The sequence below is a fragment of the Alosa pseudoharengus genome, unplaced genomic scaffold (assembly GCF_046254945.1).
Source record: "Alosa pseudoharengus isolate Yale_2024_CS ecotype anadromous, Long Island Sound unplaced genomic scaffold, YU_APseudo_1.1 YU_APseudo_1.1_scf_11, whole genome shotgun sequence".
Classification (NCBI taxonomy): domain Eukaryota; kingdom Metazoa; phylum Chordata; class Actinopteri; order Clupeiformes; family Clupeidae; genus Alosa; species Alosa pseudoharengus.
Genome location: NW_027468576.1, coordinates 29,531,523 through 29,601,858, shown reverse-complemented (window position 1 = coordinate 29,601,858; position 70,336 = coordinate 29,531,523). Strand labels below are relative to the sequence as shown.

At 40.8% G+C, this 70,336-nt stretch overlaps 6 protein-coding genes across 7 annotated transcripts; 3 read left to right on the top strand and 3 right to left on the bottom strand.

Moving 5' to 3' along the window:
- The first annotated feature begins 10,254 nt into the window (after positions 1-10,254).
- Positions 10,255-18,128, top strand: tmem161a (transmembrane protein 161A). Its single transcript, XM_076278779.1, has 12 exons — positions 10,255-10,540; positions 11,196-11,299; positions 11,438-11,521; positions 11,647-11,744; positions 11,834-11,990; positions 13,398-13,549; positions 13,659-13,722; positions 13,880-14,023; positions 14,461-14,574; positions 14,858-15,032; positions 15,710-15,806; positions 16,710-18,128. The coding sequence occupies exons 1-12, from the start codon at positions 10,538-10,540 to the stop codon at positions 17,000-17,002; spliced, it is 1,485 nt and encodes a 494-aa protein (XP_076134894.1). The 5' UTR covers positions 10,255-10,537; the 3' UTR covers positions 17,003-18,128.
- Positions 18,129-19,625: 1,497 nt separating this feature from the next.
- mef2b (myocyte enhancer factor 2b) lies at positions 19,626-33,327 on the bottom strand. The gene is made up of 9 exons (XM_076278772.1): positions 33,016-33,327; positions 29,430-29,510; positions 28,842-29,045; positions 28,164-28,292; positions 27,654-27,843; positions 26,370-26,503; positions 25,764-25,860; positions 24,849-24,957; positions 19,626-21,243 (listed from the first exon to the last, which is right to left on the bottom strand). Exons 2-9 carry the CDS (start codon positions 29,481-29,483, stop codon positions 20,940-20,942), a joined length of 1,221 nt encoding a protein of 406 aa, XP_076134887.1. The 5' UTR covers positions 29,484-29,510; positions 33,016-33,327; the 3' UTR covers positions 19,626-20,939.
- A 4,559-nt stretch (positions 33,328-37,886) lies between these two features.
- Positions 37,887-40,210, top strand: tmem221 (transmembrane protein 221). Its single transcript, XM_076278778.1, has 3 exons — positions 37,887-38,188; positions 38,599-38,684; positions 39,412-40,210. The coding sequence occupies exons 1-3, from the start codon at positions 37,896-37,898 to the stop codon at positions 39,930-39,932; spliced, it is 900 nt and encodes a 299-aa protein (XP_076134893.1). The 5' UTR covers positions 37,887-37,895; the 3' UTR covers positions 39,933-40,210.
- Positions 38,823-42,502, bottom strand: borcs8 (BLOC-1 related complex subunit 8). Of its 2 annotated transcripts, XM_076278775.1 has the most exons (6): positions 42,257-42,502; positions 41,941-42,053; positions 41,665-41,729; positions 41,456-41,563; positions 41,072-41,158; positions 38,823-39,296 (listed from the first exon to the last, which is right to left on the bottom strand). In XM_076278775.1, exons 1-5 carry the CDS (start codon positions 42,291-42,293, stop codon positions 41,104-41,106), a joined length of 378 nt encoding a protein of 125 aa, XP_076134890.1. In that variant the 5' UTR covers positions 42,294-42,502; the 3' UTR covers positions 38,823-39,296; positions 41,072-41,103. The 2 variants fall into 2 exon arrangements, with proteins under 2 accessions (XP_076134890.1, XP_076134891.1); XM_076278776.1 differs by lacking the exons at positions 38,823-39,296; positions 41,072-41,158 and having other exon boundaries at positions 41,452-41,563.
- A 103-nt stretch (positions 42,503-42,605) lies between these two features.
- On the top strand, positions 42,606-44,803 carry rfxank (regulatory factor X-associated ankyrin-containing protein). Its single transcript, XM_076278773.1, has 8 exons — positions 42,606-42,715; positions 43,020-43,112; positions 43,374-43,439; positions 43,523-43,623; positions 43,716-43,841; positions 43,951-44,017; positions 44,120-44,200; positions 44,509-44,803. Exons 2-8 carry the CDS (start codon positions 43,025-43,027, stop codon positions 44,619-44,621), a joined length of 642 nt encoding a protein of 213 aa, XP_076134888.1. The 5' UTR covers positions 42,606-42,715; positions 43,020-43,024; the 3' UTR covers positions 44,622-44,803.
- On the bottom strand, positions 44,667-47,905 carry nr2c2ap (nuclear receptor 2C2-associated protein). The gene is made up of 5 exons (XM_076278774.1): positions 47,813-47,905; positions 45,849-45,939; positions 45,607-45,712; positions 45,429-45,496; positions 44,667-45,040 (listed from the first exon to the last, which is right to left on the bottom strand). The coding sequence occupies exons 1-5, from the start codon at positions 47,863-47,865 to the stop codon at positions 44,918-44,920; spliced, it is 441 nt and encodes a 146-aa protein (XP_076134889.1). The 5' UTR covers positions 47,866-47,905; the 3' UTR covers positions 44,667-44,917.
- Between the last annotated feature and the right edge of the window lie 22,431 nt (positions 47,906-70,336).

The following is a 70,336-nucleotide window of genomic DNA, read 5'->3' as shown; positions in this document are numbered from 1 at the left end:
CAACAGTTGTCACCTGTGATTATGGTTAAAACAAATGCCAAAATGTTGCACTGACATCCGAAGTAGTCAATGTAATCCAAAAACGAAATCACTTGACAGCCATCGACATAATCAAACTGTACACAGAAGTTTCTTCCATTTGCAAGGATAATTGGAGCCTTAGCGAAAAATGTCAGTCGTATTCTATCGCGTCGCCATATGAAGAGAAGATAATAAATAAAATAGCTTTGGACGAAATTAACCAATTTGCGTCTACTTGTTTTCTGACGACAAGACCTTTCCAAGTAGCTACTTTGCGCAGTGTACTTCGGTGCGTCAGAAGTCAAGCACAAGCCTCTCCCTTTCTCATCGTTGATAGACACCAAAAACTGAGTTCTTCAGTTCACTTGATAGTGAATAGGCTATATGTCCATTATTCAACTTTATGCATGGTGAACGTTTCTCTGAGATGGTTGGCAAATGCCTAAACGAAGAAAAGTTAAAAGAGATCTTAAAAGTGAGCTTAAAACAAGGAATCAATTTCACCATGGTACAAAGCATAAGGTAGTACTCTACTTTCCCCACACAAGTGTCAACAACCAACTTCACTGACAGTGTCTATGAATCTATATCTCTGAACATCTATAGGCCTATATACATTTGCGCTGAAAATAAGACGTTAGTATTCCAGAACCCTAGAAAAGATCTTCCACAAAATGGATGGACATTTGTCTTTATGGAATGTTAGGAATGTTACTGTTGTGATCTAAACTTCTTATAATGCTGCCTCCGTCGGATCTGTAGTAGGTGCTGAGAAAGAAAAGGTAACCCAAAGCCGATTTCTGATACGCATACCAAAGCTTTGCGTGTGAAGTGACATTTTTCTTGCGCGCATTTGTCGCGCTCGTATGAGCCTTCAGATGAGATGTCCACCGTGACACCAAGTACCCAAGCTAGTAACGCAGTTGTTGAAACGGCAACATTACACCACACGAAAGCAATGGGAAATATATGAAAACTAAACAATTAAGACAGACGGAGGTATTACGTTTCAGGATGGATCCACAAGCCAGTAGACAGAAGGCACGGTGTTCCCTGGTGTATCTCAGAGACTCGTTGCTCTTCCATCTCCAACAGGGTAAAGCTAGCACTGCGTCAAATTCAGAAGATTCCACGTCACTCCATATCCACGTATCGATATAAAAACGTACACGTGTGAAAACTGATATTTATTCCTCTTATAAGTTTGGTTGTTTTCCAGATATGAATGACAAGCCGCTCACGATACACCATACGGTTGAGAGAATCACGTTCTCCGATGTTCTCATCATTTCACTACGTGAGCCATTGCGTCTTGACGTCAGGGCTAGGGATAGGCTGCCCTAAAATATTCCAAGACCTAGGGTACTATCTATCCAATAGTAACCGCGGAGATGATTTATGCCAGCAAACTGAATTCTGTTAAAATCGCCGTTAAAAACAACAAGACTTTAGCAGAGCATTGAGAAAAAAAAGCGCAAAAAAAGCTCGTTTAGGCGACATGCAGACTTTGAATAACGCATTCAAGAAAACGGGACTATTTCCGTCGGAGACTCGGGATCTTGAAAAGCATTTTTTTTTTCTAAAAGCAAAGATTTTCTAATACTGACTTTGTCATTACCTTAATCTCGACCAGGAATACAGTGTAGGTATACTTTTGGTTAGGCCAAGCCCACTTGAGCAATTTGCACCTGATTATTGTAAACATGTCTTGTAAAGTCTTGTAACAACCTATTTTTATGAACACCCAAATATGCCCTGAAAATAATAGACCTACCCATACACTGTACACTCTTGTTACTGACTGAAAACTAAATGTAAGTCAATTGAACGTTGATATACTCTATAAGCCTATATAGAGTTGTGAGGGTTCAACCACATTTTAATCAGGTTCAGTTTGTAAATATAACGGATATTTGGCGAATCATATAGACCTCACATTTATCATGTTATGATTGTTAAATGTGATTGCTTTTTAAATTAACTTACAAGACAAAGAATCGATTTCAAAATTATTTTGAACGAAATTAGCTGTAACCTAGGCCTACTTTATTGTTTTCCGTTTTAGTCCTTTCAATGACCCATTTGGCTATTTTGCATTAACCTGTAAAAACCAAGAAAGTATAGTAACAAATATGTTAAAGAATTAGGCCTATCATAAAATGAAACCATTATATTTCCCAATTAATTAGTCCATCTGGAAGGATGTTACAGAACATACATTATCCAGCCCAATATTCTACTATCCCAATATTCTACTCAAAAGTAGGCCTAGGCCAAAAGTAGGCACTTGATGTAGGCTATGCCAAAGACTAACTAAAATTAACATTAAAACAATCTGATCTCAGAGAGCAACTACACAGAAATTACATAATATTATTTTCCAGATTAGGCCTACATTAAATGTAAGAAATAACTTACGTGGAAGAAAATTGGCAGTAGCCTAATATAATTTTATTGAATGCTCTAATAATGCCTAAAAACCATCTCCGTCAATGTCTGTTCTCAATGATGGTCTGAAAAGAAATGAGTGGGGAGGCTGGTTGTAGGCCTACAATGCAGCTTCTATAAAACAGTAACAGTGACACCTACAGGTAATAGAAATAGCTAGGTCTCACTGCTGTAATGCTGTTAAGTGCAATGAAGAGCAAATTTTATCCGATGGCATGACGGGTGTCTAAGGTCATGTCAGATGCCACTCCTCATGTTTCTGCACACCTTTCGTTTCAGAAGCACCTGCGAAAAAGTTTCTGCTATGACATAACACTGCATGTTTGCAGATGAAAAAAAACACGATAACCTGTCTTATTAGGACATAGCTTGCTTATAGGCATACCTTCTAGTTATTCGATAATCTAATTTATTACCTATTTAATAAACACGTAATTTCGAGTGCTGCAATAGAGATTTACACATTTATAACAAAATGCAAATAGCCTACAACGAAATAGCCTACAAAGTGTAGGCAATGGGATTAATTAATGGCCTCTCTGGTGAGTTATACTTTAACTAATGCAAGTAGATATAATAAATATTATTATTCATATTTTGCCACGAAAATTAATTAGGATAACCTGTATTGTCTAAACACTTCGTATTCTTGGAAGCTTGGAATGTCGCGTCAGTTTGTTAAAAGAAAATAAAAGATGACTAGGCCTACAATTGCTTCAAATAATAGCCTATTGATAAGCAATATAAAATATCTCCCCACTCAAATGTGCAAACTTAGGTTACTCAATTAGCCTAATTATTTATCGTTCAGCTGATGCCATCACCAGGCGTGACAGGATTGCGTTGAGAAACTTTCTTTAAACAAATAAAAATAAATAAAAACTGCACGGAAGTTTTTAGAATTTTAAAGGAGAGCATGCACTAGGCTAGGCCTACCTGTAACGTCCTTATTTTTTCCACGTCGCCCGAACAAACATTGTGACATGGTAAAATACAATTTAAACATGAATAGGCCTATGTAGCTTAGGCATATGATAATATCAAATGTTTGATCACGCTAAAAGGAAAAATTAAAAACATTTTAGCACTGTGCAGCTCCCTTAGACAAATGTAGGCTAACTATGAACGAATGCATATTCATAGGCTACAGTTTTAGCGTAGATTAGTGTGGGATATGTGAACGCTGAATTTATAATTAAAAATTAAATCAAGGCTAGGCTATATGATTTGGCTTTTGGTGGCAGAGTCGACTACCAGTTATAATCAAGTCCGTGAGAAACTTAAACTTGAATTTAAATGTTCATTTAGCCAATTGAACGCTAGTGGAATGGTATTATTTAGCTTGAAGCAAACAAAACATCACAGCTTGTTTACATCGTGTGAAATGATAAAATAGGTATTTGAGTTTACTTGCAAAATTGAAATAGTTCATGTGTCTATACACCATGAGATTATGAGGTATCTGAGATAATGAGGATCCCACATGGTCCGTCCATCTTCTGTTACAGTTTTAGTTTGATTTGTTCCACTGTTGAGTCCTACATTATGTCTCTGCAAGTGACATATAAACGTGAATAAAATAAAGTAAACTGGGGTTATTTTCTGATTCATTCCCCCACTTTTTGGGAAACAAATTATATATACTATGACTGACTATGATATCAACGTAATTTTATGGCATCAAATGAGGCAAGTCAATTTAGGACACAAAGTAAACACCCAGGAAACTTTGAAGGCAATTATGTTAATGGTCTAGCACCACAATAGTCTACTTGGGAGTAACTTTAAGGTACAATAGACTGTTAAAAGAGTTCCCATGATAGTCAATTCAAGAATATTAGCAAAATAATCAATCACATAATCAGAATAACCACTAACTTAAGACCACATCCATAAGGGTGATTTGTGGGGATCAAAAGGATATGTGTGATTCTATGTAAAGTCTACAGCATGGTCTCAGAGTGGTACACCTACAGTGTCTGTTGGGCTTGGCTATTGGAACTTCCTTCTTGGTATGTCTGCTATATAAGGCTCACTCAAGTAATTTATGATGGTATGACAACAATGAGTACAACCAAGGTAACCCTGAAATTAAACTCAAAATGAGCCTGTTTCTATAAAAGCCATGAGAGTGTTTCTATAAAAGACAAGTTATTCAAGATTTCTATGCAAAAGATAAATCTTGCTGATAACACTTGTGGCATGATTCAAACTGAAGATATATCTGTTTAAACAGAACTTAATTTTGTTCGTCATCCAAATTGTGGATGAATGAAACAATATCAGTAAACTGGACATCAATGTGAATTCAACTGAAGATTCAACTGATATGATTTTCAGATTGAGATTATAATGTGAGACATCAATGCAAAGCAAATACTTGCGAGGCTATTTCTAATGAGCTCAAAAGCACAAGCAAATATGTTGTTCTTACATCTTTTCAGGGATACTGTTCAGAACCAATTTGTAGTGAAATCAACATTCTACATGGAATCTGCACAGAATAAGTAGCCTACAACTATACTGCCAAACATCTGCAGTGAAATACAAACAATGCATGTTTGTGGTACAGTACAGAGGCCTACAGTTTTGCCTTCAATGGTTTCTAAAATGTCTGGATCAATTGATCATAATTTCCTAATACTTTATCAGTTTTATTGACACTATGTGTTAAACATGGTTTGAAGTATGCAAGTAAAATTGATATTGATGACATATAGAAACACCAAAAACACCATTATTGTTATAATTTGATCATATGATTTGTGTTATTTTTTTAAACAATTGTTGATTACCTATTCAATTCTGAAATACATTGAGTACTAATGAACTTGCAAAAACACCTGCAGGCCACAAATGCGCCAAAAACACTATGTCCTTTGGTAAAAAATAAAGGCAAATGATAGGCATACCAAAATAGTGGACTTAAACACAATATTGGTTTCCTATGCCATGAACAGACTAGGAAAAACAAATCAAGAATGTAAAAAATCTTACCTTAAACTTCTCTGTTTTGGGAGAGAAGAGGTTTGGTAAGGCTCCCTGCCTTGTGTAGAAAGACCTGTTTCCCTCTGACACTCTCCTTTAATTGGAGACAGGCTGGATTTTATGATAATGAGCGTTGACATCAGTCTTAACAACTTAAGCCACATAAAAGAAGGGTGCAAAGGGGCAAATTTGCGTCTCCTTTCTCATGCAATTCCTATGGTCAAGTTCAAGCGCAAGTCTCAATCTCTTTCAGTCTGTGACCAATTGGCATGCAAGGCGTGTCCAGCATTCCACCAGAGCCTATGGGGAAATATATGATGGCGGGAAATTTGTGAATTGGACATGTGCTGGAATTTGTGAACATATAAACACAGATACAAAAAAACAGAATATGAAATAATATAAATAATATAAAAGTTTTTTTCTGATTAAGCTTATATCATTTAAAATAGACGTGTTTGAGATGCATGTGGTTGTGATTAACTTGTGAACTGAACTGTGTACAAAAGACATTGTAAAATATCTGTGATTGATAGCTCATTCACATAATCTCATGAATACACAGCGTAAATAGAACAGTTTAGGTGAAGACAGGAGCATCCTTAAATTTTGAGATTGTGCCTTTGACACTCTTTGGTAAACTGTATGGAAGCTGTGTCTAACTAAAAATGAGAGCACTGCTGAACTTGACCTATATAGAGTGTGTGCCAAAATAATCTCAATCAGTCCAGTTGATAAAGATGATATAAAAAAAAACTAAACTAAAAAAACACTGAAATAAGGTAAAACATTACATCATTATTTCGATCAAGATTTTACAAAGTGCACACCTCTATAAATCAAATGACTAAAACCCATCCACATTTCTCACTTCAACTGTTCCTGATATGGAAAGAAAGCCATGAGAAAGGTTTACTGAATATGATGTTCAGTACAATAAGTCACTCTTTAATGTCTGATAACTATAATATGTGTGTGGTTTCATCACCTCGCATGAACAATTATTTACCATAAATCAGTAATCCCAATCCCAAATCATTTGCATGCACTTATTATTTGGATTTTGCCGCTATTCTGTGTCAAGTTCAGACGTGGTGGTGATATAGTTGGGGGTGGGTGGCATTACAATGATTCAACAGGGCCTTTTTCGAAGCTGAACTTTGGGGCCTCCCTGCTATCCATAATCTAATGAGATATGGCGGTGTGAAATGTCACCGCCATGAATCCTGACCCTCTGGAGCGACCCACCAACAAATCAGTGCTTGCGGTTGCCATAGGCATCCGCTGGCCCTGTGCATGCAGAGCAGCTCTGGGATCATGTGACTGCAGAAGAGGGTGGGGGGTGTGGCCACTTCTGTAGTGTCACAGGCACATTTGCATGCATTCAAATGATGCAGGACAAAAATGAATGCTGCAGTCAAAGAGAAAATCAAGGCAAGAAAAACACTGTGCAGTCTCTCCTAGCCTTAGACTGCACTGCTCCTCAGCTCACCACTACTAAAAAAGGATGATAAGGGAATGCTAATCCAGATCCAGAGATTGGTACATATAAGTCATATACCAGCAAGGCATCTATGTCTGATTACCTCTTTGAACTTGTAGACGTAAATGGTAATTTACAAAATTGCTCATGGTACTGTATTTTGCAATCTTGCAGATTCTTCAACTAGTTGACCTTAGCATTTCTTGAGCACCACATCCATACACTACTAATGAAGACAGTAATGGATTTTACTTCATCTCTGAATTAGTCAGCACAAACTCTTATTGCATGTGCACTGTCTTTTGTACCATTTTAAAAATCCTACAGACCTTTGTCTGTTTGAGCCGATGGGTAATTATGCAAAGGAATATTTAAGTTCCCCTGCAATATTTCAGTCTGTTCAGATTAGAAGTGATCAGGGCATGGGCCTCCAATAATCTTATCTGAGACTGGAAGAAGTGGCTAGAGCCAACATCAAAGGCCAATTTAGAATCTGAGGGTATCTTTTAAAGGTGCCATGTGTAAGAATTGAGCTAAAAATATCTAAAAAATGAGCTACACGCATCAAAAGAATGAGAAGAAATAAGGGCGATGATGTCATTAAAAAATGACAAGGTATAGTGCTGCAGATATATCAACCTGAATTAGCATGCTAAATTACTAGCCACAGCCCGACAGGTGTCATAATACCAGTTTCGGTCATGGGAGGTAGTATGCGGGCAACATAACCGCCAGCCAAACTGCAAGACACGTTTCCCGGTTGTTACTCTATAGACCATCTTACTTTCTGGAGGTATACTGCCCCCATTTTTTATGGAATGTGGAGTATGAATTGATTTTTTGGCGGCCATTACACATGGCACCTTTAAATGGCAAAAATGTGTTTTATATTTAGTTATGTTTGTCAACATAAACCTCTGATGGGGATCATGATGATATGTAAAAGTTATTCACATATACACATAATGCCATGAAGAACAGAAGAGCCCAATACGTACTAATTAGAAGCACTAATATGCACAAGAAAACAAGGCTGTTTCACATTCTCCTGTAATTTGCTTTCACAAACCTCCTGTTCAGTAAAAAGCATTTATAACAGTGGTTCTTTGTAAAGGAAGAAGATTTAGAGGAACAAAAGCACATCAGTATTTATCCACAAGATAGATGTGCACACATGCTGATTACTCATTTGAATACGATAATCATTTTGGCACAGTCAGAGTGAGGCTGCTTTTCTTTGCATCACTAGAAAAGAGGGCAGAGATGATCTGTCTTTGAAATGCACGTCAACAGATTATCTTTCATTGTAATGCATGTCAACAAACAACCAAATGAATGATGACAAAGGCACTCTGATTGAAGCCCCCCGAATCATTAGAAGTATCCCTGAGTAATGTTACTTTTTTTATTTACTTGGACGGTCACAAAATGTGCAAGAAACATAGTGTGGTATGTAAATATCATATGAAATGACAGTCTTATAATTTTGTATGATAATTTTAACTTCAGGCAAAATCCCCATTTAGAGAGCCATGGTGTGGCCATGAATGAAAACATTGTCATTTTAGTCTCTCATTCACCTCCCTTGATGGAGAATGGGCAGTGAATAATAAACATTGCACCTCTAGCTGAGGCATGATTGCTTAGAGACTTCTTGTGTGCATAAATGACTTTCTTGGCAAATGAAGACTGAGTATCCCTGTTGTGTTCACTGCATGCCAATGAGAGATTACAAGAAAACCAAAGCGATCTTAAGCAAGCAGTAAAGCATTTTCCAAACCACTGTTTGGAACTAAGTCTCAGATTTAGTTGGTGACCTGTCCTATGAACAGATGGACTGACAATGGAAAACAGAAATTACAAAGACACCTATTAGTCAGACACAAGAGTACAGCTGATTTATAAGGGTGACACTGACTGAAGTAAAAGTGTAGGCCTACTGGAAGATACTACAGCACAGCAAGAGTGTCAATGAAGTCACAATAGCAATACTGTGATATCAATGAGTCTTCTTGCAATGTCATACATTACAGCAGGAGCTAGCTAAGAGAGATGTACTTCCTCTAGGTCAGGGGTGTCAAAGATAAGGCCCAGGGGCCAGATCCAGCCCTGCCAGTAGGTTTCATACGCTGTTTTGGGAAGGAAGGGGAAAATAAAGATATTCATCTAGTTGTCAACTAGGTATCTACTTGTCATGGACTATGTGTAATAAGCAATATCTATGACATGATCAATTAATGAAGATAGAAAGAACAGTGGCAGCACCGCATGATAAACCTATGCCTTGTTTGCTCATGTGGCTGTAGTAAAGGAGTATGTCATCAAACAACAAACCCATGCAGAAAAATGAAAGACCAGAATGATCATGACGGCCCAAGGTCTCATTCTAACAAATCCGGCCCACTGCCTAATATGAGTCTGACAACCCTGCTCTTGTTATTCTTGTGGGTTTTGTAACTTTGCGGACAACTTTTTAAAGCTCTAACACACACAATAAGAAAAGGAAAAACCGGAAAAACATAATAGGGTCGCTTTAAATAACTGCAAGCCTTTCAGTAAAAACAAAGCCAGAGATTTGGTTCCAGGCTTAGGCCTACATCAAAAAGGCACACTAGACTCAAACAGACTATAGTGCGCAGGTAAGATATTCCTTCTTGCTGAGCTCCTCCTCATGTTAGGTCTTACACTTAGGTCTTAGGTCAGAACTTGTTCAAATGTAGGCCTATTATGCGAAGGCCTTGCATAATCTCACTATGAAACATGACATATTCAAATGTGCCTTAAATTACCCCTGAAAACATACCAAAACCAATTAATGTAAATGAAGGGGCCCTTCATTTTACCTTAAAATGCCATTTTATAAGGTGTGAGTATGAAACCCCTTAAACTTTAAGATTACCTTTTAAGGTGTTAGGTCAGGGGTCATTTGCTGTGATTAAGGGGGTAATCAAGGACAATTTAAGTATATCTACATTTTATTTTAATCCAGGGATTCCTTGAAAAGGGGGGGAATTAGGGGAAAATGGAAAAAGTAAATTAAATAGGCTTTTCTCCTTAATCGACCTAAATCTATGCACATTTCTACTTATAGAAGGGTTTTTAGGTCAAAAGTAAGGCACAAATATAGCCTATGCTACCCAAATAGTCTTCAAGCATGGGAGATGTTGGCATCTTACAGTTCGCAGGAATATAATAAAGCTAGTCATACAACGACAAGCAGCTCACTTTTTCCAGATTAGTCGAAGAGCTGTATCGTTTTGGTTGTTTCACTTGCAGTCCTCCAGGCCTAGAAATCTAGACGCACCCTAGCGGTCTGGCTCGTCAGGCTACTCCAGGCAGGTAACAGAATTTCGGCATAACACTTGATCCATCCACAAAGATATAATCGGTGACTCAGAGAGCCAATAAGGACCTTGAATGCTCCATTTCGACCAATAGGATTTTAAGTCCTTATGTGGTAAGCACACCCCTTACTTTGAACGTACAGAGTACCCACATGTCATTGGAGTAGTCTCAGCTGTTCAGGGATTGAGATCTTTGCTGGGAGTTTGTCAATGGGAGACGTGTCCGACTGTTAATACCTCCACAAATACCAGAATGGTAAGTGCAGTTTGCATTTGACATTATTTTTCCTTTGCCTGTGGACGCGTAAATAACAGCATTCGTCTCTATGCCTAAGATAATACTCGTCAACAGCCTTTTTAGACTTAGCTAGCCAGGTGAGTACTCTCAGTAAGCTAGGCTAGTTGGATAACAAGGCTGTTGGCTTCTCTTGAAAGCCCGTCACATGTGTCAAATGAGTTGACATGTTTCAAGTTGACTATTATCTCATGTAAGTTACGACCTAACGCAGTGTCCGTCTCAGTTTCAAAGCACCAAGTTCTGCATAATTCTCCTGCAGCAAGCTAGCATTGTGGGTTGACCTAGCATGCTATACATTTAGCTCTGCTTTCCATGGATTCCTCCTCTTCTTTAGCTAGCAAGCTAGTTAGCCATCCCATTTTAGCCAACTTCCTCTGATGTTGAATGACTGGCGCAGTTGTGGCCCTCAGCATAACTGCCTGAAGACTTTTGAGTTTGGACACGTGTACCTAGACGTTCACGTAATCTACTGCAAATTAGAAATGAATGACAATAGATACACTAGTGGTCTGAAAACAAAATGAGTTGTCAAAAAATATTTGAAACTCCAGTAGCATAGTTTGTCTGTGTCTGTCGTGTCACACTTCGTTTGGTGTGATAAACTCTCTTTCAGGCCCTTATGGGAGTACAGCTGGTAGTCAGCTTGCTGGCTGCCAGCATAATGCAGAGGATGGCTCCGCACTGCTCCTTTGCACGCTGGCTGCTGTGCAATGGCAGGTACTGAAGTCTTGTTAAACTTGTTAGTATTGATGTAGCCACCACTGTAATTCATAGGCTATAAAACAGTCATGCTATTTTGTTGTTTAATTTAATTGGAGTGTAAAGCTGAAGACAACGTTTGTTTTCTGCTTTTAGTCTCTTCCGCTTCAAGCACCCATCTGAAGTAGAGCTTTGTGCCTTGGCTGGGAAGCAGGTGACCAAACCCAACAAGAAAGACAGGTGGGAACTGTCATGGTAGACGTTTGTTTGTTAGTACAGCTGTCTTCAACTGCTACCATCAGATAGGCTACTGACAGATTGTACTGGGCTCTTTCGTAATGTGTTGTTTTCTCATCTGCCTGCAGAAGACAAAATGGCAACAGAGAAAACAAGCCTCTCACAGTGCCGAAGGATATAGATCTCCATCTGGACAGCACTCCCATCAATGTACTTGATGCGTTAGGTAAATTACCAGATGTGTTTGAAAAAAGAGTATACTATCAGGATTGGATCATTATCACAGCATAAACTATCCCCCCCCCCCCCCCACAGTTCTGAGGTTCTTCGTTGAGTACCAATGGCTCATTGATTTTGCCGTCTATGCAACTGGAATTTTTCTTTTCACCGAGGCCTACTACAGTGTGGTTGATGCCAGCAAAGAGGTCAACATTGGTGCCATCTGGTGTGTTTTGACTGTATTTTTCTGCCTGTATCCTTCTACTTGGTTCTGGTTTGCAACTTGATCACTGGTCGCTGTTACTGTTTATAGTAGCACTCAAGCGTTCACAACATACTATATGCTTCAACAATTATGTATTATATTCAACTGCTTGCCCTGTACCAGGGGTCGGCAACCTGCGGCCTCTCTGGAGCCGCATGCGGCTCTTTGATCCCTCTGATGCGGCTCAGCTTTTGAAAATAATTAATGAGTATTTAATTCAAATGTATTTTATTTTAGTTCGTTCATTTTCAAAATGTAATATTGTAGCTCTATCTGAGTAGCCTAATTTATATAACTTTCCACCTCACTTGACTCCATAACCGTAGCCTGCACAATATTGGTAGGCCTACATTCGCGGTTCGTTGCCATGTCAATATCAAACAAAATCACAGATTTCCCTCCATTCCAGTCAACGACACTTTAATTGTTATTGTTGATGTGTGCACTTGCTGTAGGCTAGATAAGGAAAATGTCAAAAAGGAAACGTCAGCGACCACAGCTTGCGAGCGCGAACACAAGCGGGCTGAAATGGGAAAGTTTCCATCCGAAGACTGATTCTGAAAACGCAAAATGAACTGCCCGTTATCGCACACAGCAACGAGTTAGTATTGCTGTGTTAACCCTGTTCCACTTGCATGTGAGATCTTTCTCACATATGAAAAATATAAAGACAAACCTGTGCTCACGTTTAAGGGCAATTCCGCGCAAAACTGTCACATCCATAACGCCAACACAATGCCATGGTAGGCTATTTAGTTGGCGTTATGGATATATGACAGTTTTGCGTGGAGTTGCCCTTAAATGATGACAGCCTCAATTCTTGCATGAAACTTCACCTCACTGAATATGAGCCAGCCAGACTCCAAGGCCATCACCAAATCTAATCTCTGGTAGGCCTAATGTTCAATTTCGCCAATGTCATGTCAACGAAAATTGAGTGTGTTGATACTTTGCATACCAAAGGACACGGGGAAAATAGGGGGTGGTGTTTAGCCTACATGGGAAGCCTAAGGCCTATAGCCTACTTCTGTCATTCCACTTTACATTTCAAGTTACTTGCACATTATTTTTAAAACTAGTAGAAAATGTATTAAAAAATCCTCTGTTGAATGAAAGTAGCTTAACTGTACGTTAAATATCCAAACTTTTTCTTGTAACCGTCTTTATGTGGCTTTTCTGAGATAAAAAAAAAAAAAAAAAAATCGTAAAAGTGGCTCTCCTGGCAAAAAAGGTTGCCGACCCCTGCCCTGTACCAACCACATCTGACTAAGAACATGCTTACATGAGTCACACAGACAAAACACAAAGTTTAGTATCTTGAGAGGCTGTTCTGTGTTCTGCATACACAAGCTCACTCTTTCGTCCAGTTTGTCATCCTTGACCTGAGATCATCAGGAGGACTCTGCACACTCTAATGAGCCACTACTTCAGCGCCGACGCGGACGGAGAGAGCTCCGTGTGTTTGGCCTTTGGCTTCCTGTCCCTGCTGGTAGCCATGTTGGTGCTGGTCGTGAGGGAAGACTACTTGGAGTTCGGCCTGGAACCTGGTATGGACCCTTCCCCTGACATGTTATGCTTTGATTATACTTACCACAATGTGGTGTTGAAAGTCTTTGGTGACACCTGTTTCACTTGTGTAATTTGCATTTTGTTTAGGTTTTAACAGTCTTTTTGACAATCTGGAAGTTTTTGCAAAACAGCAAGGCTATTCCGAGTGGTCGTAAGTACCCCTTTAAAATCTTTAAAGAGGGTTACAGACAAAGTAATGTATTTAAAGTTGCAACTAGCTATATCAAAAAATTTTACATTGTTATATTTTATGTTATTATGTTATGTCAAACTAATATATGTTATTTTTGAAATTGTTTTACCATTAGAGTGCCTGTTACCAAGTTGACTGTGAAGCTGGGCTTGGCTACTGTTTGTGGGTTCATTGGTGCCCTGCTGGCTTTTCCTGGACTTCGTCTGGCCCAGACCCATCTAGATGCCGTGCAGATGAATTCTGACCGTCCCTTCGTAAAGTAAGACCAGAACATCCCCCATGTAGAGGGAGTTAGATGAACATTGTTATATTTGAATGATATAACGTAGTCAGCAATGTTCAGCTAAATCATCAGCTTTGTTTGTTGTCTATGGCCTAGATTTTGAACCAGTGTGCTGTAAAAAATGTTTACATTTCATTTCATGGTCCAAAAAAATTAATCTTGCATCAAAGTTGCATCAAAGAATTGACAATCATACTGCTCTCCTTGAGCGCATGTTTGCGCGGTTAAAAAACACTGGTCTATAGCATATGAATCCATGGCATTATCATGCCGTTGAAGGTTCCAAACTATACATGTCACGCTAGAGTTTATGACTAGTAGTATTGTTGGCTGAAAACAGTATACAAAATGACTGTCATTATAAAATCTATGAAGACCTCTCAAGGTGATGCTATGCATCTTGTCTTGTCCAGAGCCCTCCTACACATCAGCTTCCTCTCCCCTCTGCTGGTGATTGTATTGTGGGTGAAACCAATTGCCAGAGACTTCTTGGCCAATGCTCCAATGGGAAAGACAACAGTAACATTGTAAGCACATAATACACATACACTTATACATAGCCATATTCTACTGCTCTTTATACTTTACACTATACTTTATACTTTATGCTCTTTTTATGCTTTTTTGCACTTCTGGTTAGACGCAAACTGCATTTCGTTGTCTCTGTACTTGTACTCTGCACAGTGACAATAAAGTCGAATCTAATCTTATATAATAAGCTTAACCCTAAAGAAGTTATGTTAAGTAATGTTAGCAACACACATGCTTTTTGGCTTCTCTGTGTCCTCATTTGGTCTTTCTGTTGGTCAGGATCCCCAGCTCCATGTTTAATTCGGTGCGTCTGTGGACAGTGGTGGCATTGTGTGTGCTGCGTCTGTTGGTCACGCGCTACCACCTGCAGGCCTACCTCAACCTGGCCCAGAAGTGGGTGGAGCAGATGAAAAGGGAGGCTGGCCGTATAGCTGCCATTGACATCCAGAGGAAGGTAAGAAGTTTAGGAGGCATCATGCTAGGCTGGGTGAACCCAGCCTGATCTGCCGGCGATTTCTTTTTCGCCCTGCAGCTCAGGCTGGAAACCTGTGCTTCTTTTTCTGCTGCTTTCATTAAAATTTTGCCCGGGCCCAATCACAAGCTGGCTTATCCACCTGGCGCGCTATTGTCAGGTTTAAAATGATGACTATAGCGGGAGAGCCTGGAGCCAGACTAGCATCATGCTACACAGGCATACATATATTTACAGACATACAAAAATACACATACATTTTGGTCAAAATGGTGTTTGCACATGCACACCGAATTCAAACTCTCAGGGCATTCCATTTGCCTGAATAGAACAGCATGTTTGTTTGAAACAACTCCCACTAGAAATTCAGAACACTAAGGTTTTAGGCAAATATAAGTTTCCTCTGATCATACAGAGTTGCATGACTTCACCTTGTAAACAAAGGAAGTAATGAGGTATCATGACTATAGTTTGTTACAAGCACAGCACATGCCTTGATTCTCTGTAAATAAAAGCTTTGTACTGATTTTTTTTTTTATATCTGTTTCTGTCTTTAATACTTTTGTTCACACTATTGTGCTCTAAATTGAAATGAAGGAGTGTGAAAACAAGGTATAAGAACATGACGTGTGGATGTGTTTCTCCTTGTGCTCTCACAGGTTACCCGCATATTCTGCTACTTGACTGTGGTCACGCTACAGTACCTGATCCCTATTCTGCTGATACTCTTCTCAACCCTTGCGTTGAAGACTTTGGGTAAGCCAAGCCTTCATGAGTTTCGAAAGTCAGTTGTAGATAACCATCATGTGTGTGGTAGCTACCATTTCATAGAAACTATAGTGTGTTTATAGACTTGCCCTTGCTTTTATAGCTAGTTGACAACTTGATTGGACAGATAGCTGTATGTACTGAAATAGGCTGAAATCAATTTTCTGTCACATCACTGACAACTGACAGTATAGAGCTCAAAATGAAAAATTGTTTTAAAAAGACAAGCACGCTGCGATAAAGGCGCAATAATTAAGGAAAAAACCTCAGTGTGAAAAGGCCTCTAGACTGCAGTGAGAGGAGAAGTGAAGTGTGGTGTGGAGTTCTCTCAAGAGGCCAAAAAAGCTGTCAGTGGCAAGAGCAGTGTTGATAAAGATGTGAAAATGTGTTGATATATTTATGTTACATAGTCAGTAATATCAGAGAGGCAAATGAGTCAGTGGCTATGTCTCAAACCGCATACTTCAGTACTTCAGCTAGTGTGCACTGAGTGCTTACTTTCATTGTGCCCACTTTTCAATGGTTAGTATTATCCCAATATCTGCACTATATACTTGAACTAAGTATTTGAAGTGTGCAACCAGTATTTTAAGTACATGCCCTCTGCATACTTAGTTAATAGCACTCAGTAGCCCCTTCCCCACTGTTGGGCCAAAGCCGAGTGAATTGCTTGAGAGTCATGTAAGGGTGATTCAGAGCCAAAACCAGATAACTTAAACTTGTGTCAAAGATTGCATTGGATTTGCGTTTCTCATTCTCTGGGTTGAATCCCCAGTCACTAACGCCTGCAAGATCAAATCAGCCTTGCCTCACCACGGCCTGTGGATTTGCAGCTAATGACACCTTCCAGACTCACTAGAGTGAAAAACGCTTTTTCACATGCTTTTCCAGGTGACTTCTCGTGGTGTTCTGCTGAGGAGACCCCAGGCGTGACTCCGGCTCTGGTCCTCCCGACCTCGCCGCCGCCCGTCCCGCTGGAGGACGACGAGGAAGCCGACGACATGGAGGAGGAGGTCCAGGCCACCGTGGCCCAACTGGCCGCAGCCTTCCACGGCATGTGTGCCGTCCTAACGCCGCTCTTCTTCCGCGGCTTCTTCGCCTTCCTCACCTGGTGGGTGGCAGCGTGCCAGGTCATCAGCAGCCTCTTTGGCATCTACTTCCACCAGTATCTGATGCACAACTGAAGGGGTCTCCGTCCTCACTGCCCCCCCTCTTATTGCACTGAGTTCAGATTATAGCCCCCGTGTACCCCGAGCAGCAAGAGTGAAATGACCTTGAAGTGGTGCGTCAAAGTCAAATCAAAAATGGCATGCTGACTGTGGGGCATAGTTAGGCCATTGGCAAGACTGGACCTGATCACAGAGTCTATAACTCACCAACTCCTCAACTATTTTAGCATGACTTCAGTGCCAGAATGTGTCATCTTTGCTCATCCAAGAAACAAATAACGGTGATAGCGATTTTATGACAGTCAGTAGCTAAATCAATAGCTTAACAATGGCAGTTTCACTCTGAGTCCTGTTCTTGCCTACAATCAAAACCATTCAGATTAACATCTGATTACTAATATTTATTCTGACATCTACTCCCATACTTTAATATCACTTAAATGTCTTTATAGATGTTGGGTACCTCTAAATAGTTTTTATTTCCCATAGTTCTTCAACTGTATGTCCAAAACATGCTCAATAGGGAACTACAGTATTCACTGAATACGCTGCTATTCAGATCAAATTTAAGTGCCTGGAAACTCAGGGATTTCGAAGTCAGTGATAGGATTTCATTTTCCAGCACACCAGACCGTGATGAGTTAATCTGAACACTGCTGTGGTACAGTGTTACAAAAGACATGCCAGCCACGTTTGTCACCGAGAGGGCTCAGAGAGGTTTAGGGTCTCTGTCCAGTTTTATTTGATGCCAAGCACTGTAAACGTACAAAAAAAGATGGATTTCATGTCAAGCTTTCATGTTCTGTAGGCCTACAGTACCATAATGAGTTTAAAAGTAATCATTTGTATTTATGTATTTATTACCGAGTGCCACATATAGCTTAACTCTAATCTGTAATTTCCAGCGGTACTGTCTCAATTTAATTTGGTGTTCTGAGCGAGGTTTCATTTGTTTTTGATTTAAGACTGAGAAAAAAAGAGCTGTCAGTTGTGCATCTGTGGGTGGTTTTTAGCAAATCTGCTTTTTTCTTGACTGAAGAGATTGTTTTTTGAATGCTCCATGATAAATCGTGTATTTGGTACATTTTAACGTTGGTTGAGTTTTAATAAAATGCAAAGGTTGATTTTTGAAGTTGCAGCACATTCGGTGTCTTTCTGATTACTTCTTTTTCAAAAAAAGTTAAAATATATAGATTGACTCATTTATCTGCTAGCTTTATTATACTTAAGCATCCTGGGGCTTCTGGAAGCATGCATTTCTAGCCATGTGTAATCCGCCGGTCCCTGACTAACTCAATAGATATTTGAAAAGAGAATGGTTTAATTAGCTGCCAAAAAAACTTGTCCACTGCAGTGAGTGGGTAAGGTAGCACTGGCCCAACAGTAAACCGGTCGAATAGGAGAGACATGGGGGGTGTGGAGCCAGAGGGTCTGACATGATTTATTAGTGATATTATTTCACTTCCACACACCGTCAAGATGGACAATGAGGCAGAGTCGCGGGTCAGATGGTCACTTGTCTGGGCATTTTATTAGCTGGTTGTCTGGGATATGCTTGACTGGAGGCTATTTTTATCAGCTGACTGATGGTTTACTGATGGGGGGGAGACTGGCTGCCTCACATTGCCCAGGGCCCTAGGCCAAGCCAAAAGACTCACATTTACATTCTGGGCATTCCTGTAACTGGGTGAAGAAAGGCACCAGCATAAGCGTTTATGGGCCAATGAAAATTGATAGTTTTTTTCCCTTTTAGTAGACCTAGAAATTTAAAATCAGTATTTTAATCAGCTAAAATTATTTTTAGAGGGTCTGTAGATACTACAACATATTAACTAATATTGTTAAAAGGCTTAATTCCTGATAGGACTGGGCCTACCAATGTAGGCATACAACTAGATGCACTAGACATCTTAAATAACTGTATACCTCTAGATTTTGGTGCTGTGGCAAGCCTGGGAGAGAGCGCGGCGTAATGAAGAAGGTGACATAGTTGACATATATAATCACATCAATTATGTGCATGTGTTTTGGAGGCCTTGTCTGATGCCATCTACGGTGTTCATGGTTGCTGGGACTGGGGGCGGACTATTCAGACGTGGCCTGCAGACTGCCCCGTTCTCTAGGGACGAGCCCAGACGCAACCCCCGCAGCTTTCTTTTCACCGTTGATCGCGGGACAGAGGGGCGTGTCTGTCGGGGGAATAATTTCAGTAATTTCTTGGTCGTGGTTTCGAAGACCAATGTGTGCTTCAAGTTTAAAAATTTGTGCGCCAAAGTTGGCATGCAGGCTATGGAATTAGAAATGTTTATTGCTCGATTACGAAAGCACAAATAAGCAGAGAATGATTTTGATGATGCAGCAGGATAGGCTTAAGCCCAGTACAAGTAGCCTGCAGGCGACATCCACCCGGCCATATGCAACAATATTGTGCAGCATATTACACCTGAATAAATCATTACAATTAGCCTGGTAATTACAGTGCAATTGTAAACGGTACACATTTGTATTTGTGTTGTCAGAAATTAAATCAATGTTGCAAGCCTACAATCAGATAAACAAAACAGAAAATGATCCTGTGATAAACATATGTGTGAAAAACACATTCTTGTATGAAAAAGGAACATTTTATTAGGGCAAAAGTGTCTGTTTGACATGGTAAAACTGTATTACAATGAATACACATAAATTCTTAAACACGTCCCGAGGCAATCCCATGTAATCAGAACCCCTGTTTTCCCTTCACATGTTACATACATCGACTTATGGTGACCCCTAGCGGACAATACAGTGAATCAATCAATTCAAGGTAAATTGGAGAATTTTCAGTTTCATTTTGCGTGAAACAGTCTTATTACATCCCCTCCATTCCGAACACGGAAAAGTAAATTATGGGTTGCAAACAGACCGGATGGATTACAATGTGAAAACAAGGAAGAACGTGTGAAAAAGGGAAAACATAACGATACGTCTCTGCACCATTTACTAGATGACCAGACTGAAAGCAAAACACTGCAGCCTAGGCTAAAACAAAACCTTAAAATCAAAACTTTAAAGTGCATGCAAGCATCATAGCAGGTTTCAAATAGGCATATGCTGTCCAAAATAGCTTGAAGGCGAGGAACTGTATTCATCCCTACCGCTAGAGGGTGTTGTCCACCATCGACATGTTTGTCTAACATATACATCTCTCCCTCCAGGTTACATTTCCCGCATTGATAACAACTTGCATCAGACACAAATTTAACACAAAACAAAAAGCTGTACTTATGCTTATATCCTAAAGACATACCTTTGGTCTTCTTTCAAATTCAGGAATTTGTATTTCATTATTTAGGCAAGAGTATAAAACATTTAGAAAAAGAAGACAAAATATACTATGCTCATTCTCGATTAAACCATTTCAGAATATGGAAAATCCCTGAGAAAGACACTGATATTCATTAAATTATTATCTTTTTTTCACACAGAAATACATTTGTTGCCTTTTCACCATCTGAGCACATTGTTTTGGCAGGCATTGTTGCACACCACTGATGGTCATTGAGAGCAAAATATATATTTAAACAAACAAACAAACAAAAAAAACAATTGTGAGACCTATACATGAAACATATACCTTCATCTTTGCGCTCTGAGTTGTATTGGAAATATTGATCACTGTGTTTACTGCACACTGCTCACATGGGAACACTGTTATGGAGCTCTGTAGGTCCCTCTGTAGGTCCCTCCCTCAGTGGCATCAACCCCTCGCAGGGCTCATTACCCAGTATTCCACACAACACACCTTCGAAAAAAATACCACTGAAAAGCCCATGTCTGTCGTCAAGAGCTTGCAGAATAATTGCTGTGGTGTAAGCCTGCCCATACCACTACCAGCCCCATTAACCCAACCCACTGTGTAGACAGATATGTGTGGCTGCTGTGGGGAGGTAGCTGGGATACCTGCCCTCTGTTATCTTTGCCACCCACCATTGCTCTCTATCTGCCTCAGAGGAGGGTCCCCTTTCTCCTCTGATAGGCTCCTAGCCACGAGGTGTGGCGACGGGTAGGTGCCGCCATCCCGGCCCATGGCGGAGTGGCTCTCGTGGGGAGGGTGGCCGCTGATTGGTGAACAGGGCCCCATGTGGTGTGGCGTGGGTGTGGTCGGAGAGCTGATATGCTCGGGGGAGGCGCGCTCCGACTTGATGCTGAGGTTGAGCGAGGAGGTCGAGGGAGACGGGGGTGTGGAGGTTTGGGAGTACCCTCCCACGGATATGCTGGAGTGGGCAAGAGTGCAGAGAGAGGGCATCAATTACCATCCTAAGCCATGGAGATGACAACTAAAGCATATAGTGTGTGAAAGGACAATTAAAATGAATTATTACAATTATGATAAGAATACATATAATTAAATCTACCATATTTAGCACTGAAGTGACTTACTCAACTCATTAGAACAGTAATGTGGGTGGGTAACCCTTGCTAGTAGAAAACAGGGTAGTAAACTCGATCATGATGACAAGCAAAATATTTTTGGCATAAACAGTTTTGGTCTTTTCAATGTTAAGTGTCTAAGTAGGTTTGTATGATCAAAATCTAATGGTTAAACTACTTAAAAGAGTGTGTAGGAAGGCAAAGAAAATGGCACAAAAACAAACTTCAGGTCCACTATCAAATTCATGAAGAGAGCTCCATATAACTATGAAATATGCAAAGCTAGCTAATATTTCTTCTCTAACATCATCAGTAGAAATATTTTCAGTTGTCAGTTGTCAAGAAATTAACAAATCCACCTTCACAATTAGCACCTGAACCTCTCTCAACTAATAAGGTCCTTTAAAATCATTTTTAAAGGGTAAAGAATGAACATATCTTCTCAATCACAAATAACTCATTTGAACCCATCTGAAACCACAGCTACAAAGATAGGATAAATCAACTTAATGTCTTTATGAATTTAGCTTGATAGACTAAAAAAAAAAACACTACAATCTTCCACATGTTGCTTGAACACTCTGCCTACCAACCTTTTCAAATCTGTTTTTTCAAAATTCAAGATGTGCTTGAAATTGTAGATATATCATTGCAGTCTGCCACATTTCCTAAGTCTCTGAAAATAGCTGTCGTAAAAACCCCTACTCAAAACTTGGGTGTCAAAACTACAAGCCCATCTCCCATCTACCATTTATTTTATTCTATTTATTGCCATCTTTAATCAACTATCCGCCCTCTTAACAAAAAAACAGTTGGTTTGATTAATGTTGATTACAGTCAGCTTTCCATGCGTCAACCACAGCAGGTTTTAAAGGTTTTAAATGCTTCAATACAAATGCAGGCAAAACATAATAGTGTTATTCGACCTTAGTGCAGCATTTGACACCTTTGAGTGTTGATTACAACATATTACTACATAGACTAGAACACTGGGTTGAAAAGGAGGTTCTTTATTGCCAGTGGCCACTGTACCTCAACACCAATGTCTTCAACCTGTGGTGTCCCCCAGGAAACAATCTTAGGGCCACTATTATTCAACCTTTATATGCTCCCGTTTGGACAAATCTATACGGTCCCCTTTAATCTCTTTGTCAATGCATTGACACAACTGGATTTTCTTCAGCGGAACAAGGAAAAAATGGAAGCAATAATTCTATTTGGTAAGGAGGAAAGACTTACAGTTAAAGACACTCCAGTGGTCTAATGCACCCCTGAAACTTTCTCTCTGTTCTTCAGAAAGTACATACTCAGAGGATTTTCATGAAAATGCTATTTCGCTCATGATGTCTTGTAAAACATCTGACAGACATGTTAAAGGTGCAGTCAGAGATTTCACAGGAAGTTTTGTTTGTGCTTTTGTTTATGTTTAAATGTATTAGCAGACGCTTTTGTGCAAAAAAAACAACAACTTTATATTTTAACCAAGGACCAAATTAAACACGCCAGAGAGGTAGCTCACCCCTACCTTCAGTATTCTCAGAGAAATTCCACGCAGGGTTTTGTTTTTGTTTGGGGGACAGGCTGCCCCACTCTGTTTGTTTCCAGTTTCCGGAGCCTGGACTGCCTACAGAGACCGTTTTATTTTATAGTGTACTCACAGAATGGCAGCTAGTGGTCGTGAGGAGATGATTGATGAATGTGACAAAAATTTTTGTAAAATCATTGACTTGCACCTTTAGAGGAATTATCCGGAGTAAAATGCACTTTAGATCATTTTACGGATGATTGGGAGTACATACGTTGAGTTGACATCAAAATCATGTCATTCGGATGTGTTTTGAGAAAGTTTGATTTTACCGTTTTTAGTCAAAACTCGTTAGCCTGGAAGTGACCAGGGCATGTCATTTCGCCGCTACAAAACGCTATTTTTATACCTCTTCTACAGTTCCAAACAACATTAAACTTACGTGGTAGTGAGTAGAGGGTCCCTAAAGCCAAACCGAAGTATCCCGAGGTCTTTATGTGGTTGGATAGAGAGTCCAGAATGAATTTCATCAAGCCAGTACCTTTCCGGAAATGTTGCTGCTGCAGCTGCCATCTTTAGGGGAAAGTCCGTAGGAGTCGATTGCCGAGTGTGGAGTAACACGCTCTGGAAATTCACAATTTCGTCGCCATTTAAAAAAAAAAAAAAAAAACATCTTTCGAAATTGAAATGAAGTTGTATGCAACAGCAAACCCTAGCTTACTAACAGGTTGGAATTTTGAAATGTCACGTGACGTGATGTCTTGCGTGAGGTAGCCTCCTGTTGACGGCAATCGACTCCTACGGACTTTCCCCTAAAGATGGCAGCTGCAGCAGCAACATTTCCGGAAAGGTACTGGCTTGATGAAATTCATTATGGACTCTCTATCCAACCACATAAAGACCTCGGGATACTTTGGTTTAGCTTTAGGGACCCTCTACTCACTACCACGTAAGTGTTATGTTGTTTGGAACTGTAGAAGAGGCATAAAAATAGCGTTTTGTAGCGGTGAAATGACATGCCCGGGTCAGTTCCAGGCTAACGAGTTTTGACTAAAAACGGTAAAATCGTTTTTTCAAAATTTTTCAAAACACATCCGAATGACATGATTTTGATGTCAACTCAACGTATGTACTCCTAATCATCCGTAAATTGATCTAAAGTGCATTTTACTCCGGATAATTCCTTTAACAAGGTTAAAAAATGTGATTTGAATGTGCAAAATGTTGGTGTCTTAATCAGTTTGTAATCACCTCACAAACATTGCCAAACTAAAAGGTATTATGTCAAAACATGATTTTAAAAAATCTCTTGCTCTTATCTCCATGGGGTGATTACGGCAATGGGATTTTCACAGGCCTTCCTAAAAAGACCATCAAACAGCTTCAAATGACAGAAAATGCAGCAGCTGGAGCTCTTACAAACATGAAAAGAATGGACGATATACTCCAATAATTAAATTATGCACTGGCTTCCAGTAAGTTACAGAACTGACTTTAAAGCACAGCTGCTTGTTTGTAAATCACTAAATAGTATGGGTCCAAACTACCTGACATGTTTCAGCAATACACAATTTCCAGACCTCTCAGATCACAGGGGTAATATTTGTTGGTAAAATCTGCTGTCAGATCTAAACTGTTGCCTGTTTCAAATGTAGACTTATGACCAAACTGTTCAAATGCATTTACTTTTCATCAGATATGTTTTATGACTTTTAATTGATTGTGTACTTTAAAACTATTCTTATTTGTCCTTTTATGGTTTTATTTACTATTATTAGCTATTCTTTGATTATGTTTATGTAAAGCACATTGAATTGCCTCAGTGTTTGAAATAAACTTGTCTTGCCTTGCCTTGCCTTGCCTATAATGTCTTAAAGAAAATAATTTAGGCCACAAGATATAGTCTGGAAGAGTCTGTCTTACCCTTGGCTAATATGAGGCAGGTGAGATTCGTGCTGTTGCATCTGCTGCCAGGGGCCCATGGATCCACGCTCTCTACTCGCAGAGGGAGGGAAACCTGGGCGCGTGTACTCTAGGACAGACAAAGACAGTCTTGTTTGACTTTATTTTACCCTTACACTAACATTTATTCAGTCATTCATGTTATTACCTTCACTATACCTTTAGCCATGTATGCATTTTTTTTATCCAGAGTAAGTGACTTTATCACTAGTCACTACTATCAACATGCCAAAGGCCCTGCACCCGCAATGCCAACTAGTTTTGCCATAAGGGACAACATTAGTGTAAGGAAATTATTATTATCATTGACAGACAGGGTTCAGTTCCTGTGTGTGTTTGGGTGCACACTTTACTTGAACTCTCTGTTCTTAAATCTCAGCACAACAATTTCTGCTTACACAAATGGTTATACAATGATAATAATAATTTCCTTACAATTAGTCACTGGTATGTATTTAATACTGGGTTCTATTCATGGAATTATAAATAAGATATTCTCAGAAACACTCAATAATGAATTATACATTCACGGGAATGGGCACTGATGAGACATCAACACAAAATCAACCATCCAGAGAGTTACATAAGAAGAACAGGGGGGTATTCCAAGTACGTGGTTTACTGACAAACCTGGGTTAGTTAACTCAGAGTAGGTGGTAAACCTCCTAATAGAAGAGCTGTATGGCTTCATTCTCCTAACAAAACAATACCATAGGGCTCTTGTTGTAGGAGGTTTACCACTTACTCTGAGTTAACTTACCCAGGTTTATCACTAAACCACATACTTGGAATACCCCCCAGAGACATTGAAGAATCTTCTCTAGCAGTGTTTTTGCGGGGTATGTAAGTGATGATGACTGGAGAGTAGAGGCTCACCAGGGGGTCCATATCCGGCCAGGCCATGGCCAAGCAGCCCTGCCTTTCCCATGGACACCATGTGATTGCCAGGCTGCATGCTGTGATAGACCACTCTCTGGAGGGGTAAGAAGATCTGTGTATTACTTCATAACATCAACAATGCACCAGCAACAATGGGCACCAGTAACTTCCAATGGCATGTTTAGAAAAGTATTAGTAGTATAATAGCATTTTCTACATCACTGGTTACAGTCATTTCAATGTAGTAACTTGATCATTAATGATGAACATTTTGTAAAGCACCTTCACCTGATCACACAAGAGTTTCTGTATCAATGAAGAAAGTCCTCATGTGTGAGTAGAGGAAGTTTCTGATATAGCTTGTATTATTAGGGATCGCCACTGTAGAGGCTCTGAGGTAGTTGCAGCAGTGGTGTGTGTGTATGTGTTTGCATGTTTGCGTGCATGTGTGAGAGAGTAAGTGTGTGAATGGTATCATCAGCACGCTTCTAATTTGGTGTATTAGAAGCACTGGCTGTAGTGGTCGTCAAGACAATTATATCAACAGGCAGTGCTACTGCTGGTGGAGGAATCTAAAAACGCGGTTTTCTCTGCGTCTCTCACATTGGTCAGGTTGGAGCGCGCCCCAGGTGGGGCCTCCATGCGTCGACTGTCCCCGCCGAGGTTCAGCGGAGGCGACGACTTCATCTCCAGGGCCCTGCTCATGTTGCCATGGGAGAACATCGAGTAGCCAATACCTTCAGAGAAGCACACATGGGAAGTGAAAAACAAGATGTGGCCGAAATTCTGTTTCACTCACTCCCTCATTCACTCGCTAGCTCTCTGCCATGTGCACTCTCGCTCATTTAAAAGAGAAGTGTTTTTTAACTGATCTGTTGCAGCAGTATCTGTTCACCACAGCTGGCTTTAGTGATGCCTCAGATAAGATTGATTCTTATTGCACTTTAATGTGTAGCATGTACAATTGCTAGTACAGGATGATTGTAGAGCTATTACAGGATACATTCAATATTATTAGTTTTTAATCATTTAGCAGAAAATATAATAGATTTTGAAAAAAAAACTACATTTCTACATTTTTGTACTTTTGCTTTGTTTGTTTTTGTTTGTTTTGTCTAGACTGAAAGGCTTTTGTAACATGGATGTGCTGTATGCTTAAAACATTTTAAGCAGCAGTCTTGCCGGTGTAACCACACGATGAGCTAAATTGAATATTGCGCTGGGATTCCCATGCAAGACAACTTATAGCTGCGTGATGTGAAGTGTGAGGCGGACAAGTTGTCCAGCAGGTGTGATGTTCAGCGCAGAAACCACAAATCAGCCTTGGCTGGCTGTTTCACACCGCCTAGAAGAGCTGTGGAGGAGTGGCGGGGGGGCCTGTTTCACACCCTGAGACTTCCTGTGAGCGAGCACCCAACTGAGCAGGCTCAAGCCATTGCATGCTGGCTTTCTATTAGTATAATTCAAAGAGTGCGGTGGTCAGTCATTACATTTGTATGCTGTTTAGCTGTGTTGCACAAAGGCTGGTTTTATCTGTGGCTAACGGTAAGCTCAGTAGCAGACTCTTAATGTGGGTGCAAGGATTTTTTTTTATGTATGCAACATAATGTAATTACGTAAAGTGAATACATTACGTAAAGTGCAATGTAGTATGCAGTTCAAACATGTCATTGTTCTTTCAGATCTACAAATAAAGTATACAAGCAGGAAGAAAATGATTGTTTCTACAATCTTCCAAGGACTTCACAAGCGTGGTGGAGCAGTCAATCAATGACAATCGATTGACCGTTAGGAGTCTGTGTCACTTTGGATAAAGCCATCTGCTTAATATCAGTCAACTTTATGGGTATGGGTCCTTGAAAAGAGAGGATCCGGATGGCCTCTCACCTGAGTGTGGTGTGATGAAACCCGGATGGGTTGCCGGACCAGCAGGACTGGTGGTGCCAGATCTGTGGCCGAGAGGCTTAAAGGCCGGGGCCCGGTGCGGTCCTAAGCCTGAGTTGGAGACGTTGGGGTACCCATTCTCACAGCCGGAGTTCATCAGTGCCTGGGCCTCGGCTGGGAGGAGGGAGGGGGCCTGTGCAGGCACAAAGACTGGTCAAAAAAGCCACTGAAGCATGTTAAGAAGAAACAAAAATTGGTACAGGTTTAAACAGCAAATTCATTAGACACCAGACAATACAAAAAACTGCGACAATAAAACACAACATCTGATAAAATAGTTGACAACCATATAACTACATTCTACATATCTACATTCAGAGACTCAAATATCAGCATTTCCATATCAATTTCATCTTTGCTCTCATTTCAACGGTATTGTTCTGTTTGGGCATGAAACCCATGACCCTTGCTGTTGCCCCAACTGTGCTCTATGCGTCTTTAAGTGGCACTCACGTAAAAGCGCTGGCGTGCCAGTGAGAGGTCCATACCCTCGCTGAGCTGGTACTTCTCCCCTCCCACCTGCATGCTGTCCTCGTTGTCCACCTCGGCTCCGTCCAGTCCTAGGCCTTTCCTGCGCAGCGTCTGCAGCAGCATAGAGACATAATTCTAAATATTCTCCACTAAATCCATATTCATGTGGAATAGCATTTGACATTATGCAGAGTTCAGAGGATGTGCTTAAGAAAAATGCATAGTGCCTAAAAAAAAGAGTCCTATTATTAGGATGCATTCAGTAGTCAAAGTAATAAGCACTTTATGACAGTCAGAGTCAGACTGAGCCTCCCACCGGGACACAGTTGTCTGCTGTCCTTGGTTATCAGACAGATTATACTGTATCTATCTTATGCATAGAACCACACACTCCACATACTCCTACAGACAGAGCCCAGAACATTGACATGTCTGTTTGACAAGAGACCTTGACAAGCCACAAACAGAATGCAAATAGCAAACATACTGTATGTCACAGGTGGTCCCACTGACTGTGTAATAGTCAGTACATATTTAGTAGTACATATGCAATGGAGAGGTTTGGTTGGTCAATGGAGAGGTTAAGAGCATTTTAATAATTGTGTGCTTTTACAAAAAAAAAAGGCACACAATGAAAAGGAACTGTCTGTGGCATTGTACCTCCAAGATGTCTGTGTTGGTCCTGCTCTCATGAGGCTCACTGTACTCAGTGTATTTGAGAAGGACCTTGTCCATGTCCGTGCTGGCGTACTGGAACAGGCGATTCGTGCTATTGAAGATGATGAGGGCGATCTCGCAGTCGCACAGCACGCTCAGCTCATACGCCTTTTTCATCAAACCAAACTTGCGTTTGGTGAACGTCACCTAAGAAACCACATCAACTCGCACTTAGAACACTGAGGCAGAGCTGAGACAGCGTTGAGATGGGCTGATAAGCATACTGTCTATGCGCGGCTTTACTGACAAAGGAAGAACAATGAATTAAGAGTTTGTTTGAACAATTTATTTCAGTTTGTCTTTGGGTGTTATGCACTTCATAATTCCCCAAAAAAGAAACAATTAAATAAATGGCAGTTTGATTCTTGTACATGTCCATGTTGTTATTATTAATAATAGGACAAATGTTTACTCACTTAAGGGATACATTCTTTTAAACTTGCTAGTGAACTTGCTTATATAAATTCAACTTGAAAGGCAAAAAAATGTGGTGTGACAAAAAAAATGACACATGTTAAATATGTAAATTACCTGCCGGTTTCGTTGATCCATAATACGTGAGATCTGTATTTTCTTTCTCCCCATTGCTTTGTTTTTCTGAATATATGCTACCTGTGTAAATACAGTAACTTAAATGTATTTCTTCATCAAATTAGACATTGCTGGCATTGATAAATGTTCTGCTTAAAACATATGACAATAGAATTGCATGAATTAATGCATTTCATCTTTTTTTTCAACTGTGGATCCATTTACTGTGTATTTTTTTATGTTGTCTTTGGATCCCTGATCACCCCACTCCCCAGGCCTATAATAGAGGGGTATGTATTTTTAACCTGAAGAGGCTGTTGAGTTCTTTTGTTAGTCCTTGCTCCGGCTAACACCCACTCAGTCTCCGCTATCCCAGGCCTAATTTTCTTTTCCCGGAAGTTATAGTTAAAAATATGCCATCTCCATTTAAAGGTAGAATACTGTAAGCAATGTTGTGACAACCGTGCACAAAAAAAAGAAAAGAACATAACATGTTCCAATACACCCCCTTTTCTCTCATGAGCTGAATGTACACAAACAATTGGGCAGAAGGGGCAATCCCCCCCCCCCCTACTGTGCAGACAACCTATATATAATCTATAACTATATCTATATGATTTATAACTGAGCTATAAATTAAAGCATCCTATCTGAATATTGCAATTCTGTCAATATCACCTATGTAGGCAAAAGTGTTATTTTAATGTATTGGTACAGTTAATATAATTTCATTAGGTCTAGATATTCTAGTGAATATTTGAGTCAATCTTTTCCATCAAACAAAAATTACTCCAGTATAAGGTGCCTAAAGAGAAGTAGAATTAGTGTCTAAGGTATTATGACGTTTTAATAGAATAACACACTGTTAACACCACAAGCAAACTCTGTGTCCTGGGTGACTGCTCTGCTGATGTGAGACCCAAGAGGATTGTTTCACCACTACTATTTCTCTTATACTGGACATGTATGACCTCTGCTATAAATAGGATCAAACCCGCATGGCGAGCGGATATGGTGCCTGTGTTCCCACGACCCCGAAAGTGCCCGCCATAGCCAAGGCCGTCTTGGCACATAGAGTCAGGAGACTGCGAGGAATCCACCTCTTTTGACTAGTATTGCCTTATAAAGTATATTCTGATCTGGGCTTTGGTTGCGTCACTGTTCAGGTGATGGTATCAGTGTGGGACAGTTGCTGACAAGCCAAATAATGTGCAAATTAACTCTGGTGGACACAAGGTTTACCTGCAGGACAGACGAATGACCAGTCTGACCACCCCAAACCCCAACACACTCACACACGCACACGCACGCACACACGCACGCACGCACGCACGCACGCACGCACGCACACACAGGTTTTTTGCTCACTTCAACTTTTTGACTACACAAAAAAGTCCATTTCAAAGTTATTTGCATGTAGAGCAACAGCATTCAGGCTTCTGATGACCTAATAGTTTCAGGTCAAATGTAGCGGAGGCATTTAACAGGCTACATGGTACGTAGGGAATTGAGGAAATGGTGGAACTTTTTAAAAGCAGATGCAGCATTTGCCATCTTTCAAAGATAAATGAATGATTGAATGTGCTAGACCAGCACTTCATGCTCCCCACTATATCCTACAGTAGGATATTTAAGGAACTGAAGATAGCTAGTACACGTCTGCATCACGCAATACAGTCAGCACTGCATGTCTCCCTTTTGACTCGGCATGTGCCACAGGTCTTGTCCCTTAGAGAGACAGTGACTTCCTCTGATGCCCTCCCAGAGGCCGGGCCGGTGGAAAAGAGTTCACAAACAGAGCGGGCCAGCCACCCCAAGCCCACTCTCCCTAGCGCACAGGCAAGCACTCTCCTGGGAGCGGAGGAGTCTTAATTGCCCAGGGCCTGGCAGGGACAACTCTGACAACAAACAGTTTCATCATACAGTCTAAGGTGTTACCATAAACTGAAGGAAAGTATACAATACAACTGAAGAAAAATGTTTCCATGTAATATTAGGATTGCATCTTGTAGTATGTAGTAGGTGTATGTGTACCTGCTCTTGACTTTGACACTGTACTGTTAAACTATTACACCAATATGCCTATGTCACAAAGAAACATTTTGATTGATATAATCATCAACACAGATTATTTAACTGCCTCGAGGTCAAAATTTCAACAACTCACTGGATAAATCAGCCTTTGATTGCACTATTTAAGATCTGTGTCATATACAGTAGGCTATATTTTTCATCGTAAAATATTACCCAATCATCAAGGATATGGAAATGTTTTCTAATTAATTACTGAGGCACTCTCACGGAAGATACTTTGTAATGCTGCATCGACATGGGAAACCAGGTTTCAGAAGATCGACAAAAATAGAAAGCAGGGTGTTGTTATTTGCATACTAATGTCCACAACCTCAAAACTGAGTCAAACTTGCCAAAGATCTCACAGAATGACTTGTATTTCTCTGAACACTTTACAAAAAAGGTTAATGTGCACATAGACCTGCCTAAGAGTTGTCATGAGATGATTACATATTAGAATTTCAGAGATAAAATATACCAACTTGAGCTGGATGTTTTGACAACTGCCTACTAACAGGTAATAACAGAAATAATCTATGATGGAAAAAATCATGTTCACTTGTTCTAAAAAAAACCTGAAAGAGATTGATATAATGTTAAGCTGTATGGTTAAAAGCATATTTTGTCTGGCAAAATCATATTGTTCTTGTTAAGTTTACTTTATTATTATTATTATTATTATTATTATTATTATTATTAATAATAATAATAATACTATTATTATTGCTATTATTATTATTATTATTATTATTAGTGGGCTTAATCAAGCACACAGCATGGCGAAGCCAACATATTTCTTTGCTCGCATAAAATAAACAGATTATTTCACTGCCTTGAGGACAACATTTCAACAACTTATTGGGTATATCAGCCTTTGATTGCACTATTTAAGATACGCTGTGGCATATACAACAGGCTGTATTCAATAATAGCAATAATAGTGATATAACTGGGTTGAGGAAATGCTTTTGAGTGCATCTAATGTTATAGCCAAGAATTCTCTACAACACATAGCTCAGTTAATTGCAGAGATGAGGTATTTTTTCATGATCTTATGCTAATAGGCTGTATAAAACATACTAACAAATACCTTCTTATTGAGAACTGTCACCCCCAGGTAAATATTCTAATTACACATAGCATACATATCTACTTAATGCCATGTTAAATTACTAATGTTGCTGTAATATTGATAGCCTTAATTGTTTATGACAATACTGTTCCCACATAACAGCAACTATGTGGCCAACTTGGCAAGATTCTGGTAGCTGGGGGAAACTGTCCAGAATTGACACCATAAATTATATTATTTATACAGTTCTCCATGCGTCTCCATGTTCCACCACTTCTGACTACTGCATTTTGCTAGCTCACCTGTCACTGGTTGCCTATCTCCAACCAGCTGTAGTCTAAAAATAGCCCACATCCATCGCTTTGACTCGTAAAGCTACTCCGTCAAAACCGCCCAATGAACCAAGCTTTTACCTTTACATGAAGAATTTGAAGGTGTTACCTGGAGGTTTGTTCAGAGTGAGCTGGTTTGGAGTTGTCTCTTCGATCTGATACTGAAGCTCGACTTTGTGTTCATTCTCCAGATGCGCATGCTGTACCATCCGTCTATTTGTAAACGAAAAAGAAACGCCCACACTGCTGTGCCATTGGTTTAGCGCTCTATACGGGTCTGTTTCGTTATGGCCATTGGTTTCACGCTACCACAGGAAGCTGCTCTCTTTGGTGACACTGGGTTTGCGCTCATACTAAAGGAGGCCGCTTTCTGCCTATTTTGAACAAGCGTCTCATAAACGTGTTTGCCAGTGAATGAAGGCTGTCTAGAACTTTAAATAGCTTTTCGTCAGGAGTCAGTGACTAGGCCTATGTGACATGCACATCTTTGACGCTATTGTTAGATTTGGTATTTTTGTCAGTTTTGTCGTTGCCATCTTCAAACGAACGTGAACAATTGCGCCCTGATAAAATCTGAATATGGCCCTAGTTTATGAGATGAACCCTCAAATATATTGGTTTGACATTAGGCGTTTTTGAATATAAGTTTTTAAAGACATGTTTATCGAATCCTGAAAGATGTTTTGATGAAATTATGAGGTGCGAACCTATAATAGCCTACAAGAGCAAATATTTGCTGTCAGGAAGGGTAATAGTGCTTTTATAGGCTAATTTCATGACACGTTAACATCTCACTTGTCACCAACATATTTCTTCTTAAGATATTATCTCTCTCACGTGGATTTACTTTGCAACCACATTTTAGAGTGCGAGCTGGCAGAAGTCGCTTTATTTAGTTTGTGGCAATATTTCTAAGAGTCTGTTATGATGCCCCATTTGATGGTGAAAGAGTTCAATGTTTCACTCACTAAATGATAAGCGACACTCTAAGATACTGAAGAATGGGCAATTTACTCGGCAATGGGCTACATGAACGTGTAGCGTGCCACTGTCTTCATGAGTTGTTTGTGATTAATTTATTTTTAGGGGAGCTATATCCATCAACTCGCTCTTAGTTTAGCATTCAGTTTCTATGAGAACTGAGGTCACTCCGTCATTGAAAATAAGCTGTGTGTTCAAATTTGTTTTACGAGATTAAACTGTAAAATCTGTGCTGCATCTCAGAACACCTGCAGATATGACCGATGTGAGGTAAAATTGGGTGAATGTGGGTGGTAAAGAGGGAACATTGGCAAAATTAGATATTCACAACTGCACCATACTGCTGTCTCAATAAATAGTAAGTCCATAAGAAAATAGTAGCCTATATGATATCTCCATTTCTTTCATGTTTGAACATTCTATTCTATTACATTCTATGTGCATTAGTGAACGATTCTAAAGATGCACATTTTATTGCTGCTTTAGACCTTTCTGATAGCAAGCACTATACTGCACAAATAAAGCTGTGGCATATCTGTCTCTGTTGGTCTGTTACACATGTCTTGACCTTTAATTGTTGACCTTTACATGTTTCAGCTATAAATGCAATGGTCAGAATATAGATATAATTGTTTTAAAAACATGAAAGTTAACAGGATATTTTGGATGCAATCAGATAATCCTTCAATAAATGATGCATGTTCTGATCGCTGGCCACAGTAATAGCAACACTAGAGTTAGCACCACTATTTGTGAACCATTTGTGAAAGTGTGCAAAGGACAGATAAAACATTGGTGAATTTGTGCCATTGTTGGGACCTTTCATGAGGCGACACCATTGCATCTTTAAAAATTGGGAATTCAATCTAGAGCATGGTCAGCATTTTCAGGCCATGTCATCTAAGAGAGGTCAAAGCTGTGCATACATACTAATTGTTATATTTAGAAGCAATAACTCACACATTTATTTAGGAAACATTATTCTGTTCTGTTTTTAGGACCTGTTGCATGTCTGTCAACACATCTAAACATGTCATCCCAATCTGCTATTCCCATTGCAAACCATAATTACCCTCCCTAGTAGATGTGTCCACATTAACTAATTTACACAGTAGCGAGGTTAGACTCTAGGGCCCTCCTGCTCCAAGTCATCTGATGTAAGAATCGGCAACCTCCTATCAGGCTGCTGAAATTCCCTGACCAATAAAACATGTCTGTCCTCAGCAGTTTCCATGCAGGGGTAGGGTATTCATGTCTAAGCACTAAAATAAAAAATGAAAATTTGTGGACATGGGCAATAGCAAGAAAAAGGATGAAAACCTTGTGGCTCTGGGGTTATTTGTTTTTCCATTACTCTTGTTGTACAACATTCCCATCTCACAAAAGTATCCTGGATGAGCCACTTTTCCAAGCCTGGCAAGTTTTGTGGTGCATTCAGAAGATAGTTTCAGTTGAGGGGAAAAGATGAATAAACGACCCACTGAACTTTCAAGACCATACATCTGAGTCCTGAGGCAATATTATAATTGCGTATCTTGATGACTTAACAACACAATAACTTAAGTAATGAATGACAATAACACATGCAACTTGGTCTTTTACTGTTTTGCACATAAGAGGAGATACTTTTGCTTGTCTTTGCTGTCAGATGAGGGAACCTATGGAAAGTGTTCACAATTAGACAAGTTTTGTGTTTTCCTGAAACTTCTCACTTCTGCTTTTGACAACATCAGTGGTGTCTACCTTTTGAGCATGTGGTGAGCTTGTCAGATTCAGAAATAGCCTCCATGGTTAGTGTGCATATGTTAGAGCAATTCTTCGTTGTATAGTCTTTTTTAAGCACCAAGCTTATCTTGTTCAGAGCAGCATCTAGCTGGCCTTGCGCTCCTTACCACCAACCCTGAGTTGCAACCCTCCCCCCACCTGTTCTCTGAAAAACAACTTCACCATAACTGTGAATTTTTTTATTTTCAAATGAGCACTCCCCTGTTCACCAAAGAGTTTAGACAAAAAGACAATGACAAGCAAATTTAAACTATCTGCAAAACATTAGGGATTTGTTCATATCAGTATACCTATAATAATACAGAAAGGGAAAAAAGCTTTTTTTAATCAAAGTTATCGACTTGTACTATGCCATGCATTTACTTATGACTAAAAGCATTTCTTCACACTATTTAATTTGATTTGCACCCTTCTGTCACATGTTTGGTAAACCTGAGATATGGTATGCATTTTATGCAGATTGGAATTTTAATGTATTTTTTCCTTCTGCTCATCTTTCACCTAAGGAGCTGGGCTAACACGCAATAGCCAGAAAAAGGGTGAATTCCTCACCTTTGTGCCCTTAAGCAAGGCACCTTACCCTGAGTTGATCTGGGGAGGCCCTTGTAATAATTTACCTATGTATAAGTCACTGTGAATAAATAAGTAAAATATGTATATGCTTGTATGCACATACCTTTATTCAAATGTCCCAAAAAAAGAATTTCGTACAAAATAATATCTATTATTAATAGTTTGTGCTTGCCACACATCTATATGTTTAGAACCCTTGCTATCTTGTGGAAGGTTACACCACTGGCAGTGGTATAAAGATGTTTGTGGGATGGGTAGCCTATATGCCACTCTCTACACCCAGAGAGCTTTACAAATTATCAACACATAAAGGCCTCAAGACTAGAAGTCCAAGTGAGAATAGTCTGTGGGGTTGAGACCACACAGGAAAATTATTTAAATTATGTTTTATGCTAGGCCTACAGGGCCTACAGTCATAATTCTACCTTTGGTGTGACATTCAGCCTACATCAATCGAAGCAGTACCACTGGGTGGCCTGTGTGAGCTTTAATCTGGACATTCAGTGCATTTGCACAACACAAACAGTCCCACAATATACACACAAGTCGTCCTGTCAAAAAGCACAGAGGCAGGGTCCTTAAGTCCCAATGATAAAGAAATACGAAACCAACACACCAACTAGGCCTACATCACTTCATGGTCTTAATGAACATGGATTTCAGAATAGTAAAGTCCCCAAGAATTGCTTTTCAAATGATATTATATTCCCTCTAGGCTAACTAAATGTTTCTTCCTACATTACGCAGCCTAAATGAATGTGATGAACGGATTGCTCAGCAATGTGAGGGTGCAGGCTCTTGGAGTGTCACCATAGCAACCACTGAAAAGTTAATTGGATTCAGAGAAGAGAATGAAAGCACATGCCTCACCACCCCGAATTCCCAGAGCCTCCATGTTTTTAACCCATCTAATAATAATAGCAAACATGCATCCAACATTGCTTTGGTTTCGGACAAATTGCGGTGATGCATTTATCAACACTTCCATGACGCATGGCTAAAAGGGTTATCACAATCTATAATTTTGTCCACAAGCATTATAACTTAAAGAAAAGACCATTTGCCCCGAAACTCAGGAAATTTACATCGACTAGGCTACATATCAAGTCTATTAGAACGAACTAGAGATAGCCTATTGTCTTAATTAAATGAAAAAGCTAGCTGTGCATGTGCCTGTGGATATTTTGTTGCAGAGTTGGCAAAAAGCTAAATAATGATGAAAGGGGTCACAACAAATGATAGTCTAACTATGTTGTCATAACTTTTAACATCTTTCCTGAGAGTTAGACCTCTCTGGGACGAGCAAGTCGTCGCATTGTGTCAGAGAATCCGAGTGAAAAGTCCATTGTTGCACTGCGAAGTTTTTAATCTGGGGATTTTAAGAACATCACATGCTCAGTCTGAGAAGTGACGGACCTCTATACAAATGCACATTCCAAAGCTCGTTTCTCCTCTCTTTAGCTGTTTTCTTTCGTACAACAAAATGGAAATCTATTAACCTACGAAAAGACTGAAGAAACCCAAGCGCTACAACTCCACAGCGGACACCTGCGTCACCATTTTGAGGAGTTTTTCGCTGGAGGGACCAACTTTGTTTTTCGGGCGAAGGCGAATTGCTTCAGCATTTCTGAGGATTTATTGCACCCTAAAATGACGTACACGTATAGCCAACGATCTTTAATGGTGCTTGCTCTATTAGGGGTCCTGTCTGCCATTATGTCTTTACTATCAGTCTTCTTGATTTTCCAACTTCAGTCACAACAAACGGGTGTCAAGGAATCTACGTCGCCTATCGTTCCCGTTGAAGTTGCAGTTGTTCTCCTGCCGGTTTCAACAGTTCTTACTGCCTTGTCTTTGACACTAAACCTGAGTTCTGTGGTGGTATGCCTCCTGCATAGCTATTTCACCGCTGAGATTTGCAGAGGGGAAGAAGACACGGAGAGGTAGTCTAACATTTGTTTAATTACATACGCAGTGTCTGACTATACTCTGTGTATTCAGGCCTCATATAGCCTACTCAGTTCTGGGAAACAATGTTTTGATAACTTTATTCAACACTTTACCCAAGTCAAAATAATACTCAGTTAGGGGGCATGCAGTAACCTAGTGGGTGACCCCAAAATGTCAATGCGACCCCTCATTCAAACTGAATACAATTCTCATTGGTCTTATCATTCATGACCAAACGACCTTCCACACATTTAACAGAACAGGCTTGTGAGTGTTTGCATAGAATTAGAGTAGGCTAAAACGTATGCACTGTAATGGGCAGTTGTAAAATAATAATCTGATGCATGTGGTCCAAAAATGATAACTGTAAATGTAATTTGCACAACCTTTTCTGCCTCTGTAGAGCTGACTGGTTTCTGTTTGACAGTCGAGCTGTGCGGCATGTGGCCATTGGTTTATTTTGTCTTGGTGTGTCCGTCTATCTAGCAGGTAAGCGAAACACATTGTTTGTTCTCATATAAATGTGTGCTTTGGTCAATTTGACCACCATCATAACCTGTGAATAGCTGTGTGATTGTGACACTCTTTTCAAACCTTGAATCTGAAAGAGTAGCTGACTTGGAGAGCTTCTCACAAAAGTAGTTTTAATCATCAATAAACAAATTTCTCATTCATACCAAGCATTAAAACCAATATTATGATAGATCACAAAAAAGAATGAAGGATAAAGAATAAAGGATAAAGTTAAGCTCATTGAAACATTTCTGTGCGTCAGTCAGCACCTGCAGGCTAAGGTCTGGTCAAATTCCTTGAGAGCACTATGCACGACTGAGAACAATTCCTTCTTTTATAGACATCCCTAAACAGACATGCTAATGGCATGCCTGGCAGAGTGACAGGGTTTCCCCTTGTGGGGAGGACCTGTTTGAGGGGTCCTGATCTGCTGATGTAGTGGCAGCACCCTCACAAGATGAAGGGACAGGGAGCCTTTTACAACCTCCCCAACCTCCAAAGCGCAGAATGAGAAGGCCGCCGTTTTACATTCCCGGTCCGTGTTTCTCCCCCACTTCTTTTGACACTGCAGACTCCACCGCTCTCTTCCTACAAAAGAGTTAACACAACAAAAACAGCCTAAATTAGTGTTTTTCGCAGTGCCAAGGGTACCTGAGGTTAAGCAACTCAAATTTTTTGACGGTGTATATTCTTTGTTTTGCAGCCATGTCCATTTATATGCTGTTGGTGTTTGAAAACGAGACAGGCATCGCCAGCGTGTGTGTCCTGTCCTCGGGAGTACTCGTACTGCTAATCATAGTGGCTCACTCCCTGGCACGGGCGGCCCGCACCGCCCGACAGTACCACAGCGAGCACCCCCACGCCATGTACCAGAACGAGCCCGAGAGCAGCCCCGGTGTCCACCCACCTGAGCTGGGCCACGTGGACAAAGTCAGGACCCAGCGCAGCCAGTCCATCCTGCAGCGCCAGCTGTCCTACCCTCCCTGCCCTAACGTTAAACAGAAGCAGCAGTACGCTTCGTCCAGCGGGATGCCGAGCCACGCCAGCGAGAAAGAGAGCTACAGCGGCAGTGGGGGAGCAGCGCCGCGCATGCACCGGACCCTGTCTGCAGAGTCCGGACTGCTCCAGTCCCCGTCCAAGCCCTGGAACGGGATCAACAGTGAGATGAGGACTGTGTTGGCACGGAAGTCAGGTGCTATAAGCAAGGACTCCACTCTGGTATGACCAACACTGACCAAGTGGTCAGCACAACCAGGGACAGCCTGTATCCACGGATCAGTAGTTCCATCTGCCAGCAACACATCACATGAAGAGGGTCACTTCATGAATGCTGTATAATGTATCATATGCTTTGTCTGTCTGTCTTACTTAAGGAAAGTATGAGGAGGTTATTACCTTAACACTTACGGTTACACACCACTGACAATGCTAAATGGGTAATGTGGATTCCCCATGCACCACTTCTCTAACTGTTGACCGCTGAACCAGATAAATGCTCTCATTTGATATTTTTGTATTGTTATATTAACTTATTAGTTCATGACATATTAGTTATGTCACTTTCCATACCGACTGAAATAATTTCTAATAAATAGAATTTTTTTAACAGTCTATTTGGAAACTGGTTTGTTTAAATACAATAATTAGGCATAACAATTAATTTGTTAACTACAAGGCCTAAAGGAACCATTTAACCCTAATTGGATTGAAACTGTTATCAAAGTGTGTATGACCCTTTGGTCTAGTAGATATAAACATTAAAAACAGCACTGAGCTCTAAAATATGACCAAACACACACAGACCAACTGAACTTGTATTTGGTCCACCACTTGATAAAGACCTATTAGATCTGAGATATGTGGGCAGTGATAAAACTGGCAAACTAACTACAAAATCAGTTGACAAGTTCACTCACTCAGCCTACTAAGCAGCCTACTAAGCAGCCTGTTACAATGGCAAGGAATACTAGCCTATGGTTTTGCTCTATTTTCACTTGAAAAATCTCTGAAAAAAGATTTCATTTGTTTAACAATGTAAGCCCACTTTACAGTTGAACAATGTTTTAAGCATCTTTGGTATTTTTTTATATGGCAGATTATGGACATGTAAGGAGGTGGGGGAGAAACTGGTCTTACTGTTTGTCAACCAATTACGTTTTCAGACCTACATTGAACTTTGAGCAATACTAGATATTGGTTTTGTCTGGGGCCTGATATGTATGGAAAGAGACTAAAATAGGTCTTCAACTGATGGCAAATAGGACTCCGAATGGCTTTTGAATTAAGACATACTGCTCAATATGCCTACAGAGGAGTAGTAAAGTTTCTCACTGGTGAGTTCATTGTGATTAAGGGACACTAACCTTGGACACAGTTTCCCACTGCTGGTCAGTGATCAGGAGGCAGAAGATGGGGAAGGGTCAAGGGGATGAGGAGTGGGGCTTACATCACTAATGTGTCATCACACACACATGAAAACAAACAGAAACATGACAATAAATGAAATAGAATGAACAGAATGAAGGGGGGGGGGGGGGGGGGGGGGGTCAAGGAACTGATGGTGATGTCAGGTAAAAAATGCTGCCATATCATATATGAAAGATAACAGAACGAATAAAGGACCAACAGAATGTGATAGAAAAAAAATGAGATTACGTTTTTCTCTGATAATGTCCTTTGCTTACAGTTTTACAAGGGGTGATGTGCATTCTGTCTGAGTGATAAATTATGTGAATTATGACCTCTACCTGCGGCCTTGGGTATTGTTTATCTGCTCTTTCATAGAGATGGTCTGACGGAGCAATCCCTCTATGCTTTTGAAGTAGAGACTGCTGTTGGTCATGCTTTTTACAGCACTGTGGAGAAAAAAAAGTGAGAATCTAAGGCCTAGAGAAATTACACTCTAAAAAGCAACATGTTTTTTGGTGACCCTTTAGTTTAATCCTCAATATATTACCTGCATGCATACTCCACTGTATAGATGGCCCCTTGACTTTGCTCTTCCCAGCTTTGCATATCCGACTGAAAAGGGAAAACAAAAAAAGGAGATGGCTTCATCAATTTGGAATGATGTAGCAGGCTAACGTTAATGCTAAACAGCAAGACAGTGACATTTAATAGGAATTCCCTTGTGTAAAATATATGCTGGTTAGAATAAACAGGTCTGTCAGTATGCACAATGAGGAGAGGCACGAAGAGTAAATAAAAATAAAAAAGACGACATGAAACTCACTTTGTGTTGCACTAGCTCTGGCAGCGACCTCCTGACATGCTCCTGCAATCTGTACAGCGCCACAGACGGTTCATTGGCCAAAACGTACATGCTCTCTGTGAATTTATCCGTCACTGGAATAGATAACAATTACATTTTAGTTGGATGACTTACTGTAAAATATATCGTAGCCTATCATATAGCAACTGCAATTGGTAAGTAGGTCTACTGTCAGCTGACTGACTGCTAACGTTAGCCGTTATGTTGGGTAACAGACTAGCAGCATCGGCAAATATAACATTATGACAGCTGTTTATAATGGTTATTGTATATGCACCTCTTTTAACTTTGAGCTGCATTTCCTGGTCATCCATTTCGACAAATTAGACGCCCCTGGCTTCTTGGCAGCAATGTCGGTCTATTTTGTTTTCTTTCTGCCCTTTAAAAATGGGTCCGTTCATCCGCAAAGGCTGTGAACGTATAGTTCCTAGGTGTAAATGTTTGACCATAACAACAGTTACGTTAAACTTATTACATCGCCCGTTACATTACAGTGTCTTAATTAATGTCTTACATTAAGACTACAGGAATTTCCGATTTGTATTACTAATGCATTAGACTTTTTGTCTCACGTAAAGAATCGTCAAATGCATCATGGGAATGTGCATGTTTTGTTTCACTTTTGATAAGCATCCCTCCCTCTCTGGAGTAACCGAATGAAACGTCGGATAAAATTTGTACATGTCGAAGACCCTTTTTAATAGTAGCCTAGGCTATTGCAATGTATGCTGAAGCGGTAAGAATCATTTGTTAAATGTAGTTTATAGACCACCGGTAACAAAGCTTGAGAGTGCGATGGATTCAACATAGGCTAGTTCGTTTTCACTCAACTTTAATTAGGCCTGTTGGAGTAGATCCAATGTAGCCTAATTTCCTTAACATTTAAGATAATGGTTTCAGTAGATGTTATTTACAGTGGAGCAAATGTAAGACATCATTAAGAATGCCAGAGTAAACCAAGCAAACCAGAGTAAACCAAGCAGTCTGACACAAGTTCCTGTATTCTTCTTACATCGACCTTAATTGACATCTATCCTTAGGTATCATGGACAAAGATGGTGTGCTCACAAACTCAACTTTAACAAATAGACAACGCGGAAACGAAGCTACAGTTCGACCAGCTACTTTGGACAGTAAGTTTTTAAGGTGGTGAGATGTAGCCTATACTGAGAAACTCCTGCACTGAACATGAACCCTGCTGTGACTTAAAACCAAGAAAAGGGGCTCAATGGTTACAACAATTGAATTTATAGGTTATTAAAAAAGAGCAAATGTTATGTAACTTGACATATATATTTATTTAAAATAATGTAAATACTGTTACTGAGGTGTAGTAAATACCGTCACTGAGCACTGACCCACTGCTAAAGCCTTTATCCTTTGTATTCCTCCAGACCTCTCTATACACCAGTTGGCAGCACAAGGTGACATTTCACAAGTGGATATCCATCTTACCAAAGGTAAGGTGTTGTATGCTCTAACACAAAGACCACTTGTGACTAATATCGAATGCAGTTGACCTGGCTGGTTCATGTCCTTTTAGATGGTGCCTTGCTGAACAGCACTGATAAGCGTGGATACACTCCTCTTATGTGGGCTGCAGCTTTTGGTGAAATTTCCATGGTAAAATTCCTTATGGAAAAAGTAAGTGAAGTATGTTGGTTCAGAAAGGAAGTATTGCTTTGTTATGAAATCATATCAATTTAGTAAGTGCTTTTCTTGTATTTCATGTGAAGGGGGCAGATCCCAAAGTTCTTGCACGCGAGCGGGAAAGTGCCTTGACTTTAGCCAGCTCTAGAGGCTATGCTGACATTGTTACTCTTCTTCTGAAAAAGGGCGTTGATATAGACTCTTATGATTGGGTAAGACTGTTTTTCCCTTCCACATACTTATCTGCTTACACATGACATTTTTGAGTGGCACATATTCCTTCATTTTTCAAACCCTAATCTTCAAACTCCATGTACCTAGAATGGAGGCACTCCCCTTTTGTATGCTGTGAGAGGTAACCATGTGGGGTGCGTAGTTGCCCTTTTAGGTGAGTATACTTCATTTACCTCCAACTGATATAAATGTCAATGATGTACTGTAGCTTCCACAATTGTTTGAGGTAAGCGTGCACTTACTATTGTCATTCTAGCTGGTGGTGCTGATCTCACCTTTGAGGCAGATTCTGGGTATAACCCAATGGACTTGGCTGTCGCTTTGGGGCACAAAGAAGGCAAGTGCATGAAATATGCTTTCACTGGAATTGCGTTCATCCATTCTTCACATGAGCCTTTTAGTAAACACCTATCGAGTGTCATGCAAGCAGCTACAGTTCTACACGCTGGGGACATGTTCATACCCCCAGAATGTTGCACTGTAGCTGCCTGGGTACTCTAGCTGTTGCCTGCAGCAACTCGAGCTTGCTAGAACTGATTGTTTTCGTTTTTTTTTTTGTACTGACAGTAGTCAGTGACCTCGACAAACAGATCTTTGTGAAAAATCGCCGGGATTCTTTAAGTATAATGCTATTTTTCCTTACAGCTCAAAAGGCCATTGAGGATCACATTCTGAAGTTACTAGGTTTCAAACCCAAAAATGAAAAGACACCATCATTTGTGGACTCGAGGGTAGTGGATGGGCAGCTACAGCACTGACTGAGACTGGAAGGAGGAATACAAGCAGGGACCAATAACCATAACCAAAATACAAAACTTGTGTTTATTTTATTTTTCTATGATCAGCTTGGTTTTAAAGTTGGCCTTGGAGGTGAAAAAGATGTGTACATTTTGTTTTTAAATAATAAAGGCACTCTTGATGGGTGATTATTTTACCATAACAGTTTCTAGCATTGTTTTTTTTTTTCATGCTGTAGATACGGCAAAGAACTTTCGTTGGGGTAAAAAAAAATCTGTGTTGTTATTTTACTGTAGTACTTCTCTTCCTTAAACAATCATTGCATTCTTTCTCCCAGGATATCCAAAGAGTAAATAATTATTCTTCCAAAAAAGTCAGCACTGTTTTCAAATACTATTTTTATCTTGTGCACTGGGGGGGCCTCCTGAATGGGAAAGCTGTGGGTGAGGAGTTAAGGAGAGGATAAACACAAGGACAGTGCCAGCCCAGCATGTGTGGCTTTCTGGCTAAGAACAGAACCAGTGTAGACAAAAATCGTTGGCCTACTGCACAACCAATCGACTAATGCATTCCCAATTGAACTGATCTGTCAAATTCAAAAAGTGTTTCATTTTCAAGCTATATGGAAGTAGGGCATCCCATTCACAACCTGTAGTAGGGCATCCCATTCACAACCTGACTTGCATGTGTATTTCTTTAGATAAGTAAAATCAAATGTGATTAATATTTACCTAAAGCTACAAATTGTAAAATGTAAAACCGCCATACAAAACAAAACAGCCAATATGACACAAAATAACTTTTGTCAAGGTAGGCCATAAGGATATTTGTAGTGAGTTGTCATCCTCTGGATAAAAGTCTGTGATCTGAGCAAAGTCGTTCTTCTGTAGGCAACCTGATAGGAGAAAGCACACACAGTGTAGGTTAGTGGGAGTAGCCCATGTAAGAATTCCACTGACAAAACATCTGTAACCACTGTTGTTAAAGATAGCCTGATCTACCTACCTTGTAATCTGCACGTCCTCCCTGAAAATCCACCCTGAAACTGTACTTTTACCTCGGTCACCCGCACACTATGAGGGAATTCCAGTAAGACCCATTGAGAATCGCCCTGTCACCACAGATATAGCCTACTTATTACTTTGTTCACCCATTGATTCAGAGTCTGCAACAGTTGATATAATTGCATGAAAGCCATGAGAAGCAGCAGAGTAAAGAAGCCCGTCTTTACTCTGCAAGCAGCCTACCTGATCTGAATTCCAGCATGTCTCTTCGTTAGAATCAAACATGTACTTCTTCCCAAACTGTTTGACATCTCGGTTCAAAACTGAGCTCACTCTGTTAAACCAGGGGTGAAAATAGTTAAAAATTCATCGCCTCATATTCTTCACCTCTCGCTGGATATAAAAAAAAAAGCACAACAGTGTCTTATCAACCAATAACTGAATGACTAAACTACTTAAGGAATTCATAGAGTAGCCTAGAGGCCTATCAGTGACATATTGAAACAAACCAACTTAATTTGGAAAGGTAAGATGAAGCCATGCAAATATAAAGGTTTTTTTTTACTAGTGTGCATGCATGCCCTTCATTCCCTGTCTTCTTCGGAAAGCCCCCTGCCTCTCCTAATTCTTCAGCACGTTTTTTTTTTTTTGTAATAATAACAACAAGTCCAAGAGTAGCTTCCATCAGCTGAGAATTATTTCCCATCTCAAACCCTCTTTGTCTCCAAAGGACTTAGAAACAGTAATTCATGCATTTGTTACATCCCGGTTAGATTATTGCAACTGCCTCTATCTTGGTCTCCCCCACTCCCAACTTTCTCGTCTGCAATTAGTACAAAATGCAGCTGCTAGGTTGCTTACTGGCACCAAGAAATACCAACACATCACCCCTGTACTGGCCTCCTTACACTGGCTCCCCATTAGTTTTAGGGTCCACTTCAAAGTCCTTCTGATTTGTTTATAAGGCACTGCATGGGTTGGCTACCTCATATATTTCAGACCTCCTCCATCCCCTCTCAGCATCCAGGTCACTTAGATCTGCCGATAAGGGTCTTCTCTCTGTGGCCCGCACCCGCCTCAAGCAAAGAGGCGATAGAGCTTTTGCGGTAGCAGCCCCACGTCTGTGGAATTGTCTGCCCCCAGATGTTAGACTGTCTCCCTCCATCACCACTTTTAAATCAAGACTAAAGACCCACCTTTACTCCTTGGCATTCCCTGCTTCCTAGCTGTCCATCTCTCTCCTCTCTTCTTCATATTCAAGTGTCTTCCGTACTGTTGCTATTTATTTGTTTAGGGCTGTCTATTTGTCTATTGTATTTCTGTATTTGTCTTGCTTACTTTCTCTGTGCTTGCCTTTTATGTTTTGCTTGTTCTGATTTGCTTTTATTTTCTATTTTTAGCCATATCGTCTGTACAGCACTTTGGTCAGTGGAAACTGTTTTAAATGTGCTCTATAAATTAAATTTACTTACTTACTTACTATGAGTTGGTATAATCTAAAAGCCTATATGTTGGGTCATGTTCATGAAAAATATAGCCTTATAGGCTATGTATTCAGTAAAAACCCTTTCTTTCTGCATGGTTTCATTGATCTTTCCATATTAAGTTGGTTTGTTTCAGTGTTGTCACTTAAGTAGGCTACTCCATGCGTTCCTTAATTAGTTTAGTCGTTCAGTTATTGGTAGATAAATAAGGCATCTTTGCGCTTTCGTTTGACAGTCGGATGCGCTCATCGTCAGTAACCCACACAGGCTACCGTAGCTGCCAACATGTTTTAAAACCACCTTGGGTCTTGATGCAAAGATCTCGTTGTCAGTTTAATTTAAAAATCATTACTACATCGGAGGAAGCGTAGAAGAAAAGTCAGCGTGAAAGGCATGTGTGGCGTTAGGGAGTGATATGTCAAAATGTGAGTTGACAGCCATGGTTTTGGTCTGCTCTCCTCTTTCCAGTAGCCTACTGCGTCCCGAAACTCAATCAGTGGTACGCAGGCTTAGGCTACTTTCATTCATGATTAAAACACATTTCAGTTAAAAGCTCATGCTGCATCATTGCTAGATGACTACAACACTATCGACATGATTTTAGATCTACAGCGCCCGTAAAGAACACGAAGTAGCCAAGGCAAATAAACCATGTTCTGCACATGCTTAGTAACCTACCCATCTCTAAGCATTTCACACATACATTTAACTGCATTTCCGTACCTGCTCTGTGTGTTATTGCATATCAGTGATACAGCCATTTTTGGATTCAGCATGTGGGACTGGGAGAACAATCACACCAAGGACCAAAACACATCCGCGTTCCCAGATTACAGGAACTGCCTTAGTTCGTTCGATCGCCCCCTATTGAACTGAGTCCATGTGGAATGAAGTAGGCTGGAGCATTTGCTGTAATGATCAGTGTAGCTGAAAGTAAAATGTGACAATACAATATTTATGTTCAGTGGGAAGAAACACATGGAAATATGTCTAGGTATGCTGATCTATACTCAATGTCTTTTTTCCTGCATGACTTACATTTCTATCTATACTCAATGTCATTTTTCCTGCATGACTTACAGAATAATTCCCTCCTGTAAAGAGTACCCCAGATCTATAGTTGAATCAGTCATTCAATTGGGATCACCAAATTAATTATTTGACCCCAATTAACTGCAAAATATCCCTTGAAATCCAAAGGTAAATATATATATATTTTTACAAAATCTAACACTCAAACTAAAACTATGGTGAAGCAATTGGGCAAATCTATCATTTCCTTTAGCATGTAAAAGGAATAATTTGGAGTCAAACATTGAAAGCTGAACACACATTCATACTATTTACCATATAGCCTTACCGATTTACAGATAAGAAATACAGATTAGCAGGCCTAAACCTTTGCTGCTCGTTGTGCATAATTATGTTACCCTCTCAGAGACCTCAAGATGGCAGTAATGGTCTATCCTTCTACCAGCATCAACAGCATTACCAGCTCCTCCCTCTCTTATTTTCATGCAACAGCGAGGAACAAATTCACAGATAAATAATTCACAGATATATTTCCTGAACAGAACTTTGAAAGTCTCTGTTTAAATATTGTCCATATATAGATGCATGCGATTTGTTTAATGTGCTTTTCCAGTACTGAAATCCTTTTGAGTGAACAGTTAACAATAGGCTTCATCTACATTGAGATAAATGTTGCAATGACCTTCAGTAGGCCGACTACAACACTTACACATTGTTGCTTAATGAGAGCTTGAGGGATTTGAGAGCATTTACTTTCCCTGCAAATGTGTGAAATAGGTTGCACAGACCATTTCAGTGGTAATTTACCCTTGAATGGACTAGTTGGATCATTTTAGTTTAAATCATTTCTTGTGACAGCTTAGTATTTACACAGTAAGGTGTCTTTGAATCACTCTCCACCACAAATTCCTTTTTTTTTTTTGATAGACTGCCTTCCATTCCACAGAGGAAGGATTGTCCAGGGGGTGTTTTTGGAAAGGGACAGGCAGTTTTTCAAGGTGATGAAAGCGGCCAGGCCGTCCTGGTTATGGTGTGCTGCCCACTGTGGATAATCAATAAGTCTGAATTACAAAACCTGATGAAACTGGGCTTGTGTGAAAATTGCAGAGGGTGCAGGTCTTTGGAGGACACCCCTCTCCTTGTTCTAAGATGCCCTGACATGACTGTAAGCTGCTGGAGTTCATAATAGTTTTAATCCTCAGAAGGAAAGTTTTTCTTTTGATGTTTGCCTGTGGAGTTTTTTATCCAGTTATGGGATAAGGAGTATACTGTATTTGACTCAGTGAGAGAAATTCTGTTCTGTCTGGCATCTCGGTAGAGGTAAATAAGCCGCCTGTCTGTGGTTGAATTTGATCCATTCCGAGGTTTATGAGCTGTAGCTACTTGAGCAGATTGTCCTGCTGCAGTGGATCATTAATCGTAGCTCTTGCTTAGGGAATGAGGCATCTCCCTCCACAAAAAAAGATGCCAAGCAAAATATCTTAACTTAAGAGTAGTACTCACCAAACACCGCTTTGCTACAGTAATGAACTGCCGATTACACTATTGACAGCTGTCAACTGAGTGCTGCAGTGTACACTTGAATGAGTCTTTTTTTTTATTGGTGAAACCGGACATATATGCGACTAGTTAGAGGAAGGCAATGCCGAGTAATTGCACACTTTCAATATTTAGCATTGAGACACTCAACATTTTAATAAGCAGAAAATGACCAGGAATGTCAGACACATCTGCTTGCACAGGAGCAATTAGGCGACTGAGTTTATGCTGTTCCTCACACGCCACATCCTCTGCTGGAATTTTATGCTCTAGTTTGAGTGAGGTTCTTAATTAAACCATTAAGCAGCAGAGCATTTTCACAATATGCTCCACTGCCTCCATTACTAGACACAATCTTTTGTAATTTGTTCACTTACAACCTCAAGCAGCGAGTTTCTGTCACGGTCGTCTGTTTCCTCGCATACCATCATTTGCATTATTTTGTCAGTGTTAAGAGAATAGTCACATGTGCATTACTGTTGCTGTGCGTTACAAGGAAGACTGATTGATGGTGGGGCATGGTTCCTTGTGTGAGTGATTGCCTATTCTTGCTGTTTCAAGTCTGGGAGCTGTGTGAGTGTAATGCTGATGAAATTAGTGGCTGATTCAAACTGAAACTTTCTGCAAGACTCTGATGACATGATTGCTTTGCGATTAGGGCTGAAATGGTGTTGACGTGTTCTGGTCTTCCAAAGAGAAAGAGAGAGAGAAAAAAAAAATCACTGACTTTCGGGCAAGCGAACCTCAACATTCCCCAGCAGATACCACACGGGTGCCAACCCCAAGTGCTCAATTATCACTCAAACATCCCTGCCCCCAGCAACACAGACCCGATTAGAGCCATTGAAATAATAAAAATAAGAGAGATGAGTAAGTTTGGAGGATTGGGGCCATGAGTCCCCCGTGATTAGTGTAGTCTGCCCCCCTGGCTGTCAGAGCCTGTACAGGAGAGCTGCATCAGCAAGGCTTATGAAGTGTGGCCACTCCGACTTACCACCTCACTTCCAACCAGCTTTAGGGCGAGGCACAAGACCTACCTCAGGACACGGACCTGAAACTCCAGACAAGTCTATGAGGATTGTGCTTGTTTTTTTGTTTTTTTTTCTCAACGAGGATTCCAGAACCTTTCCATCTCTGCCAGAAGGCATTAGCGCTAAACGAGCAGGCACAGCTTCAGCTCATGTTGATGATGTGACCGAGTGAAAAAATACCCCCTGCAGTATCCAGCACTCAGGGGACCTGTGTCAGTTTGAATGCTTAGTTGTGGTTTGACTAATTATTATAGGCTACAAATAGCAATGAGGATTCTTATGTGACTTTATTATGGCCGCTGTACCATGAGAGCGAGTGGACACTAGGCTAGTGTTTTTGTCCCCTCAACATTTTTCCCCTCAACTATTATTACTGAAATCTCACCAGTCCACACAAAACTTGGCATGGTTGTAGTCCAACAAGGCTGATACAGAATAAAATGTGTTTCTCTATATGCTTGCACCCCTTGAGGCTGGGTAGAGGCTCATAGCCCTTTCTGAGAAATTATGAAATTTGAATGGCAATGTCTCCCTGGAATGTAAGCGCTATAAGACCATATCTATTGTTAATGGAGCTTTATAAATCAATAACATTGAATTGAATTGATTTAACAGAGGCAGGCAAAAATAAATACAAAGTTTGACAACTCTGTAGTTCAGAGCTTAGCTCTTCCATTGATTCACTGGAACTTCAGTCAAAGCAGCAGAAGACTTTGTTGTCAAAAACAAAAACAAACAAAAACACTGCCTCTCAAAGGCATCATAAGTAAACACTGTTTCTAAACAGTTCCACTGCTCCTTAAATTCTGAAATTAATACGATTTCTCAACATATAAAACACTCAGGAGCAGTTGTCAACTATATTTTCCATATGGTACAGTAATTATTGAGAGCAAGTATTCAATGCAATTGTAAGCAAAAACCTCTAACTTCACCAACTCTCAATTCTGAAACATGTGTGCCCTGCTACAACCAATGAGCAGGTCAAAGCTACGTGCAGTACTTTTTGTACTTCCAGCATCAATAAACATATTTTTATACCAGGATCTAGCCCAGTGGTCACTCAATTTGAATGTTTGAAATGTGTAGCCTACAGTATGTTATTCTAAACCTTACATCCATACCCCACTCCTTGAATCCATGAATATGTCCACTCCTAAATGCATCTGGTCCACAGAAGTCGGCAGCTGTGTGTTCCCAAGTCCTCACGTTTTCATGGTCCTACTGGATGGCACTAACCAGGGGGCAACAAAAACCACCTACAGAGGGAGAGAAATAGAAAGATATGATCTTTAAATGATCCCATTCTTCTAAATCATTCCACATGATTTGTGGGCTTTGTTGTGTTTTTCCGATTCACAAGCACCGTACTTACTAGAGCAGTAATTCCCAAACTTTTTTTCTGGGGACCCACTTTTTAAAAATGACAGACTATCGCGACCCAACTCGTGACTGTGGTAGTTAACAAACTAGATCCTAATAAACAAACTAGATTCTAATAGAAAGCTGTTAGCTTTCCTAAGCTATATAAGGTACAACCTTGCTAGGGGTATTACACAACATAAATTGTCACTAGGCTATGCTGGCGACCCAAATAAAATCTTCTACGACCCACCTGTGGGTCGCGACCCAGTCTTTGGGAACCAATGTACTAGAGGGAGGGAACCTGCATGGACTCAGACAGCAGGTTGCTGTCTCCTGACCCCTACCAGAGCAAACAGTCAAAACACATTAGAATGACAGGATGGAATCATTAGCAAGGCTATCACCGGAAAACCCTGCAGGTTTAAGTTGGGGAGTAGCACTGGCATGAGCGCTTCATATTACCTGAGCAGAGCTCAGAGTGCCAGCAGAGGAGTAGGCAGCACCGCCAGGGCCAGCAGCATCAGGACCAGCGGCGTCAGGACCACAGACAGCATCAGGACCAGCAGCGTCAGGACCACGGACAGCGTCAGGACCAGCGGCGTCAGGACCACGGACAGCATCAGGACCAGCGGCGTCAGGACCACGGACAGCATCAGGACCAGCGGCGTCAGGCGTCAAAAACCACCTACAGAGGGAGAGAAATAGAAAGATAGGAGGAGAGAGGGAGAGAGAGGTAGAGCACTATCTCTTTATGGAAGATCAAAGAAGATTATGCAACCATACAATACATTCTTTAAAAAATATTTTAATCACATTTTATCACATATTTAGCCCCTTAAGTGTAACTTAATCAGCCCCTTTAGTTTACCCCAATCAGCCCCAACCAGCCCCTTAAATCTACCCCAAACAGTCCCTAAAGTTTACCCCAACCAGCCCCTAACATTTACCCCAGTCAGCCCCTAAAGTTTGCCCTAATCACCCCCTAATGTTTACCCCAACCAGCCTTTAAGATTTACCCCAATCAGCCCCTTATGTTTACCCCAGGGGCTCATCCACACGCTGCTCCAGGCAGTTGAAGAGCCCATCTGAGAGGTCCTGTGGTCGGCTGTACACACTCTGCTCCAGGGAGAATACCTCCTTCAGGAAACCCAGCAGGTCAGCCTGTGGTCAGACCGGAGACACAAAGAGAGCACATTCAGTCCAAAAGGTTACTGATACATAAACTACATCCAGGAGGCGGTTGGTGAAGAAGCTATTTACCCGCAACAGCCCCCAGCATTGTACAGCCTGAGGTGGCCACGCCTCGGAGGGCAGGAAGGCATGGATCATTGTCACAAGATGATCCAGGAACCCACCCTGAACCTGCTATAGAAGGGAGGACAGAGAGTGTTTAATGAATAGATGGACAGCGGAGGACGAGGTTGCACAAATCTCACAGGGGCCAGCCTGGCACGAGCCCCCTCAAGCTCCCTGAAGAACACCATCTCAAAGATGACGTCCAGCAAGTTGACACTGTGGATCTAAAACCAAAAGAAGTCAACGAAAATATATAAAAGGACATTAGCTTGGGTGAGCCAATGAGTACAGCAACCTGACATACCTGAACCACCAGCAGCTCAGTCTCAATGGTCTGAGCATGACCAGGAGTCTGGGCAAAGGCCACCAGCTGGTCAAAGGCCTGTTGAAACACACCAGCATCCTGGAGGAAAGTGGAAAAAAGGGGGGAAGGGAGAGAACATCTGTTCAGTGAACTCTGGTCGTGCCTGGCATACATTTCAGATGTGCACTCAGTCACCCAATTGACTGATTTATTCTTGCGTGTCAAGGTCACATCTGGTCCTGTGAGACTAAATGCAACCTAAGAATGCTACCTGTCCATTGAGAGCAGCCATGGTGCGCAAGATCATCTTCCCTGCCACTCCCACGCCGGCTCCTCGGCGAGCAAGACCTGATCAAAGCATTAAAACATATTATCAAAGAACATTTAAATCACATTTTAATGGTGAGCAAGTAGACCTTATGTGCAAGAAATTGGCGACTAAGACCTGATCCAATGACCAAAATATTCCATCACCGGGTTTAGTACTCACTGCAAACGCTTGTCTCAGGCCATTAAGCCTCAGAGAGAAGTCCTCTAGACCCGTGGACGAGAAGAGCTGGCTGTAAAAAAAAAAATCTAAAACTTTATCACAACGAGGCTAATGTCATATTTCACTTTGTGGTTCAGATTTATCACTGGAAAAGACAGTTAGCTAAATAAGCAAACAATATCCAAGTTCATATTTTTCAAAGAAACTGATCCCATTCTTCTAAATCATACCACATGATTTACTAGAGGGAGGGAACCTGCATGGCCTCAGACAGCAGGTTGCTGTCTCCTGACCCCTACCAGAGCAAACAGTCAAAACACATTAGAATGACAGGATGGAATCCCTTGCAAGAACAGGCTATCACCTGAAAACCCTGCAGGTTTAAGTTGGGGAGTAGCACTGGCATGAGCGCTTCCTATTACCTGAGCAGAGCTCAGAGTGCCAGCAGAGGAGTAGGCAACAGCATCAGGACCAGCAGCGTCAGGACCAGCGGCGTCAGGACCACAGACAGCACCAGAACTAGGAGCGCCAGGACCATGGGCAGCGTCAAGACCAGTAGCAGAGTCAGGACCAGAGGCAGCAGCGTCAAGACCAACAACAGTGTCAGGACCACGGACAGCGCCAGAACCAGGAGCGCCAGGACCACGGGCCGCGTCCAAACCAGAGGCCAGGAATATCAGGACCAGAACCAGGCTCAGGGGGAGGGAAGGTATGAAGGTTTAAGTACACTCCGTGGTCGACACCCTTCCATTTGTAGAGATGGTAATTTCCTGGAACGTCTTAGAAATCTCGACCATCTGTAGAAGACCATTCACCATGTAATAATGATAATAAATAAGATTTAGTAAACAATTGACAGTAAGAAAAATACCTGGACTCCATCCATCTCCAGATGAAAGTTGGCCTCCGTCTCGATGCGGAACGACACATGGACAATCCCACCACAGTACCGCTAGAAAAAGAAAACAACACGGTCTGTATATACCAACTGAATAACGGTCTGCATGTTCACTAATAACTTATATGTTAAAGGGGGGTGAAGATCCATGACTATATAAACATCTCCAAGTATCTATACCTGGATGTAGGTGACAAGTTTCACAGAAGCGTACTGCTCACGGTTTCCCTAGAAATTAAAGTGTGACGTGAAAAAACATTGAGGAATTAGAGATAGTTAACAATCAAACAAACCAACAAGTCTTTGCTAATTAGAATACCTCTAGGGGCTCTACGTAGAAGGTGTTGGTCAGGTGCCACCACCGCTTCTTCAGAGAGTCATCCAGCCTTTCCATGCAGGAGAGTTTCACCTCCACCCACTACATAAAACACACTGGTAAACTGATTAACAGAATTGGCGAGGTACAGCGAAAAAGTCACACAGATGGTAAAACCTAGTCTAAACAATGCCAAAATGTCTTCATTGTTTGCTTGTCTACCCTCGGACCACTGGATAACCACTCAGAGTGCTCTACCACACTGTCTGGCGGGTGTTCTGGACTTCCTGAATCTGCAATACCGTAACATAACGTACAAACATACCAGAGGTGGTATAGGCCTAATGACAGTACTCAGTGATCTTGAGAAATGTAGATCTATGTGAAAGAGTTCTCCTTTAAGTTTGAGCAGCAGTTGATTTTCAAAGTTAGTTGCGCTCATCCTTGCTCGCTTTGCAGTGAACAGTAATCCAGCACAACTGAAATCTGCTCACAGGCAGCTGAGGCAGGCAGGCCCATGTTGAGTTTCAGAGAAACTACTCAATACAGTAACGTGAGTAAATGTAATTCGTTACTTCCCACCTCTGAAATATACATAATATGGCAGTGCTAATGAACTTGAAAACGTCTTTTAACTTGAAAAACCGAAAGCAGTGGAGAGCTAAAGTCACCAATAGCACAGGAGAGACCCATGCTAATGACATGAAAATGCAGAAAATAGCCTACCCTGAATGGCAGCACGTGTCAATGCTCAACGTCCAGTACATGTCAAGGCTCAATGTCTATTTGCCTTAATTGGTATTTAAAGCAGCTACCAGAGAAATAAGCTACACGTTTTACCGTCAGTCCAATCCGCCTCAGTGTCTACATCAGCGGTCTCAACTCCTGGTAAGCCGGGGTTCCCGCCTTGGTTGTAATAGCAGCTAATGGCATCCTGTCCAGGCTGCCAACCTCGACGGTTTCCCACTCTGTCTGGGTCCCGATCTCCGTCTTCTTTCATCGACGGAAAGATAGCACACGTTTAAAAGAGCCTGCACTGTCCTCCATTTGAACACAAAATCAATTTCGAAGAATAAGTCTGCTATAGCCTACCTATGCTAGCTATTTAACTTATGTTCTGGCTATTAGCAATGAGCTATTACTAGCCAAAATGTCAACAATAATCTAAAACAGTAGGATATTCTTAACGTGAAAGTATAACAACGTTCTAAATACAAATAGCCTACGAGCTGAAATGTGTAATCTTCAGCCAACTGGTTGATGTTGATTAGTCTATCTCCTATGTCAAAGATGACAGGCCTTTGGATGATGTCTTCCATCATATCATGAGACCTCCAGTGATCCAGAAGTAAATTAATGAGTGCCTTCTTGTTGTTATCATTTGTGAGAAAACCATTCCAATCAGCTGGTGGATGAACATGCACCTTGACCCCAGTCCACCTAGGGGCATAACATCCTGTCTATGATAACATCAGCCTAATCCTTTTTTAATGCAATTCACTTCAAATCAAGGCTCAACTCTTGTTTAACATTGTTCATATGCAAAAAATATTATTAATCCCATATGGAATGGCAATGCTTGAAAGTTCTGTTTTCTCTGATTTGAGGTACAGTGTCGAGAACTTTGGTTATACCAGCTGTAATCCTGTAGAAAAGTCATCTTGGACTTAAATTGAAGCTTGGGAAGTTCATGTACATTTGAGGCAGTGATATGTATAAAACAATGCTTGAAAATGATCACTTTTGATGACAATTTGTCAAGAGGACAGACATTTTTTTGTCTTTTCGGTTATGTTGAGGGTGATATTTGACAGCAAAAAGGCACCAATCCCCAGAATCATTTTCTGCTAGTTTCCCTTATGTGTCATGCAAAATTGTAGGGTTATACGACCATTTACGTAGCTGCAGTACCTTAATATTCACAATTCATCCACATCATTCCGCCAAAAGCTTTTCCCAAATAATGTGTTTTTTGGCCCCTAAGACCAAACAGGGCCAAGTCGGGGATGGTCGTTATCAACTTGTGATGGCCCAATGTATAAGATAATAGGAAATAATAGTGAAAATCCTGAGGAGTGGACGTAGCTCCCGGCCTATAAAACTTGGTGGGTGCTCTCTGGTTATTGTGGGCGTTTACAATCCACCCTCTGCCAATCCTGATGCACAAGGCTACATAGTCTCTCAGAGCAATTAACTTCTCAGGTTAATTATGAGGCTATCATTTAGTGGACTTTAACCTAGATTGGATGTCTCCAGCAGCTGATGACTTAAAACATATATATGCAATGAGTTCAATCTTACCCACACAGAACCCACACGACCTAATATGAAAATTCCCAGTCGTTCATCCCTGTTAGATCTTATTCTTACCAATACACCTCATAATTATATGCATAGGTGTGTATTACCAATGGATTTCAGTGATCATTGTCCTGTGGGCTTCGGCTTCATTAGAGATGGTAAAAGGAAAATATCAAGGCTTCCGTAAATACGATATATTTAAAAAAAAAATGAAGAGCAGACATTTTACATGATCTTTGCAGTGACCTTACTTTTTAAAATCTTATCCCAGATGCTGAACACCTTAGCAGATAAACTTGCCCCTTTATTTTTTATTTAGATTTAGGATAAAAAATAAACTTATAAAAAATAATCCTTGGTTTACTCATGATCTAGCTGAGATTATTTCTCAAAGAAACAAAGCTTGGGCATTGGCAAGATTTACTGTAAGTGATGGTGATTGGCAAACTTTCAGACATCTTAGAAATACATGCACTTATGGTGAAAAGGGCAAAATCAACCTATTATTAGAACAATCTGTCTGACTGTGGTAGCAATCCAGGGAAATTCCGGAAAGAGATTAAACCACTTAAAGGTGTTTCTTCAACTACTCTTCCTCAACAAATTATGCTAGATTCTAAAGTTGTAAATGAGAAAAAAAGAATTTGTAATGCTTTTAATAATCACTTCATTAAATGTGGTACTCTATTTGATCAACTGAATGGTATGGTTATGACACTAGAGCAGTGGTCCCCAAACATTTTCTTCCGAGGGCCAGCTCACTATGCCTGGTTCTAAGAGAGGGCCAGAGACTCGGAGTATATTAGTAACCATAAAAAAGCTTAGCGCTGTGAACAAAGGCAGTCTACCTTAGTTGAATATTCCATTACATTTAATCTATAGGCTATTGCAATTTAATACCATTGTTAACTGTGTTTATATTGCCATCATGCCATATGGGTGTAAAATGTAGCTCAAATGAAATAATACTAATAATAGCATTCTCAAAACTATAAGCAGGGAGTCCCATTTTGAACTCTGAACTTTGCATACACAGCTCAAGTTGTGAACAAGCAATATCCTACAAATAATTTAAAGTTCTCAAACTATGAGTTTTATGAAGTGGTGGCAGAAACATCTGAAATGACCACCATTCTAACTTTCACTCACCTGATGAGAACTTTGTGAACTCTGTATGAACATTTGAACGAGTGAATAAAAAATATAAATAATTATACCAGAAAGTTCCAGAATTATGACTTGAATAGAAGTTAGTTAGTTATTAACAATTAATTGATAAATGTTTAGAATACTTTGAGGACTGATTCAGTCAGCAGAGGCCTCTTACATTGTTTGCAGGTAGGCCTACTATACATTTCATTCCGTTTTCGATGGCAGACGCGAAACAGCGCCAAAACAACCACCAGTGGACAAAAAGAGTATTACATGTGTACTGTTACAGTTTTTTACAATTGTGTACACACGTTTTCAAAACTCTGTGTCTATTTTTCAAAACTCCACACACAAAACCAACAATTGCTCACACAAAATGCAAAATGCCTCAAATCTCCAGCAAAATGACACACAACATTCAAAATGTCAAAAACACATGTTTAAAGCAAACATTCGCCTCACATTACAAACACTTTTGTCATAATGTGACATTTTGGATACATCATGTACACACTGTTGCTCAAAACCTAAAGCTCTTCTGTCTTAGGCTTTCTATATGTATTTCCATACAAGAGTGAAAGTTACGGTATCAACAAAGAGAAGTTGAAATACACAGTAAAAATGCAAGCAATATTGAAACCAAAAATAGTTATTTTTTCCCAAATAATTTGCTGTTGCGAATACAGTATTTTACAGCAAACAAGAAAAAAAAAGCAAAGAAGAATACAGTGACCACCAGATGTACATAGAGTTTTGAAAACACTGATTTTGTTTTTTTCCAAAGACAAGTGTGTGTGTGTGGCAGGGGGGTGGGTCGTGTACAGTATGTATTTATAGGCCTATAGACCCTTTCAACTGCAGAAACAAAAAATTCTACAGTAAGCATTCCTAAGGCATTTCTGGAGGCACAGAAAAATGTATTGAGCCAATGGTACTGTAACATGGGGACAAACAAAAATAGAGTAAAAAGACATACATAAAGATTTACATAAAGTCAACTTTTTGTAGAACATTACTGTAAGCTAAAGTCCGATTACTGTAATTTTCAAAGTATCTGCATTGGTTCAGAATATTTCAACCGGAAATCCTCTAGGAGCAGATTGAAAGGGTCCATACCTATATAGAAAGTATATCTATTTATAGACCTATACTAAGGCAATGATTGAATGGTGTTCAGTAAAGTAAAGAGTGTTTACACATGTGAAGAGAAAGAGTGTAGCACCGGTGATTTAGTGTGGCATTTTGATGGGTTGTGTTTGAAGAACGAAATCAAGTTACTTCCTGTTAGATTTTTGTGTGTTAGGTAGAAAATTGTGTGTGGTGTTTTGCAAAATGTGTTTTAGTCAATTGAAAACTGAGTCAAACACTGAGAATTAGTGTATGGTTTTGCAGATTTGGTGTCAGGTTATGATGTTTGGAGGACATGTTTAGAAAATTGTGTGACAAGCAAAGATTTAGTGTGTAAGCATTTGAAAAAAACTGTAAGACCCGCCATAGAGAATGAATGGGGGAAATTACGGAGGTTATAGTTTGACGATGTCATACTCCCGTCCGGGCCGGATCCTATATACCACAGACATGTTTTGGGGGGCCACCTAAAATGAGGTGGCGGGCTGTAGTTTGGGGACCACTGCACTAGAGGCTCAAGTTATTTTCAAGTAATAACCCTTCCTTCTCATTCAGACCAGTAAACCAATCTGAAGTTCTCTATGGACTGTGTAATTCGAAGTGTATGAAAAGCTCTCTGGGTGCAGATCAGTTAGACCCACATATCTTAAAGATTGCAGCCCCTGCCATTTCTGAACCTTTGACTTACATTGTTAATGTATCACTCTTCTCTGGAAATCAGCCCTAGTGACTCCTTTACATAAAGGAGGAGACCCAAGTGATTTGAATAACGTCAGCCCAATCTCCAAGCTCACATGTTTAGCAAATATGCAAATATGAATCCTTTGTAAATGAACAGCTTTGTTCCTTTTTGTCATCATATTCTACTGTATATTAAGTCCTTATCAATCTGGGTTCAAAGCTGGCCACAGCACCATTACAGCACCAACTGACGTAGTAAATTATATAGTTACTTTTGTTGACAGTAAGAAACCTAGTGCAGCTTTGTTCATTGATTTGTCAAAGGCTTGTCTCATAAGAGAGTCTCTCAAAGAGTCTCATACTCATTCTATGTAGCACTTTACAACGTTCTACTGAAGCACAGATGCATTTATATACAAAGTAAACAAAAGTGGCCCCAAAATTGAGCCCTGTGGAACACTATTATTTAGTCTCAATGACTCTGAGGTTGATCCTGTCACATCTACTCACTGTGTTCTATTGGAGGGGTAGTGTCTCCATCTCATACTCATTCTAGCACTTTACAACGTTCTACTGAAGCACAGATATCATTGATATACAAAGTATGAGTAATTTATATCTACAATCCTTTATGTCTATGCCTAAGCAGTGCCATATCTTCAATGTGCATTTGATTGTGTGCAGAAATTCCTAAAAGTAGTTCTAAATTAATCAAAAACTAAAGGTATGATCTTTACTAGATCGAGAAAGCGTGACATTGATGCCTACAGTATAACATTTGTTCCCTGAATGGGACACAAATTGAGCAAGTTTCTCAATACAATTATTTTGTCATTTGGCTAGATAACGATTATTAACGAACTATCATTTAGAACACATGTGCTTGAGCTCACAAAAAAGCTAAAAAATAAATTGGGTGCATTTTACAGGGTTAGGTCTAGTAGGACTATAATGTAAGTCCTAGACTATGGTGACATTGTGTATATGCATGGAGCCCCTTCCACACTGAAATCATTGATGCAGTTTACCACAGGTCACTATGTTTTATAACTAGGGATTTAAAACTCATCACTGTAAACTATGCAAAAAATGTAGGATGGTCTTCCCTCTATGATAGGAGGGAAAGACACTGCCTCCTTTTTATTTATAAGGAATTGGGAAATTTACCATTTTGCTTAACTTCTCTTCTGAACATGAAATCAATCTGACTCAGGGCATTGCTGTAAAAGAGCTTGATGCTCAGTCAATTTCTCCCTGAATAAAAAACAGTTGATGATTGATGATCTTGAATGCACCAAGGCTGCAACTGGAGTGGATAGCAGCGCTATAGATTCCGCCACAGAGCTAGGCTGATACAAACTAATAACACTCATTACAGGAGCAGAATGGCAGAGAAGGTATATACATTGATCTGAATCATAGCATTAGGTAGGCCTACACTTGTTGAATTGACACTTTAGTTTATTGAAGAACTGTGAAAGATCCCGGAGAGTACATTAATTGACATCTTTGTAAAACTGCCATAATAGACTTTACATTTCACTAGAAACTCTTCACTTGAAAATTATTTTTGACTATGTTTTGAAGACATTTTGAACATCTTCTGCCATCTTTTACATCTTTCTTTTTCTCACAGATGTACCACATGTTTTTACCCAGGGCAGATACTGAAATCCAGCAATTTCTTTTGCAAAGCAAAGTGTGCCAGGTCTCAAGGCTCTTCATCTCCGTAGGACTGTGGTTTAAAGGCAGCTCATGTTTAAAAGCTGACGCTGGACAAAGCAGCACATTTTCCTCTCTTCTGTTCTGTGAAAGAGGCCAAAATTGAGCCACGACACAAGGCTACGTTTCATCTGCGTTGCGAGCACTCAGCTTTGCAGAGGCCCACTGCCTACCTCCACCTCCCACTGCCCAGTCGTCTATGGTCCTCAGCCTGCATGAGTCATGAAAGGTGAGCTCACGGTGCCCTTGAAAACTTAATCTGTGGCTTGAAATAAGATGTGTTGTAATGAAATACAAGAGAAGACAGGGGGTACTTAGTGGAATATAAATGCCTGGGCCAGCCGTGAAATTCCTTAACGCGCATGGATTTATGGACGAGTGTGCTTAATCCACAGAAATAACCACTGTGACAGGGCCTCCAGAGATTACATGAGTCAGTAAGTTAAGAAGTTAAAGAAATGAACAAAAATTGGGAGCATGGATTTGGGCTTGCTGGAAAAGAAAGCTGTTCTTAAACTTTTGCAAAAATGTATAATTCAGGTGAGAATATTCCTTGGCTAGTGCAGAGGAGGGGGGGCCTCTGGGATTTGGTATCTTATTTTGGCTTATTCCTTCCTATAAGCGCCTTCTATCTCTTGACACACTACAGAAACTCTGTTAGGGCTTCTGAACCTGGGGCACTTAGCTTAACCCTGCAAATTGCATTTGCTGCCATTACTGCAAAATACCACCTCCAATTAGGGGAGCTCAGTTTCATTAGTGGTGATGACTGCAGACTGCAGACAACAGCAAACACCTGTGTCACTTCCCATCATGTGGTTCATGTGGTGGAGGGTAGTGTGTGTATGTGTGTGGGTGTACGCACGTGTGTTTATGTGTGTGTGTGGGTGTATGCACGTGTGTGTGTGTGTGTGTGTGTGTGTGTGTGTGTGTGTGTGTGTGTGTGTGTGTGTGTGTGTGCGCGCGCGTGCACGGGCTGTTACATTGTTATGCGAGAGGAGTCACCTCATGCACGAGTCAAAGATGCTGCACCATTGTCAGGCAGAATCATTAATTTGTCCAGACAGCCTTGTAATTGGGTTTGCACGTTAGAGCAGTGCTGCACCTCTGTCACTAAGCATCCTAGGTTTTGCCATGCATTGGGTAATCCTTTGGATGACCAGGTATCATTGCGGGGGTCAATGCAGTAGCCCCTCATTCAATTCACCAACTCAATACCGCTCAATGCCTTTGAAAGCGACCACCACCATCTCCAATTCTGCCCCATAAATGCTCCAATTTCCATTCCAATGAAATTCAAACCCTCTTAATCTCGATTCAATCCTGCTGCGTTGCATCCACATAATGTGAGCCTCTCAGCACCCATTGAAGATCTGAGCGCAGGGAGAATGATGGACCTCACAGACATTTGGTGCAGCCTATAAAAATGACCCTTGGAAGTCAAACAACACCATTGTTTGGAATGCATGGATAAGCCGAGGGAGTCCTATGCCCCTCAAGGTGCTTATTTTGGGTGAGTTTGAAATGTTGAATTTAATCAGAGCTGTCCAGTTTTGTGCTCTACACATAGGTTTCCTCACATTTCTTTTCAAACTGGTTAAATTCTCATTGGTGATTTATTGTTTTTTTTTTCTCCATTGTTTCAGTTCACACCAAAAAACATGCGAAATATTAAGCAGTAGGCAATAAAAAAAGGTTGGAGTGAAAAATCCATGTTGGAGAGCCCTCAGCGACCATAATGAACTGCTGTGTCAAAAAGAAAATGAACAATCCATCAGAAGAAGTGGTTGTAAGTGAATTATCTATCCCAGGTTTTGCGCAGCAAGCACCGCAAGTTTCCTGTTATCACCTTGTAATGCGCCGCAAACTGGGCTTATCTCGTTGCAAGGAATTTTGAGCGGGGAAAAAACCCCCTCACTGAACACAACATTTGACATTAACAAACTCTAACCTTCAAGCCCTTCTGGTAGAGTCTTGGATGAAATAGCCGTAAGGAAGCTATAATGACTGGGTGCCAGTATGGCCGAGCGAGCGAACCAGGTCATAAGCATTTAGGCTAAAGGGGGAGAGAGCACTGGACTGGAAAGGGCAAGTGAGTGGGGAGCCGTGGTATGGAATGAATGGCCGGCTTTAGGAGCCACATGCCTTAATCAGAGATGCACTGACGCATGAGGTTGTTCTCACTTGTGCTCCGACTGCATCAGTCTGTGTAATTTCCTGGCTTCACTGAAGAGGTTCTTTGCATGTCTTCTGGAAGGATTGCTCTCCAAACTGCCACCGATTTTTTTCCTACTTTGTAAACATTAGGTCCTTGCTCTCTCTCTCTCCCTCTCTCTCTCTTTCTCCCTCCCTGTAGCTTAGCAACGTGGCTGGCACTTATTAAGTCCAGTTTGGAGTTTGAGAGACATGCGGACACGTGCTCAAGCTGAATTTCCATTGCGCCGTGAGATTGGATTCCTCTGTTGACACTTTGTATTTGCTTGCCAGGCGTGTTCAAATGTTAGCTGAGAAACAAATTGGACTGTTGGTATGTGCAAAGCTGTTGTGTTTGAACGTCCCCAGGGGAATCTTGATTATCCTAGTTTTACCATGCTGGCACTGAAAGTGTCTCAAAATATTCACAGTTTTCTCATACTGTTTTTTTAAATCAATATTTTGGGTACACAAAGCAATTTCTGACTCAAAATTGTGTAAATAATTCTGATTGAATAAGAAAGCACACACTTGCAGCACATAGACATTGTAAACTCTTCAGACAGTATCCCTAAAATGAAAAAAAAAAAAAAACAGGACATTAATAATGTTCATAATATGGCTCTTCTTGTTACGTGACTCATGCTTGCTGGCTTAACATCTAATATTGTGTGAACAAACATAACAGTTACTGAAGGCAACATAAGCAATTCGCAATTCATGGCCATAGAGTATGTGCCAAGAGATATTTATGGCATTCCTGTGTTTTTTATGCTTGGTTCAAGTACTGTAAATACTTGTTACAAGGCATTTGGTCAAAATAATATTGTGACATTCAAGGTCTGTAGTTCTGATATCAGTTATGTTATTTCTCTGCTCTTGTGGACAGGATTGAGAATCTGACTTAAATTATACCCAATGAGAAATATCAGCTGGCTGAATGCAGAATACAAAACTAGATGTACCACATAGCGGTACATGGCATGACCACCACACGGTGTTGCCACCTGCTATCCAAAGAAAAAAGCAGACCTCCTAAGTTCTCTCCATGCCCTACTCCTGCAACTCTTTGCAAACATCAAGTTTTACATGTGTGTGTGTGTGTGTGTGTGTGTGATTGGGTGTGACTGTGCAAACTTCACTAAGACAGGTCTGCAACAACAGACAAAGTATACTCTGGTGACACCCAAATAGTGTATACAAGTACTGTATACTCATGCCATAATGTGGCGCTCATATTACGCACCACTATGCTGTACGTTTACAATGTGTGCTAATGTGTGTGTATATGAGTGTGTGTTGACCAGTAACGTGTGTGTCCATGCACAGCGGCAGTCATGATAAGCTAGTGGTTGGTTCATGTCATGCTTTTGAGTTGGACATCTTATCGAAAGGCTTTTGTTCAGAATTCAGCACCTGGTTCATTACTCGACTGAAATACAAGCTATTTTGGCTTAGAGAGATCCGTGTTCTCTCCAGCAGCTATTAAGGTCCATTAGCTGCATGGAGGTGCTCCAATTTTTTGTCACAGTGTCATCCATACTTTATAGGTTACTGCCCCTTCCCCGAGAATAAATGCCAGATCATATTTCTGTGCTTAAAGGGTGGCCATTTTAATTCTGCCCTGACCTCTTTGTGTAATGAAGGTTATGTCCTCTCATTCTTTCTCGTGTTGATGTGATTCTAGGACACGCCATGCTATAAATTACCATGTGAAATTATTCCGCTCCCATGTCTCCTGCTCTCTTAGCTCACCTTATGCCATCCATTGTCTGCACTGGCATTTATGTCTGTAAGCCTACAGCCACATGGACCTCTGTGCATGGCCCTCTGTGAGCCTCTTCCTTCACAGATCAGAGACACACATGCTGTACATATGCTGTACACATAGTGTTTACTGAGACATCATGGGGTAGAAAGTGCTGATTTTGCATGTGGTGTTTTTTTCTGGAGAAACTGTTGCCCAGCGAGACAGTGAGGAATGAGGGTGGCTCAGACTACTTCTTAGTGTGATAGCCGGAGATTAGTGCAATTACTTTTAATTCCTGTTTGCTTTTAGTCCTGCTGTGAGCGACTGCAGCGCTCTCCCCAGCCTAGACGTCTCTGCCTCTCTCTCTTCTCTCCCACCCTCTCTCACTTCAACTGAAATCTAGGGCCCCTTAAATGGAGCACCGCTTTAAATTAACAATGGTTCATTTACATTTTTGTTCCCTTCAGTGAGTTTTTCGAGAGGTGCTACCGCTACAGTAGCTGGTGCCATACAAAGTCTCCGTCTATCTGAGCACAGGTCATTACTCTACTGGCAGATTGAGGTTTTATTGATGCTACTCTATCACCATTGCCTTTCAGCGGCTCATATGAATGAGCCATGCACTTAAAGGTCTTCAATGGCAGCGAGGTTTAAATCACCAGCGCGCGCGGAGAGATGCTGGAGCAGTCACGAGAAACCGCCGTCCGGTCATTCCTATAGCAACCAAAGACAGGAAGGCCAGCCCTAAACAGATGTGAATGCTGGGGACTTTGACAGCTTTTCATAGTTCCCCATCAGTTGTGGTGGAAGAGAAAAAAAAGATGAAAGGGAAAATATAAACACACATCATCTTTGACTTCCATGAAGGAACTGTGCTTCCAGTAGGGTCTACCCTTCCTTGCTTTTCACAGCATTATATATTCCATCTTTCTTCTGAAAGCTTTGCTATCCTTTGTTTTTTTCCCCCACATGTTTTTTCCTCTTCTTTTATGACAAAGGTCAAAATAACGGATGAAATCCAGTTGCAGGCTACTTTGCTGGTCCCTTTTGCTGATGTGAAAGAATGTGTCAGGATCACCATTCATGCATTTATGTATTTTTCATGACAGGGACAAATAGGGTTGGCTGGGTAATGGGAAGGAGCCGTCAGAGGCAGGAGTTGCAGGCACTGCTCTCTAATTAATAAGTGGGGAGCAGTAGTATATCGGTCCGAGGCGACAGTGGTGGTGGCAGTGTGTGTGTGTGTGTGTGTGTGTGTGTGTGTGTGTGTGTGTGTGTTCCAAAACTAAATTGAGACCCCACACAAACTGCTGAGATGCACTGCTTGGATGTGTCTCTGGAGTTATGAAGGGCGGAGTAAATCCCCTTTGGACGGCATGCTTTTCCCCTTGTCCTCCGCCGGGATTCTTTTTTGATTAGTGTGAAACCAGGCTGCAAGCTGGCAAATAAGCAAAGCAAGACCTATATATCTCTAATCACCTTTCTTGTGTGGCTTTAGATGATGGCAGCACACGGGATGTGCTGTAGTTTCTGAAAAAGGAACGCATCCCTGTCTATCTTCAGATGCTTGAACAATGAGCTGTGAAGGGATGAATAAGTAACCAATTAAGCGTGGCAAGCCGATGATTAAACAGCATTCCACTCTCTGATTATTACTGGCTGTCAAATTGTTCATCATGTCAGAACAGTATAGATATTCGTGTCAAAAAGGAAGAGATCATCACGTGGGTTTTGATTTGTTGACGTGGAAATGCTGTCAGAACAACAACATCTCTGTTCTGTTTATGTGTTTATCTGTTCTGAGTATCCCCCACCATTTACAGCGCAATGGTGAGTCATGTTTGGTGTATGTCCACACCGCCGCTGAATGTAGTAGCTGTGTCAATATATAGAGCACTCACAACACACATAGCGTGCGTCATTAAAAGAGCAGCCAGTGCTGCTGTTGAGGCAGGTTCTTAATGTTTGATGGGGTACCCTATTGGAAAAGCATTTGCTGCAGCAAAGCAAAGCTCTTTAGGGTAAACAAGCAAAGAAGCCGCTCCCCGTGGAGCCTCTAAGGTCACCTCTGTCAAGACAACTATTGCGCACCATCTCTCAGCCGTATTGTAGGAGTGGGGGGGAAAAAATGAAGTAGGCTACAATTCAAGTGGACTCTTGAGCCAGTGTCTTTTTCTTCTTCTTGCAAGGAATCTTGTACACCCACAGAGGACAGCCGTAAGTATAGAAAGTGTTGATTTAAAGGGGGCAGGAGAGCATTCAGACGTGGAAGTGACCTGGGAGACATCCTAATGCTGAGCACAAAAGAAGGCTGTCAGTGGCCACAGCCTGCTTTCTGTAGTGCAGAAAATGAAGCCCCACGCAGGTTAACTAAACCCATTGACAGGGATGGAATTAGTGGTGATAACAGTCATTTTTCCTGCCATGCCTTACAAAAACAGCGTGTCTCACAACTGTAGTGGGGTGTGTTATTGTGACAAACCATCTGAAGGTACTTGTCCGCCGGAGCAGAACAAATGAGTAGCTGTGTTCTATAGAAAATTCCAGAAATTAGTTGACGTAAGCCCATGGTGAATGAAAACTAGAGAAGTGATGATGCTAGCATGCGCCCAGCATCTGTTGCCTGCCTTTCTGTCTGTCTGTCTGTCCAGTGGACTGTTTACCAACTCTGGAGTGCGTGGCTTGCAGGGAGGAAGAGAGAGAGAGGAAGGAAGAAGAGGAAGAAGATGAGAAGGTTCTGGGGAGGAGACATTTCAGGGCACGCCATCTGGATAGGGGTGTCTCAGCAGATACCGTGACTTAGACAGACTGGAGATGGGGTAGACCTCCTTCTGTGGAGATGCACACTCCACACTACCATTAAACTGTTTGTATTTGGTTCCGCTTGATTTGAGTCTCTTTCATTAAAGAGAACAGAAATGCTGTTATACCATTGGCTATGGTCCAATATGGTAATAAACCAAGTATTTGTCTGGTATTTTTTTTTATCTTAGCATTCTCTCAGTGGCCTTGGTCCTCCAGATTGGAGAACACAGCAGTATCATCTTTTTCTGAGTTCTGTGATACAAATGGCACGGTTTATAATTACGCGGAAGCCACAACATATTGCAGCCTCTGTTTACGTCCTGATACTATCTCTTAACATGGGCTGTCAGTAGAATGGATGCCTCCACACATCAGCACATCCCCAGGGATGTGGGACTTATCGCTTTCATTACTGTGCTACCGGATAGCAGACTGCATTGGGCTTCTGAGCTCTTGACTGATATTGGAGGTGGTGTTGATAGTCACTTTCTTTAAGCTTCAGGACTTGTGTCTGTCCTGTTGAGAGCCCAAACCACATCCAGCCCCTAGGACCCTTTTACACTGCAACACTCTCCACAACTGCACCACACATTCCAAACATTCTAGGTTTTAATTTGAGTGCTTACTGTATAGTCTATAGGCCATATTAGTAGACTTGTAGTCAAGACCGCCTAAACCGAGACCAAGACACTACCAAGACCAGAGGGTATCAAGACCGAGACCAAGACGAGACCAAGGCCAAGACAGACTGAGTCAAGACAAAGTCGAGACGAGACCGAGACGAGACCAAAAAAACAAAAAACAGCTAGTGAGCTAGTGTTAAACCATAACTTGCATCAATTGAATAAGAGCAGCATACTGGGGTAAGAGGTTCAGTCCCAGTTTCTCCGGGTGTCTCCACTCCAGGTGTCTGGGGAACGTTGATGTGGTCCCGGCTGTTTCGGTGAGAGAGACTGCAAAACTTGCATTTTGCAGAATGCTTCTTTCTTGCCCCATATATAACATTATTATTACTAGGTCTGACTGAGACTGACAGCTACGACGTAAATGTAACGTATCGCGCTGGCTACACTTGCGTCTTTTGATTGGATAAGCGCCAGTTTCTTAATCACAACAAAATACATGTATGTCATTGATTGGTTGCATTTGAAAGGTTGCATTTGAAGGGCGTGAAAGGCGAAATAATTTAAAGGAACCATATGTAAGATTGTGGCCAAAACTGGTACTGCAATCACCTTCAAATT

What these genes read in the sequence shown, in the direction of transcription:
- nr2c2ap (XM_076278774.1), bottom strand. Translation starts at nt 47,865, where the DNA reads ATGCTGAATCCAAAAATGGCTGTATCACTGATATGCAATAACACACAG. An exon ending in CATGCTGGAATTCAGATCAG is followed by an intron (nt 45,713 to 45,848) that starts GTAGGCTGCTTG and finishes CTGTGGTGACAG; the next exon opens with GGCGATTCTCAATGGGTCTT. An exon ending in GAGGACGTGCAGATTACAAG is followed by an intron (nt 45,497 to 45,606) that starts GTAGGTAGATCA and finishes TTCTCCTATCAG; the next exon opens with GTTGCCTACAGAAGAACGAC.
- mef2b (XM_076278772.1), bottom strand. Translation starts at nt 29,483, where the DNA reads ATGGGGAGAAAGAAAATACAGATCTCACGTATTATGGATCAACGAAAC. An exon ending in TGGATCAACGAAACCGGCAG is followed by an intron (nt 29,046 to 29,429) that starts GTAATTTACATA and finishes GTGGTTTCTTAG; the next exon opens with GTGACGTTCACCAAACGCAA. An exon ending in GGCCGGATATGGACCCCCTG is followed by an intron (nt 24,958 to 25,763) that starts GTGAGCCTCTAC and finishes TGTCTGTCCTAG; the next exon opens with AGTACACGCGCCCAGGTTTC.
- tmem161a (XM_076278779.1), top strand. An exon ending in GGAAAGACAACAGTAACATT is followed by an intron (nt 14,575 to 14,857) that starts GTAAGCACATAA and finishes TCTGTTGGTCAG; the next exon opens with GATCCCCAGCTCCATGTTTA. An exon ending in CCTTGCGTTGAAGACTTTGG is followed by an intron (nt 15,807 to 16,709) that starts GTAAGCCAAGCC and finishes ATGCTTTTCCAG; the next exon opens with GTGACTTCTCGTGGTGTTCT.
- borcs8 (XM_076278775.1), bottom strand. Translation starts at nt 42,293, where the DNA reads ATGGATGACCAGGAAATGCAGCTCAAAGTTAAAAGAG. An exon ending in GCAGCTCAAAGTTAAAAGAG is followed by an intron (nt 42,054 to 42,256) that starts GTGCATATACAA and finishes TATCTATTCCAG; the next exon opens with TGACGGATAAATTCACAGAG. An exon ending in ACAGTGGAGTATGCATGCAG is followed by an intron (nt 41,564 to 41,664) that starts GTAATATATTGA and finishes TTTTCTCCACAG; the next exon opens with TGCTGTAAAAAGCATGACCA.
- rfxank (XM_076278773.1), top strand. Translation starts at nt 43,025, where the DNA reads ATGGACAAAGATGGTGTGCTCACAAACTCAACTTTAACAAATAGACAA. An exon ending in TCGACCAGCTACTTTGGACA is followed by an intron (nt 43,113 to 43,373) that starts GTAAGTTTTTAA and finishes GTATTCCTCCAG; the next exon opens with ACCTCTCTATACACCAGTTG. An exon ending in GTGCGTAGTTGCCCTTTTAG is followed by an intron (nt 44,018 to 44,119) that starts GTGAGTATACTT and finishes TTGTCATTCTAG; the next exon opens with CTGGTGGTGCTGATCTCACC.
- tmem221 (XM_076278778.1), top strand. Translation starts at nt 37,896, where the DNA reads ATGACGTACACGTATAGCCAACGATCTTTAATGGTGCTTGCTCTATTA. An exon ending in GGGGAAGAAGACACGGAGAG is followed by an intron (nt 38,189 to 38,598) that starts GTAGTCTAACAT and finishes CTGCCTCTGTAG; the next exon opens with AGCTGACTGGTTTCTGTTTG. An exon ending in TGTGTCCGTCTATCTAGCAG is followed by an intron (nt 38,685 to 39,411) that starts GTAAGCGAAACA and finishes TTTGTTTTGCAG; the next exon opens with CCATGTCCATTTATATGCTG.